Source organism: Brienomyrus brachyistius, chromosome 9 (genome assembly GCF_023856365.1).
Source record: "Brienomyrus brachyistius isolate T26 chromosome 9, BBRACH_0.4, whole genome shotgun sequence".
Lineage (NCBI taxonomy): Eukaryota > Metazoa > Chordata > Actinopteri > Osteoglossiformes > Mormyridae > Brienomyrus > Brienomyrus brachyistius.
This window is the reverse complement of record NC_064541.1, coordinates 29,786,955-29,857,613: the sequence shown is the minus strand read 5'-3', so window position 1 is coordinate 29,857,613 and position 70,659 is coordinate 29,786,955. Positions and strand designations below refer to the sequence as shown.

Here is a 70,659-nt window from a genome sequence, read left to right as displayed (position 1 = left end):
AGTTTGCAATCTTGATGACTGTTAAAACAAGTGCTTATGCCATTTATGTCACTGTGGCCAATGTTTTAGGTACACGTGTAAAACAGGCTGCTTTTGCAGAAAGCGAATCACATGGCAGCAACTGAATACTGGATACATGTAGTCACTAGTTTCACTTACTGTTTGACTCTGTATGAGAGTGATTACCACCCATTATCTAAGTGATTCTAAATACGGTGAGATTGTGGAGATTGTGGGTACCAGTCCCCGTACCGGTGGTTTTCGCATCTCAGAAATAGCTACCCACCTTGGGTTTGCAATAAGCTAGCCTCTGACTGTTTGCTTTAATGGCTACACTTTGCAAACTGCAAAGCTTTGAAATGCCACATCTGGACCAGTGTCTGGAAGCCGTGAACAGGTCTATAAACTGGGATGCCACCACCCATTGGCATTTCAGCCCCTGTTCCAGTACAGGTGTCTTCACCTCCTTTAAGAGGGGCTTTGCTTTTGTTCTGTTTGCAGCTGGCTTTTCTCTCATTATGGTTTTTTGTGCCATGAGCTTGGCCTGATTTCCCTGTCTGCTCCAGTGCTGCCCTGTTCAGCACCACTCCAGCCGCTCAGACACAGCTGTGCTCACAAAGATTCCACTGCCATCCTCCTCACGGTAGATTAGTGCCCTCTCTGCCAACAGCATTGAGGTGATCAGCTTCTTCATCTCCATAGTCATTCACACCTGAATTACAGTCTAAGTCTGCTCCAACCACACTGCCACATCTGTGTTGAAGCTCTTTGCCCAAAGCCCCCCACTGTCCCCTGCTAAATCCCTGTTGATCTATTGCAGTGGCAGTTGTGGGTTCACTCAACACCCCTCATGAGAATCTGGTTGGGTTGCCTGCTTGGTGTTGGCCCTGAGGGAATGCCGTCTGGCAGCCTGCTGGTAGGCTGCATTGGTGATGCTGCATCTGACATAGTAACTGAGCATATCCAAGTCTCTGTCGTCCAGCTGATGTAATACCTTGCATACTGCAGAAATGGCTGGGGGGTTTGGCGGGTGGGCGATCTGTTCCAGTATGAGAAGAAATCTTTTGCTTTGGACAAAGGTATCTGCCAAATGTATAAATGTAATTTTAATTGTCAATATAAATGTGAGCTTTTCATTTATTATATGTTTATTAAGTATAGTGTTCAGTCCTACACTGATGGATTATCTTTATAGCAATGCAGACGCTTCTCCTCCTGAAAATCCTGCTGGTCAGAATGCATAATTATCCAAAGAGATTATCCAAAATATGGGTATTTTAACCGGCTGTCTTTCCACAATGTCACAAAGAACTGCCAGTTCATATTAAGCAGTCTGGGTGGCATCATGTTCACATGTTGTGGAGTGTTTGCATTAATCAGCTAGCTGATACATTCATCTCTTTCATGCAACATTTCAAGGTTGCAATGTCTGCTGATGTCGCCTTTCCCCAATGAGGGGTATCTTCTTCTGGCAGAGGAAATTTTGACACACTTTACAATAAATTTCTTAACAAGAGTATAAAGCAGACAATGTTGAAAACTGTTTATCTGACTTTTTTTTCATGAAATTTCTCATTTCATGTCTGGAGATGTAGTGTGGCCGATGTACTGTATATTCCTGATCTTGATTCTGTTCACAAGTAAAACCGGTGACTTGATTTATAACATTTAGTAAAATTAGTCAGTTTAATTAAAGGGCCTCAGGGCTGTATCTTTAAGTGTGATATGGAGTGGAAAATGTGACCCTCAGAGAGGGTGTTGTACCACTTTGTAAATGTCAAACTGAACTGAACAAAACTAGGTTACGTATTCTTCTGTACATGATGGAAACTGGTAGCTGGTGAGCAACAAGACAGCAAAAGAAACACTGAGTAGCACAGCAGAAATATCAGCAAAACCAGACACGTGGGCTCAGTAAATGTAACCGCAAGTGGGATGTCATGGTTTCTCTTTCAACCTTTGCTTGAAACCTCTGACACCATCAGTGTGAGCATCTCCACAACAGTTTGCCCTTAATTTACACAAACACAGGTGTGCGCAAACATTATATCTCTAAAATGACTTTACTTTAGCTGCCAAGTAATCCTGCAAATATGCATATCTCAGGTCCGGAGAGCGATTAAAAATCCTGTCCTGTTATTTATCTTATTCCAAAAATAATTTTGCAGATATGGAAACACACCCATGAAAGGGATTACCTAAACTGTATAAACTTCATTATAAGCAACATTAATGTTTTCAATACATAGTTGTATCTTGCTGGCATTAAGGTGACAGCTATATCCATGATTAGACATGCGACTCATTTTTGTGTGGAAAACCTTACCATCAATTAACCATGAAAAAGCGCTTCTGAAAGAATGGAGTAGGCTGTGTTTGCGGGGGGGCGGGCAGGGGTTCAGTCATTAACAGTGCTGCTGTTAATGACTGTTAATGTTTAATTAGTGCTAAGCTAGAGTAATATTTTGAGTCGTAGATCATAGATCATATTGTTGAGATAACCATGCTAACAAAGCAACGTACAAGGCCATTGGGTGATGATGTTGATTTTTCTTTCCATGTTCTGGTGAAGTACCGGTAAAGCAACCGTATATGCCACGTCATTACATATAGCGCTGCATTTTGACCGATTACGATATATTTTCCATGCATTTATTACGATCTTGAGTCGGAGTTCTCGCAATTCATCGAAGGAAATTATATTTCACCATGCATGAAAAGACTAAAACACTAACCAGGAAAAAAGGAATGAATTATTGTTATTTCTGATCATGCGAGGACGAACAAAGGAACTTGCAGAAATTTTATTGCTTTTTGGAAAAATAAGCTCATTTCATGAGCAATGGTGCAACTTGGAAGAGACTGTATCGTCAATCAAATGTATTTAACTGTTACTTCTGTATTTCACTTTTGGAAGACATTTGTTAAATATTAATGACTGCATTTAAAATTGTAATAATGCAATGCGATGTCATGGTTGCCTGAAGAGAATGAGAAATTCGAGTACTTCAACTGTTCATCATTGAATGTAAAAATCAGAATATCTGTGAGTTTTTTTGTTTAATTAAAGATGTTCCTTCCTTTTCAAAGCAGTATACTATCTGCACTTTGGATACTCTCTGCATTGTTGGGATTCAGATTAATTAGAAATTAGTCTGGGGTTTTGACTTAATGCTTTATAAAATTATTGCTCGATTATTTATCAGTTCGTAAAAATGATTATGTCGTAATAAGATATTAATCTCTGTTGGAGAATAAGGAGGAGGGACAACTTTCTGTAAATTATAAATGTGCAATAAAACGTTTCTAATTGCTTTAATATGTATCAAGTTACCAGTAAATTATTTGTAGGTGCTGAAAAACTAATAACAGAGAGTAGCTTTTAATTATAGTAAATTCTTGAATTCGAGCACCGACTATCTCCATTATTATTAATGCCATCTTCATCTTAACGTTACAAGATTCAGTAAACTGTTGAAGAATACAGCCATGTAAAAAATTAGGATACCACTCTATATGTTTAAACAGATCTACATTTTTAATTTCTAGTTTAATGCTGATGCTGCTGGCAGACGGCTGTGCTGAGCACTAGGATGCATCCAGGTTCAAAATTTCTAAGACAGCAGTATAGAAGAATAAGGTGAAGCAGGAGACACTGGGAAATGACCAGAAACCAGCCAGGTAAAGAGCAGAAGTGACTTTATAATGCCAGAGATGACCAGCAACTTATCTGACAGTTTGTCATGAATCGTATCAGGCTCCTAAAAGCAGGACTGAAGTCCCATAAAGCAAGGAAGAAGCCCTTCATTAATGAGAAACAGAACCAGGCTGCAGTTTGCAAATATATATATATATATAGCTTTGAATGCCTCACTGGACCATATTGTGTCCTTTTGAACTTCACGTAGTGTAGTCATACCTCACAATGATAGCCAGTTCATCACGTCTGTAGAATAGCTAAAGTCTCATGTCATGGAAGGGCAAGCAAAACCATCTTTGCTAAAATAAATCATTGTAGCTTTTGTATGATTTCCCTGCAGGATCTTGAGTAGCAGGATGACATCATTCTTTTCAGTCCAGGTGCATGCAAGGTGATGTTACCACTGACCTTTGATAGGGTTGGGGTTGGGGTTCTGATGACTGACTTTCTGTTCCACGGAGCCCATTCATTCGTCTTTCTGCTGCTTTTCCAGTACAGGATCATGGGATGGAGCCTGGAATGTATCCCAAAAATACAGGGTACCAGGTAGGGGGGCATCCAGAATGGCATGGCCATCCACACACTGAGCTAATCACACACTGGGCATTTAGGAGTTACCAATCTGCCAGACTGTATGATTTGGATGGGTGGAGGACATCTGAATGTCTTTACTCAGCTACAAGTACAGAGGGTCACACTGCACTAGTATCTAAAACAAAACTTGCTGTACTTGATGACCTTGTGATGGCCCATCATCCATCCCTGGAGAAAGTGGTGAAAGTCTCTCCAGGCAAAGGCAAACATCTCACGCCACTCAGGCTCCAGTCCCGCGACATCCAGCCCCTCCCCCAGGACAGCCCTCAGCTCCATAAAATAGTAATCCAACAATGGGGGCACCTATACATATGAATGGGCGGAAAGGCATGCAGGTAAGAGAAGGCCAAACAAGTCAGGTTTATGTGTATAGCACGATTCAAACACAAGACTATTCAAAGTTCTTTACAAAGGCAAAAGAGCACATTTAAATAAAATACATTAAAATCACATTTAAAAGAAAATGATAATAATATATAATAATAAAATTACATTAAAAAACTAAAATCAGACAAACAGTTAACTGAAAATAAGTTATATTGTAGTGATAATGTATGACTCAGCCCGGCAACAGGCATCCGGCAATCTTCACCTTGCGTAGATGAGACAGTTCAATGTCCCTGCCGCCAGGGGGAGCCGAGTCCCGGGGAAACACTGCGTGCTTCACGACAGTGACAAAGCAATAATAATAACAATAATAATAATAATAATAATAATAATAATAATAATAATTACTATTATTATTATTATTATTTTGTTTGTTTATCACCTTATTCTGATTGCAGAATGATGAACTTGGGAAAGGAGTCAGTCTGTTGTTAAATTTCTCGTCATTTACGCGTTTTTCTTTGCAGTATTTCTCATTTAGAATCTTCGCAAGCCATTCATCACGCACAATGACAGAAGGCAGATGCTGTCCTTCACTGGGTGACGTAGTTGCGTTTTCCCGGCACCTCGCGAGTTTCGCTTAGCACAGGATCTTAATATACGTTTCATAATGAAGCTATCCGGGAACCAGTCTGTACTTTAAGAACCGCTGTGTGTAAAGTGTATTAAAGACTGTCTATTGCAGTCTATGTGCGAATAAAGTACTGTAACCTCGTGTTGATTGGTTGTTTTTTGCATGCATTTCCGTAGGTGTGAAATACGAGGCTGAAGTTGACTCCTTATTCGCAGCTCTGTATTCGGATTTTCCGGTCCACCTTAAATGCTGCGCAGTCGAATGCAATGACGCGATTGCGCCTGTAGGGGGGATTTAGCGAGGCTTACCTCCAGAACTTCATTTGGCTTTCGATTCGTATTAACTGATCACGATTCTACTGAATTGTTACCACTTTGAGGAAAGTACATATCTGGGCAGTTTCGGTAATTGTATGTGTGTATTCTATGAGAAAATGAGACAAACGCAAACGTATTTCCACTCCCAGTCAGGCCCGGATATCAGGCAATATTGTTCAATTATTGATAGATGGAGAACTGCCTGATAAGCCTGCTTGTACAGTTAGAAAAAAATAATGTAACTGTTTTATTAAGTTTATTAACTGTTTATTCTTTGCTTTGCATATTTCTGTTTGACCCTAAAGCAGGGACAGATTATGGGTTGTGTGGGCCCCTGGGCAAAACGTTCGTGAGCCTCCCCACCACCAGCAGCACCACCACCACAACCACCACAATTCAAGAGCCCTTGGCAGCCAAACGCCCTCCCTATAGGATCAGGGGCCCTTGTAGGCAGAGGATCAAAGAATGTAGGCCCTCTAAAATAGACAAACGAAAATACATTGTTGATAAGCATTGCAAATTGTTTTGGGCTAGGGGCCCCACGGGCCCCCTGCACCCCAAGGGCCCCTGGGCAGTGGCCCCGCTGGCCTGGTCCGTAATCCGTCCCTGCCCTAAAGTAGTCCTGGCATCAGAATGTTTACTGCTACCTTTTCTGATCTGGAGACAGATTGTACCAATAAACGGTAAATTCATATTTGTGCAAAATATCTGCGGCTTCCAATTCCCATTCTAATATTAACCTAATAGTAAACCTATATTTTATAAGACAACATGCATCCATGAATTGTTGAATTGGGCTTTGGGGATTGTTTCTCCTGATATTGTTCACATAGATTAATTAGATTGATATGTCATTTAATGCGCCATCGAATTTTCATTGACCATTTTTGTTAAATATTTTGAATGTAATTTAAGGTTTCTCTCTCTGTTTGCCTTGCACAGGTGAACAGTTATGCGCCTGGCCGGGGGAAAAGGTTGAAATCCCTTGTCGAAATGAAAGAGACCTACAAAAAGAAGTGAAATGGAGTTATTATAGAAACAACGCAAAATTCTTTTTAACCTCCAGCGGTACAGATGGAGTGAAGAAACGCGACACAAACTTTCAAAGCCAAGTCAGACTTTCACATGACAATTCACTTGTTATTGAGGGTATGACAAGAGAGAATGAGGGGAATTACTCGTGTGAACTGTGCAGGAAAGACGATCGGTGCTTAGTAACAAACGCTTCCCTGTTATTGTTAAAAGGTAAGAGGTATACGGAGATGAAACGAATGTCAACTCACTACATGTTGATCAGATTTCACGCTTTTAACTTTAATTACTCACTGTAGAGACATATCTGGTGAACAAAACGAAGGCGATCGCAGCGCCGGGCGGTGTTTTTACTCATTCCTGTCCAACCGAAGAGACAGATAAGATGGACAGCCCATCCACTGTGAAGTGGACGTCTGAATCAATTGGAAAACCGGTCATAACTTTTACCCTCCATGGTCGGTCTGCTGCGAAAAAACCGAAAGACGGCAAGATGCTGTCAAACGGATCTATTTATTTGCCTGATGTTGACAGCAGTGATGCTGGGAACTACAGCTGCTGGGTACAGAGAAGTCCGTGTCACTGGATCCGCCTGCTGACTGTTAACTTGTACGTTCGGTCAGGTAAGGAGAATTTATTACATAATCTGGGAAATATTCTTAATCCTTTGTGCTTGGGGATCATATCAACTGAAAACTTGTAGAATGAGGCGTGCTAATATGACCCATGGCGTGACTCAGTTAAGTCAAATCAGTTGCAGATCCAAGGTCGACCTTTATTCCAAGGTTAATTTTGAGTTTTGTGAACGGTTTGCTGACTATGGCCTTCAATTTCTGTCCATGATCTTCCCCGTGGTAGGAAGCCTTGTGGAAAATATGAACCATGGGGGTTTGGGTCAAACTACTGAATCTTGGAACCAAGATGCCCATGGTAAGGATAAATCTCACCAGCATCCACAGTATAGTTAAGGCAAAAGACTGTGATGATCAAGATTATAGTAGGGGCCTGTATCATAACATGAGATTTGTTGGTAAGTCAGATTTAAGGTACCCCAGTTTAAAATGACTTTATCTTTGTTTGTTGACATTTAGCCCAGACTACCTTTAATCCAATCAGTTGGTTGCAAACCCAAAAATCCAGCTTTGTGATGCAGGCCCCAGATTCCAGATTGCAGTACACAGAAAGGGAAAGACCAGCCAACCCACTTTTATTAAAGACAGGTCTTCTGGCCTAACCCAGTCCGACTGATGTACTTTCAAATGCTAATGACTGGCATGCTAAACATTCATTCAATGAACTCTCTGTGGAATTGGAATATCTGAGGTCACGTGTGAATCATCTAGTGTAGAGAAACATATTTAAAGCTGTTTTCTCTCAAGGTTGTAGGCAATTTATTCAAACTCTTCAATTTTCTGCAGGGTGGCAAGAAAAAAAAGACTCCAGCCGTGAAATGTGAGTGATGTCTGGCACTTTGGTCACCTCTCTGCTTGCACTGTTACTTCTCTGCATGGTTCTCCACTGTAGATGTAGAAGATCTGCAGGTGAGACACAAAATGTTGCACAGTGACACAGTGATGGGGTCTCTGGGAATGTAAATAGCAGACATGTCTCCCTTTTCTGGCCTGTGAGACATTAAAACAGGTTTCTGTCCTTTTTTTATCATTTTGCAGATATTTCAGCTAATAAGCACTTCAATCAAGAGTGGAAACACAGAAAGTTCCAGACTAGAGGTACATTAACAGCCTTATTCACCAGTAACCTCCCAGACAGCATGTGATTTCATGCTTACGGCATAGATAATGCTGTAATATATTATACACAGCTTTTTTGACTCTATATGACTAATTATTACATTACAGCTGCTGTCTCACTTCCACTTATGATGCTTTTTACGTTATTACTGTGTACATTTTTTATTATTTCCTTCTGTTATTCTACAGGTTAGTGAAGCTGAATGTGAAGTAAAACCTGAACAGATCTGTATTCATGAAAGTAAGAGCATTTGCATATATATCGTTTGCTGAAGACCCCACCAGAATCCGCTTCTGGGAAACAGGGTTCGTGGCGAAGGGACAAGATCATCCCACACAAGTCCTCTCGTTCCTTACTGGATGAAAAGTCCATCTTGAGACGAAAAGTCCATTGTGTTGAGAAGATGGATCTTCTTCCTTCACCTGGAGAGCCTTGTGTATCTCATTAACATGAGACACACTTCACGGCCAAAAGCATGTGGCAGCCCTATTACTTGAGGAATTGAAGAGCAAATTTCCAAAAGTCACTCCTTTGATTTCTTGTTGTATTTGAGACGACAGCACAGGATTTGGAAGCCAAAGTCACTCGGCCCTTATGTCGTCCAATAACGGGCTTTCATTAAATTTCACAGTCCACAGAAGTGGTACTTATTTACCAACTTATCCCAGTCATGTATCCCCGTAATAAACCGTATTAAGAACTTTCTTGAACCTTTCATACTACAACCATACTTAGAGTTGGATGTGCACCCATTGGATGTGGACCCATTGGATGTGCATCATTAAAATTGTCACATACCTATTAATAATAGGAGCAACAGTGAAATGTAAAAAACATTGCATTTGTTGTGTTTAGCACCACTGTTGACTCTCAAGGGCTTTTATTGTACATTTTGTAGGCTGAACAACAGTACTAGATGCAAGGGTGTTGTGTTAATTACCTGCATTTTATGTGAACGTAATTCTCTGCTCGTTTGCAGAGTTCGTATGGAAATTGTACACCAAATAATATGCAGACTCTTTCTTGCTGTCCTTCTTGAACGAAACAGCTACTAAACGCATTTCTTATTAAACCAGAAATAGCAGTTAGTATCATTTTCATCCAACATACCCATAACTGAACTGTGTGTTTGATGCTTATACTATAAACTTTGGTTTTTGTTATCAAGTTTGCCAGAAAGAAGTGGTGTTGAAAATGATCTTGACACTGCTGTTGGTGTGAAGAAGCAAACGCGTTAACCTCAAGCAGCGGTGTAACTGTCATTGTATACTATAGTCATTGTATAATACAGTCATTGTATACTATATTGTAGGCCCAACAGCAGACTAGATATCTTTTAACATCTCTGTCTTAAAAAGCTGATGGTGGAACATTCAATGTTCGTTTGTTTTTTTTTTTTTGCGTGACAAAACTAAAACATTGCAAGACTGTTTCTTTAGAACAGTTCCACACATCTGATGTTCTGATATTTACATAATCCATAAGACCATTAAATATGATGTTCGTCATCAGCTAATATAAAAACACCTGTACATTGCAGTGAATCAGTACATTTCTTCCAGAAATGTACATCTTTGAGAACACAAATGAACGGTGGAGGCCACTTGGTGGGTTTATCTGTAAGGTTTGATGACAGGGCAGCTCATTGGCTGAGTGGGTACATCAGCTGGTACAAACCTCCACATGGGTATCCTGCTTCTGCTCTCTTTGTGTGGAGTTTGCACATTCTCTCCTTGTTGCACAGGTTTCCATGGTAAATATGTGGCTAGTGATTCATTTGCCTCCTATCCAGGGTGGGCCCTAGTCTTGCCTATGCTGTCTGGAATAGACTTTAGCTGACCCCCCACCATGACTGTAACCACAATAAACAGTTGATAGATGGATGATTGATGACTTAATTTTGACTATAACTCCCCCTGTAAACGCTAATCATTCAGTGTCTTATTTATAGTGTGACAATGTACGGCCAGATCAGCAATGTAATATGGGAAGAACATGGGACAGTCTTCTAATCGTATTTTAATTTAATTTTATGACAATCACTTTTTGCCTATACTATCTGATAAAATCACTTTTTGCCTATACTATCAGATTCAGAATACTTTATTGGTCCCTGAGGAAATTATGTGGGTTCAATTGCTCCCAGACAGTAAGAAGATAAGTAACAAGTTAAATACAAATAATACAAATTTACAATACCAGAATTACGAATGGACAAATATTACAATAACCAAAGATACAAATGGGCCTAATTACAAATGAAACTCAATACACAAACAATATTATATATAATAATATATCATATAAACAATACACAAACAATATTCTAATATGCAACATAAATTACCTATACATGGGGTTGAGTTGAGGTATATACTTTGAAGTACAGTGTGATATGATACTCCTGCTTATGTGGAGATGTTGTACAGACAGATAAGCCACAAGCAGGAATGATTTCCTGTGCCGTTCAGTGGTGCATTTTGGGTAATCTTAGCCTCTCACTGAACGTGCTCCTGTGACTGGCCAGCACATCATGGAGTGGGCGGGAGATATTGTCCGGCATTGTCCTTAGCTTGGACAACATCCACCTCTCCGACAGCATCTTCAGAGAGTCCAGCTCCATTCCCACAATGTTACCGGCCTCGCGAATCAGTTTGTTGAGTCTGCTGGTATTCGCTACCCTCAGCCTGCTGCCCCAGCGTGCAACAGCGTAGAGTCTGGCACTGGCCACAACAGACTCATAGAAAATCCTGAACATTGTCAGACAGATGTTAAAGTACCTCGGCCTCCTCAGAAAATAGAGGCTCTGGCCCTTTTTGTACAGTGACGTTGTGTTTTTAACCCGGTCCAGTTTATTGTCACGTACTCCGAGGTATTTGTTGTCCTCCACTATGTACACATCAACCCCCCAGGATTGAAACCGGGGCCACTGGTTTTCTGGTCCTCCTTAAAGTCTACAATCAATTCCTTTGTCGTTCTCACGTTCAGCTGCAGATGATTCTGCTCGCACCACGTAACAAAGGAATCCACCGCAGCCCGGTACTCCGTCTCACAAACAGCATTAATGTACGTACCCCCGTTAAATTCTATACGTGCAAATTAGCCGATACAGTCTCACAGACTGATTTTTTACGCTGCCCTTCGCGTCTGCCCAAGTCGCCCTTACCTAACTTCGCCAATGGGTGGCGTAGTTGTGTTTCCGGGGCATCTCGCAAGCTTCAGTGACTAACAGCCGCGCAGAACTGGTGCGTGTGAAACAGTTACTTGCAACCGTTTGAGATTGTTGGATGACATTAACAGGTAAGCCCTTATGGACATTAAATAGGCTTATAAGTAGGCTAATTAAACAAATCTTGTCAGCGTCTACTAGAATAATCTCTAATGGATTTTTTATTTGATCACAGTAGTATATGTCGTTTTTTTCTTGACGACTATGCAATGGTAAGCTGATGAGTTTGCTTTGATGTTCGGCATCACATTCCACTAAAAAATTACAATAACGACATATAAACACACGAAAAGGTATTCATTTTATACAACTTATTTGTTCTATCGAGTACAGATGTATGTTTGCAGAAGACAGGAAGTCATGATTTTCGCTCTCTGCGCCCATGTTTAGTACTGAAATTGCCTAATGAATAACTGGAAATGCGTGTTAGCTGGTGTAAAACAATGTTGTTTTCAAAATATTTTAATTACGTGTGGAGTATGTGACATATTTGACTTTTTTAACAAGAAATCTCTGACGCTTGTATGAATAAAAAATGAGAATTGATCTTTTCTTTTAGCATATTTCTGTCGGACGAGTACAGTCTTCTCATGTGTTCAATGTTCCGGCTGTCAATATGCTACCCTTTCTGATCTGGATCCAGATTTTATCAATAAACGGTAAGTAACTCAAAATGTATTCATTGATGAGACTTCTAAGCAATTACGTAAGTCTCTCTGGCTATGAGGACGTCTGCCAAATACCATAAATGTAATGTAAATGTCAGGTCTGATTTGTGCAAAATATTGGCGAAAAAGAACCAAATTTCGGTCCCCATATTAATAAAATGGATCAATGAATTGTTAAACTGGGGCGCTGGATTTATTTCTCTTGAGTTTATTAATATTTCAACACCACTAATTACGGGTATGTATACACTATTATTAAAGAACACTAAACATTGTGATTTGTCGTGAACATTAACATAATATTGACATTTATTTCATTATTTAACGCACCAAAACGTTATCACATAATCGTAACTTGGGTTAGAAATTCATCTTGATAATATACTTATAACGTTTTCCGGAAAGGAAACAAGTATGCTAAATAAAATACAACTGAGATGTTTCATTTATGTGCATTTAGGCTACTCGATGTCGCAGGCTTAACTTTCTACTTTTAATTGTCCGTTTTTATTAAACATTCTTAATGTAATTTAAGGTTTCTCTTTCTGTTTGCCCTGCACAGCTGAACAGTTATGCGCTCGGCCGGGGGAAAAAGTTGAAATCCCTTGTCGAAATGAAAGAAAACTGCCAAAAGTGAAATGGAGTTATTATACAAAGGGCGCGAAGTTCCTTTTAACCTCCAGCGGTGCAGATGGAGTGAAGAAACACAACGCAGACTTTCAAAGCCAATTTAGACTTACACATGACAATTCACTTGTTATTGAGGGTATGACAAGAGAGTATGAGGGGAATTACTCGTGTGAACTGTGCAAGAAAGACGATCGGTGCGAAGTAACAAACGCTTCCCTGTTATTGTTAAAAGGTAAGAGGTATACGGAGATGAAACGAATGTCAACTCACTACATGTTGATCGGATTTCACGCTTTTAACTTTAATTACTCACTGTAGAGACATATCTGGTGAACAAAACGAAGGCGATCGCAGCGCCGGGCGGTGTTTTTACTCATTCTTGTCCAACCGAAGAGACAGATAAGATGGACAGCCCATCCACTGTGAAGTGGACGTCTGAATCAATTGGAAAACCGGTCATAACTTTCACCCTCCATGGTCGGTCTGCTGCGAAAAAACCGAAAGACGGCAAGATGCTGTCAAACGGATCTATTTATTTGTCTGATGTTGACAGCAGTGATGCTGGGAACTACAGCTGCTGGGTACAGAGAGGTCCGTGTCACTGGATCCGCCTGCTGACCGTTAACTTGTACGTTCGGTCAGGTAAGGAGAACTTATTACATAATCTGGGAAATATTCTTAAATTAAAGGGAATAATAGACCATGATTCAGCCCAAGACCTGTAATATCAGTAGTTTGTCAAAAAAGTAGCGTATTTTGTCCTCCATATCCGAAAATTGGCAGATATCTGGCATTTTACTTCTCTAGATAATGCAGTCACTTTGTTTTTCCAATAACTATTTTTTTTTTGCACCAGGAGAAATTTTAACCGATCTAACAGAGATGTATAATAATAACAACATAATTCTGCTTATTAATTAACTGATTTTAAAATGCATCTGAGAGCGCCATCTTTTGTTCCTCTACATCAGCCTAAACTGGGAAGATTCTTATGTACTTATTTTTTAATCCTTTGTGCTTGGGGATCGTATCAACTGAAAACTTGTAGAATGAGGCATGTTAATATAACCCATGGCATGACTCAGTTAAGTCAAATCAGTTTCAGATCCAAGGTCGACCTTTATTCCAAGGTTAATTTTGAGTTTTGTGAACGGTTTGCTGACTATGGCCTTCAATTTCTGTCCATGATCTTCCCCGTGGTAGGAAGCCTCGTGGAAAATGTGAACCATGGGGGTTTGGGCCAAACTACTGAATCTTGGAACCAAGATGCCCATGGTAAGGATAAATCTCACCAGCATCCACAGTGGATGGGTGTAGATCAGTATTTCCCAACCCAGTCCTCGGGGAACCCCGGACAGTCCACGTTTTTGCTTCCTCTGAGCTCCCAGCGCACCTGTACCAGGTATTCAGTGTTACTGATTGGTTGGGAGCTGGGAGGGAGCAAAATCGTGGAGTGTCTGGGGTTCCCTGAGGACTGGGTTGGGAAACACTGGTGTAGATTACACCAGATCTTCAAAATGATTCCGGTTTTTAGTATTTAGTATGACAGCTCTGTCAGACACCTAGTCATGCATTGTGTAATGATGGGGCTTCATTCTGAGAAATGAGTTGTTAGGGGATTTCGCCGTTGTGCGAAAATCATACTTATCTAGACCTAGGTGGTATAACCTTCTACAAACTTAGGCTGTACAGAATAGCCTAAATAATGACAAACAGTAAGTATAGTAAATACATAAACCAGTCACATGGTTATTTATCATCATTATCAAGTATTATATAGTGTACATAATTGTTTGTGCTATACGGACGCTCCTCTACTTACGAACTTTCAGACATACAAACGAAGAGGACTGTAAGTCCAAATTGTGTTCATTGGGCTCCCGTTTCCTGTCCGCAACATAATTTTTTTTTTCTGCGCGCCATTTCCACCTAGTATGACCATCTGGCCGCTACTCCCGCCGCGCAGCAGCGTAGTGTGCGTACGCCCAGCATCCTAGTTCTTTGTACTTGTGGATACCATTAAATGATGCTGAATAACGACTTATGAACATTTCAAGTTACGAACAGCCGTCACGGGTGCCCGGAATGTATCTCATTCGTAAGTAGAGGAACGTCTGTACTTGTATAAGTTATTTACATCAGCATCACCACAAACAGCTGAGTGATGCGTTGCTCTATGACATCAGTAGGCGACAGGAATTCTTACATTATATTGTAATCGTATGGGATCACTGTGGTATATGCAGTCCATCGTATACCCAAACGTTGTTATCCGATACATGACTGTACTTTCAAATGCTAATCATTAGCATGCTAAACATTCATTCTAGGAACTGCATGTGGATTCTATGTGGATTAGGAATATCTGAGATCACATTCGAATCATCCGGTGTAGAGAGACATATTTAAAGATGATTTATTCAGAACTCTTCCATTTTCTGCAGAGCCGCAAGATAAAAAAGACTCCAGCCATAAAATGGTGGTTATTTCTGCCACTTTGGTCACCTCTCTGCTTGCACTGCTACTTCTCTGCATGGTTCTCCACTGTAGATGTAGAAGATCTGCAGGTGAGACACAAAATGTTGCACAGTGACACAGTGATGGGGTCTCTGGGAATGTAAATAGCATACATGTCTCCCTTTTCTGGCCTGTAACACTTTAAAACAGGTGCCCGTCTTTCTTATTTTGCAGAGATTACCTCACCTAATGAGCAACTACATCCAGAGCCGAGCCACAGGAGCACAGAAAGCTCCAGGTCAGAGGTATATTAGCAGAGTCTTATTCACTAGAGACTCCTCTCCTAGTGTGTAATTCCATATGGTGCAGATACTATAATCCTGAGAATCTGATACACAATATTATTAACTCTATTTACTAATTATTGCATGCTGCTGCTGTATCACTATTATTAAGGCTGTTGATACTTTTTTATTACTGTTTTAATTTCATTGCTGCCTTATTCTTTTTCACAGATGAATGAAACTGAATATCATGTCTATTCTGTGCTGAACGTAACAAAACCGGAAGAGTACTGTGTCATCGAAAGCCAGGACACTTGCGTTTATAGTTTAATCAAGACCACACCAGCATGCACTTCTGGAAATTAGGTTTGAGAGTGGCTTTCGGTAAAGGCGCAAAGTCGTCAGATACGAGGACCTGCCATTTCTTATCTTCTCTGGGTTCCATGTAAACCAAGATGAAGATGAGATATGAACTGGGGAAGTTAACAGATTGAACGATAAACATCATAAACAGATTGTTTGCTTTGTGGTGAAGTACAAATTATTTTTAAACTTGGAAAATATGAACTTTTATTACGCTTTAATGCAAGACCATACTTAGGGCTGGATAAAGACGGTAATAATGTGCAACCATTGTAATGTGCAGCCATTGTGATGTGCAGCCATTGTGATGTGCAGCCATAGTAATGTGCACCCATTGGAGCTATTAACGTCACCACATACTTAGTGGTATCAGCAGAGGTGACAGTGAAGTATCATAAACATTGCAGCTGTTGTTTTTATCACCGCTGTTGTTTTTATCACCACTGTTGACTCTCATGAGCTTCTGTTGTATATTCTGCAGGCTGCACGGCAGTGAAGATGCTGGTGTGTTTTGGTGTTAATTACCTGCATTTTATGTCAACTTAATGCGCTGCTCATTTGCACTTAGTCTATATGGAGGGAATCCAGCAAATAAATAATTTAATTTAAATGCTAAGACGATGTGCAGGATCTTTCTTACTGTCCTTCATGAACGAATCAAAGAATAATCTTTATTTATTTTAGACCGGAAACAGCCGTTAGTGGCATTTTCATGTAACATAACCATAACTGAACTATGTATTTGGTGTCATGAGCAAATTTGTCAGAAAAATAAGCAGCACTGTATCGATAATAAGATTTATACTGCTGTTGATGTGAAGCAGCGAAGCGTTAACCTTAGTGGTCTCACCGTCATTATAATACTATGATGTAAACCAAACAATAGACTAAATGTCTTTTAACTGTAATATAAGAGCCTCATTAACACCTCTGTCTTAAAAAGATGATGGTGACACATCCGATGTCTTACTGTTTTTGCATGACAAAACAAAATCATTGCAATTTCTTTATCACAGTTCTACACATCTGATGTTCTGATATTTATATAATCTATAAGACTATTAAATATGATGCCTGTCATTGGGTAATGCATAAATACAGCACAGTGAATCAATACATTGCTCCTGAGGGATCGCATCATTTTGAGTGCAGTGATGGACAGCACATAATTGCATTGTTTACATGGTTTGATGACAGGGCAGCACATTCGTTGCCTCAAACCGGCAAGGTTGTGGGTGCGAATCCCATCACTGGGATATGGAGTTCATATGGTATGTTCTCCTCATAATGCATAGGTTTTGTCCAGGTAATCTGGTTTTCTCCTGCAGTCCAAAGACGTGTAGGTGGGCAAAGTGGCATTTGCTGCAATGAATGATCATGTGTGGGGGTGTGTCTGCGTTTTGTAATGGATGGGTGTCCCATCCAGGGTGTAACCCAGCTTTGAGATACCTATGATAGGCTCCAGGACCACCAAACGTACCAGGATAAAGGGATGGAAGATAGATGATTTAGGTATTACATTATTTTGCCATTAATCCTGTTGTCAACTAACACCATTGCAGTTCCTTTATGTCAAAGGAATGACAGAGCTGATTTATACTTCCAATACTTTATCAATAGAAATACCAAACTTGACCACAATAAACGCAAACGTACCTTTGCTCTATCTATGCACATCAACCAACAAAGAAAAGACTTTCTTCATCCTTTACATTTAGTTGACACAGAATATTATTGACAGAGCCAGCAACTGGCAGTTTCTGTAAATCGTCCCAATATAAAATAAAATTTGCTATAATTATTCGTCAACTAGTTATTACTGAATTAAACTACATTTCTATATAGCGATTTGCCCCTTCTTTGACATTATATCGTGTCCATTAATTCAACATCAAACAATATTAATCAAATAATAAAGATACAACAAGTCTAACCCTAAGTCTGCCTCAAGTCTCACCAAAGAGCGTCTTAGCAGTGTAATGAACCAAGGGAACGTTTGGTAGTTCTAATTGAATTTCGGTTTTTATACTGTCACTTTGTGTCTAGCTAAGAATTAATGTTACCGAAGTTGACATGTTAAAATGCGTAGGACACGCTGTTAGAAGTCATTCAATGCAAAATGGAAAAAAAAAATCAGTTATTTAAATTGAGTCACACGCCACATAAACACCTTAAATGTCTCAAATGGCTGCAAGGACTACAGGCCCACCAACCACATATACTGCAGAGAACGGTTTGTTTTTCCTGTGGGTGTTCGCTGCAGTAAACAGTCTAATGGTTCATCTGACATTGGCAACCCTATGTTGGCGTGTGAGTGTTTGAAAAATACTTGATGAGCAATGCGGTTTTTTGTATGATGCGCCTTGGCTATTAATAACAATCCATGCGTTAGTGTTTTGCAGTAGTTGTCATTTTTTTACCACTCTTGTGCATAGTAGACTCGGCAGGTTAGTTGAAAAGCGCAATTACCTTTAAAATGGGCGGTTTAAAAACGCCGTGAAGGCAGGTAATTGACAACAAAGGCGATTGTTATTTTAGCCAAGAAAATGAATATTGCGAAAACAAAGCAAAGCAAATATATTCCACCTTACTAAACTGAATAAATGATGCTGAAATACGGTATAGCCAAGAAAGACACAGTATCACAACAAAACAACGAAGACTTAAAATAGTTACATTCAACAGCTCATTTGAATAATCATTAATAACTTGAACAAACACCAGCAGTAATGGACATAATTACACGCAGTCAAACCAAACAGCCGCTAATTCTAATCAATGTCCTTAGAATCAGTCGCATTCTGTAGAAGTTTTACTTAAGAAAAATCTTCCGTAGAGTTAGCTGAAAAATGTTTTAGAGATTTTTATTTTCGAACTGTTGAGATTTTAAATTGCACTTATTTATTTAACCAACTTATGGTGTTTACATATAGCCTACGACGCGTCAATTCGACTAGGAAAGGTTTAAATACATCCTAATAAAAAATATATGTATTATACGTGCTTTGGAACCTTTATTAACAAGTATGAGTTGTCCTATTAGCAAAGTTTAAATGATACGGGTGAACTGCTGACGAATTAATTCAGCACGCTTAATTGTCATACAAATTAGTCTCAAATTACATTATGAACTGCGGAAGGAAACCGGTTTAATGGGAGAAAACCAGTAGGACACAAGTGATCTGACCCCTAATTTCTTGTGTTTTTTATTCATTTTAATTCCGTTTGTTAAATTCGGTATAGTTAAACCTTTTTGTACTACATCTTTCGTATGTTTTACATTGTATTGTTCTTTATTTAATGTAAGTGTGTGCTACTTTCGTGTCATTAAACCTGCTGTACGTACCCAGATTTGCTGCGTATTTTATATAGGCCTAATTAAATATGATAATGAAACAGGTAGTAAAAAGGAACTCGACGCGTCAAAATAGTTTAACAAAAGCTTTTGGGAAAAAAAAACAAAACATTACATGTAACCTTTAAAGTAGTGGGGGAAGATGTGTGGGTGTTCGTGAATAGGTTAGAAGTCAGGCTACAACATCTCACGTTGTTTATAAATTTTACATGCTTAGTTTGTATGAATTAATGTAAATAAATGAAATAATGATTGGGTATAATAAACGTTTTAAAGATGTTTTAATCATTAAAAACAAATTGCGTATAAAATCATGAAACAAGTAGGGCTTTGGTTACTAATTATTTGTGCTCTTATTTAATTTTTAAATTCGATTTTTAAAAGTAATTTTCCCTCCACCCATTTTCCATTAGAAAGAGGAAAGCATGCAATGAAATCCACACAAAAAAATCTACGTAAATTTAATCTACACAGAAAAAGCACACGTGTTTATAATCGTTATAATATTATAGAATTCCATTCATGATCATATTCTTTGATTAATTTACGCAACATTTCAGTTTAGATTGAACTATGATTTGAATATTTATTGTTTTAAGATGAGTTTGTGATTCACAGCAGCCGCATGCGCAGTAAAGTAGCGGCGAATTTGACTGGTGTGGAACTCGGTCTGTACGTTTTCGAACATCCCTCGCTGCTGATATATCTTACATATTATTTTTATATGATTAGTCCGACTACATTCTCCGCTTACAGTTTTCAGTGTCTTTAAGGGACCTTTTGTAGGTGGTGAGTGCTGTCTTATAGTCTGCGTTTACTTCTGCAAGCACATGAACAAGAGGCCGGCGGATCCACGGTCTGTAGTATTTGCGGTGCCCGACGGGCGAAGCGTCCGTTTCGTGCAGTGAGCCTCCAGTTTCAGCGCTCATCTCTTAGTATAAAGTAAGTTCTTGTTCATATTTCAGTCGCTGGGACGAAATTACTGTATTACTAGTATTTTACAGATGACGTTTTGAATGCCAATGCAGACTTTTAAGATTTGGGTTGTGTTGCTTCTGCTACCGTTAGCCGGTGAGCTAATGCTCCAGTGGCAGGCCGTGTTTTGGAAAAAGTTCTGCATCGTTGTACTGAAGCTGTGTGTATGGTCTTGCGTTTCAGACTCAGACGTGCAGCTTCTCGGGTCCGGTCTGTTATATTACTGCTATTATTGTAATTTTTTGCACGACAAGTGGCGGTAGGTTTAATGTTTAATGTCTTCGCCGGTGCTGTTTTTTTTCCAGGAGCGGGATGGAGGCACCCCCGGTCACTGTCATGCCCGTCACCGGCGGGACCATCAACATGATGGAGTACCTCCTGCAAGGTGAGCGCCGTGCCTGTCTGCTGCTTCGCTTCGGGGTTGCTGGGTCGCATGGAGGGGCACAGTGCGGCTGGAGCTGAGACAGCCCCACTAGGTGCTGCTCTGCAGCTGTACTGTTCTGCGCAATAAAAAAAAAGGCAAGAAAACGGGTAACGGATGTGCTACAGAAGTTACAGTTGTTTTATTGTTTCGTATTGTCTTCCCGTGCCTACAGATGGTATTTCCGTAAATGATAACTGGTACAATATTATACAAAATGTTTTTTTTTTCCCTCAGCTTGATTTATTTTAGATGCCCAAATTTCTCTGTCCTCAGACTTGGTTTCTAGCAAAGGCATCCGAATTTACTTAGGAATTAACTAATCAAAGCCCGGAATATAATTTTATAAATGTATAGATCACAATTTGTTTTCTTTAAAAAATGTCATATGTGATAGTATGTAATTTGAACATTAATATTTTAATCAGTACAGATGTATAATTTCTTTGAAGATTTGAAGTTATTTAAAAATGTTTTTAAAAGTTATGGCGTTAGCCTGGAGCCTATCCTGGGAAGAACGGGGCAGAGGGCCCTCGATGGGATGCCAGTTAGTCCCATGCAGGCCTGAAATTAAAGCCAGAGCCCAGCCCAGTACCTCAGACCTTGAGACTGAACCTGACCCAGCCTGAATATACTCTCAAATCTAGAACCCAAACCTGAAATTGTGAAATATAGGTATTAATCATATGCATCTACAGAGACAGATTGTCACAAATGGCATTTTAAAACTGCATGGCTTATATGTGCTGGGAAGATGGTAAAACTAACGCAAAACACAAATTTCTTAACAAAAAAACCCAATCAAAAAACTAAAATTTATACTATTATTTATTAACGCTTAGTAGAACTTAACAAGTGCAAAAAAAATTATAAAAAAACAAAGCTTACCCAAGCCTGAAGTTGAATATGAAAACGGACCTGAACCCAGCCCGAAGCCTGATACTTTGTCTGAGCCGAGCTCGGGTTGGGTTCCAGACCTCTAATTGCGGTGCATCACAAGACACACACTATGGTAAATATAGCGAGACCAGTTCACATAACCACATGTTAATGGACTTCGAGAGCAGAAGTGCAGGGAGAATATGCAATGATGTGTCAATATGTGTTTATCCATCCATCCATCCATCCGGTGAGGGCTCATGGTATGCTGGGCCGGTCACACCAGACCATCTTCCCAAGATCCCCAAATGGGGAAATATAGACCATCCAGCATGTCCAGTACCTGTGTGGCACATCTCTGAAACATCTCCCTCAGGAGCCAACAGGTGGAATCCGTCTGAGATACACAAATCACACTCCAATTACATATGTAGATCTGGGGTTGTGGGGACCTGGAATTTATCCCAGCAGTACAGGACACAAGGCTGGGGACATCCTGAATGGGACGCCATTCAAAAAGGACATTTGTTAAAAAAAAGGTGTTCCCGCAATTTACATTTGACTGCCTTCTTCTTTTAGTTGCACAGCAGTGGTGTACGTTCACAGATGTTAGTGGTTTTACTTGTCGGTATGTAGGTCCATGACCTACAGTGTACCTGGGTCAAGTGACCCCTTTCAAGAAATTAAAGCTATCAGCTCACACGTGAAATGAAAGTTTTGGCCTAGATCACACTGGCTGGTATCCTGTTGTTTTTGGGTTGGTGTTATTTAGGCTCCACTGATACGTTTTCATGTAGAAACAAAAAAAAATCCAGTTTAGCCTTCTGTCTTCATTACTGCAAATCTTTTTTCTCAGAAGCAGAGGGAATTTTCAGCGCCGTCTGGCAAATAATCTTTCTGTCACCACGGTAGTACAGATGCTTATGAACATAAAAATTTTGTTCAGCCTACATGAGTGAGTTCCAATTGGTTGGTACTTGGCTCGTGACCCTTTCCTGATTAGCTCTCTGCGTGTCGATGTCCCTCTTCTTGATTGGTTATTCTTTACAAGAAAGAAGAATGTCTTCCCTTAGTTTTCCACGTGGAGGACGGGGCTTTTGCTACCTGGCAAATGTTCTTGTATGCAGCTAAACACATTTTGTGTGTATTGTATGCTGTTTACAAGCAAAGACATCTATGAATTTACCGATTGCTGCTTATTACAGCTAAATTTAACTAAGACTGGAGTGCAGTGCAACTGAGGGGAAGAGAGTGAATAAAATATGTGCTAAATGTGAGCTAAAATTAATATGTGTGTTTCCTTTAAACGCATGGTTGTGTGAGTAATCAACAGTCATAACTGAACTTTACAAATCAAAGTCAAAATAAATCAATCAAAATGTATACTTTGTCAGTAATAGAATTATAAAAAAACTTTGGACAAAAAAATGACACAATGTGCTCGAGTTACAACAAGCAAAATATGAAGTTGGTAAGTGCACACGCCCTTTAAAGGCAATTATGCATCATAAGCTATCAGTTGCTTTTTGCACATTGCAGTTTGGATGCAAAGTTTTTTTTCCAATGCCAGTGATAACATCAGTGTGGATGCAGATCTTTTTCTTCGGAAACCCCGTAAAATATTTTTACCGCATTAGTGCGGACATAGTCTTATATAAGAAATAGGGCTGTCAAAGTTAGCGTGATAATAGTGCGTCAATGGGAATTCATCATAATGTGACTAATCTTTTTTTGATGTCATTAACGTGTGTTGAGTCTGATTGCAGCTCGGGAAAAATAATGAACAAAGAAAAAGGTATTTTGAATGGCAGGTTCAGCTTCAAAACTCTGTCAGATGAGTCTATCGACGACACCATAGTTATTTGCAGTTACTGTCGAAGTGAAATAAGTTACCACCGAAGTACGTCTAGTCTTAAAGCCATACCAGGTTGTGGCTCTTCACAGAACGATAGACGCATTTGCATTTTCATGTCTTGGCATATTTCGATAATTCTTTCGTAAATATAAATAATTTATGGGTTAATTATTTTTATTTTTCATTTAGGTTTTTCTCTAGCTATATGTGAATGAGGCGGTCCGTCGCATGCTTCTATGATGTCTTAACTGCATAATTTACATCTTCCTCAAACTCATTCTCTATGACTGTATGTCTCCGGTCAAATGGTACGCTTTCCAGAGTTTTCTTCAGTGTCCGAGATTGGATGCGGGCTTATTAAGTTCATTGGGATTCATAATTCTTTCATATACTTTTTGTTGTAAATCGTCATCACGCCTTCCCAGATTTACATTTTATTGCCAGCTGAGTTCGGAGTGGTGAGGACATTTTGCACTGCTCAGTCAGCACAGTTACAAGTAGTGAAGTGGAGAGTGAAGGGCAGACAACTGCAGAGCCAAATGAACTTGGGTGGGAGTGGATACTATCGCGACAGAACTTAACATCGCAATATTGTTCATCACCTTTGCGCTGTTATGCATCCGAGTGATTTGAAACTGAGAACCCCCCGAAAATGGTTTTTATTTTTTGTAAGTACTTGAACTTTTGTTTTTGCGCTAAATGCATATATACCGGTATTGAATTAAAAATCGTATCTCAAATCCTCTTCTCTATCCATTGGGGCTCTTTGTAAATCTTGGGTCAGACATTTAGGATAAACTGGTTTTTTGCTTTAAAAAGGTTGCCGTCCTCTGATCCATACTTATTACATATTATTTAGTCATATAACTATTTAGCAGGTCAATGTGCCGATCTGTTGTTGGGCCGATCTGTTGTTTTTTTTAAGTGATAAAGGGTTTCTGATGACAATCTTTGTGGTTGTTTATTGTTGGTAATTGATTTCAAATAATAAATGCATACATTTGCAAAAAGCAATCATGCCTTGCCAACTCTAATATTGATAAAAAATATGAACACTTGAAAAAATCCCTTAATGGTAAATGTTGAATAAATTCAAGATTTAATTTGTGATTAACTATGGACAGTTGTGCGATTAATCACGATTAAATGTTTAATCTATTGGCAGCCCTAATAATAAACTGAAATTTGATTTTGAACATTAAAATATTTTGAGAACCCTAAAAGGGAGAGATGCACCGAATGCAGTCTTCTTGGCCGATTTTGATTTCCGATTTTTTATTATTTTTTTTGCGAGTGTCACCTGCCGATACTGATTTTTGCCGATTTCCGATTTTCTAAGAACTATAATTGACAGCTTATAAAAACAAACATCAACTTGTCTTCAATGCAAAATTTTATTTTCATAAGAGCAAATAGTTAAACTTTACAATTTCCCCCAAACTGCACTAAGTTACAGGATCTTCTCTCACTTAAACGAGTCTCAAAATAAAGTGCGGTATGACTGGAAGGAGGTACAAATAGCAATTAACTGAAAATGGGTTGCTGTGGACCCAACTTTATCTGACATGTTTTACTTTACCAAACAAGAGCAGGTGCGACAGCATGAAATAGCAAAACAAATGTCAGTTACTTATATTCACCAGATAACATGACATTGACCTTTCTCTCTCTCTCTCTCTTTTTTTTTTTTTACTTGTCCTAAAGACCACAGGTTAAAACCTCCAAATAAAACTGAAGAGTGGTATTCTTTTCCAAGTAACTGGTGCAGGGTAATATTATTAATACCAAGATTGCATGTTATGCACATACAGTTCTTACATCACTAGTAAGCTAGACTAAGATCAACCTTTTTCATACATCATACTGTACGGACGTCATAGCGCAGGGAGTTCGTTTCGCTAAAACATTTTTACTCTGTAGTAGGAAAAAACCTTTAGCTTGCTTTGTAATTTTAATGATTATTCCACCTCAAGATTATCTAGTATCTGTTTCATAATCACTTAAAAGTTTACCTCCGACGTTTCGCTATGTTTTCGTGATGGCTTACTTTGGCTTTACATGTATTACAAATCAGCCTTTGTGTTGTTTTCACTCACAGTGAAGAACTTAAACACTAACGCCATGTTAGCGTGTGGCTGTGAGTGTGCACGCAGCTGTGAAGCTATTGCCTGTGCTCCTGTGTGTATAACGTGTGGTGCATGTGTGAAACGGACCGGTTCCGGGCCAAGTACGCTGAAAATCGGCCGATTCCGGTCCCTGGATGGTGTATCGACGCTTCTCTACTAAAAAGGTGTCATGTATTGTTGCTGCAGATGAACACGTGTACTGACGCGTAGAAGCATTCACACCTTTATCAGTGTGGGTGCTAAAAACAACCACCGCAAACTGCTTTGAAACCATGTTTCATTTGTCGCTGTCAGCTGTTCTTCCATTTATCTACGTTTTGTAAATGTGACCTCCAGTGGTGGTGAAAAACCTTTCACTGCTTTGCTAGTGCACAGTGTGGTGTTTTCATGCATGAAGGGGACTGTACAGGCTTTTTGACACAGAGTTCATTGTTTTTTTTTCATGCAAAGAAACTGAACAACATTATTCTGAAATGACAAACTTATGCCTTTGAAAGCATTCATACCAAATCTGGCAAATTTGCATTGTATGATTTGTCGATTTTTATTTTAATTTTTTTTATTATTCTGTCAGAGCTCTGTTTCTGCAGTTTTCAAATATGTTTACGAAAATGAACAACCAGTAGCACGCCGAGTTTTATACATGTGATCAGTTTTTTTTTTCTCTCTTGAATAGCAAGAAAACTATTCATTTGGTTTACAAGGCAAGCCTGTAGTGATACCATTGATTTTCAAATTGAGTTTCGACTTCAATTTGATCCAAGGGTGATACTGCAGATGCCGATATTCAGTGCAGGTCCAACCCTCATGAGGAATAATTAACAAACTGAGGGATGGGATTGTGCTGGTCGATGGATCATACAGTGTCGGGGCCACTTTCGTTTTCCCCCCCTTATGGGTGCCCAATAGTAATTCATATCCTGCTCCCTATAATAATATAAATATTTTACTTGTAAGGTTAAAATGTTGTTATCCTACTGGGTCCCGGAAGTAATGGGCACCAGCCAGGGAACAACCCAGGATGGGGGGCCAGCCTATCGCAGGGCACATTCTCACACACACATGCACTCCTACGGGCAATTTAGCAACTCCAATTAGCCTCAGCATTTCTTTGGGCTGTGGGAACATGCAAACTCCGCACACGTGTGACCCAGGCTGAGACTCAAACCTGGGTCCCAGAGGTGTGAGGCAACAGTGCTAACCACTGCACCACCATGCCGCCCTGTCATTTATTAATATTTTTATTTTTGTTGCTTTTAGAATTGGATGTATTGATTATATTTGCCTTTTTCTTTTCACTTGTTTGCCCAAAAGAAACAAGAAAATCTTGTCATCACTGTCGTCAGTGCTTGTCATTCGTTTGATTTCTATCGGTATGTGAACTTTTCTGAATCAGTATTGAAAATTTGCATCTGAATATTTCGCAGATTTGTGTTTTTCCATGTACTATTGAGCCATGTCACAGTCATGTCACTCAGCTGTTGAATCACCCAGCCCCCAAGGATCGACTCTTGCTGGCCCCTGGCACTTTCTCTTTAAAGGTTTCGCGACTCTGGCCCTCGGTGTGCTCATCCTGTTTGCCTGCTTCTTTGCAGGAAGTGTCCTGGATCAAGCTCTAGACAGCTTACTGCACCGTCTGCGTGGACTCTGTGACAACATAGAGCCTGAGAGCTTTGCCGACTATGAGTTGGTGTACCTGCTCAAGGGCCAGCAGGGCAACCCTTTCCTGTTGCGCGCCCGTCGGTCCATGATGCACCCCACTGCGCCCTGGCACCTACGCTACCTGGGCCAACCCGAGGTGGGTGACAAAAGCCGGCACGCACTGGTGCGCAACTGCGTGGACGTGGCCACCTCACACAGCTTGCCCGAGTTCCTCAACGAAATGGGATTCCGCCTCGATCACGAGTTTGTCGCCAAGGGCCACATCTTCCGGAAGGGGGCGCTCAAAGTGGTGGTGAGCAAGCTGTTCCGTGTGCTGGTGCCGGGGAACACGGAGAACACGGAGCCACTGTCACTGTCCTACCTGGCGGAGCTGAGTGTGCTGGCGCCCGCTGGCCAGGACAACGTGTCGGAGGAGATGCGCAACTTTGCTGAGCAGCTCAAGCCCTTGGTACATCTGGAGAAGATCGACCCCAAGAGGCACATGTAATAGGGGCTGACCCAGAGGACTTCACAAAATAAGATTGTTTCTACGGGTGGACACTGTGACCCAAACTGTGCCGATTAAATAGCACCCGCAAAAGCAGGTGTAGCGCGACTGTTAGCCGTGTGCTGTTAGCCGTGTGCTGTTAGCCGTGTGCTGTTAGCCGTGTGCTGAAGTGATTGGCATGATTGTCTTTGGATTCTGTTCTTGAGGTTTCATCCTTAGTGCTGAGGTTTGACCCTCTTTTTCCCTTTTGACTCTTGACTCTTGTTCTGGAAACATCAACATTTCTATTAAAATGCTTTCATACTGCACCCTTGTGGTGTGAGGAGCAATAACATGTTATACATCTTTTGTGTTGTTTGTTCTTTCTTTGACTGAGGATGTGCTCCTGCTGTAGCTTAGCAGCTCTGTCACAGAGTACATGCAAGGCACCATGATTTCTGTCAGGAATAGCAAGGTGAGAATTTCCACCTTAATATGCTGAGCTGTAGTTCATAAAGCATGTGAAACAAACAGCTGAATTTGAGGCAGTATAACATTATGTACATACAGGTTTTCCAGTTAGTAAGTACCGAGTCTACTTCATCGATTATTTACTGTCGTTTTGCTATTTCACATTTAAAGAGTAACAATCTAGCCTAAGAATGCCCTTGGTATAATTCCATATATGATTTTATGAGCTTTTTACGAACTACGGAGACATATTAGTCAGTAAAACAACAAGTAGCAAACATCGCCATCATCTGTTGCTGATACTATAAAGTGACATTTTCCAGTCCGGTCCTCGGGGACCCACATATGGTCCACATTTTTGCTCTCTCCCAGCTTCCTGCCAGACAGTCCTCATTTTTGCTCAAGGAGCTGAGAGGGAGCAAAAACTTGGACTGTCTCTAGGTCCCCGAGGGCCAGACTGGGAGATGCCGCTGTAAAGGTTTGAAGCCATATGTGGGTCAAGCTAATAAAAAAGTTCCATTTATGCTATAGCTGTTGGGGCAACTTGACTGTGAATGCAGAGCGCAGCACTTTGAGAGGCTGGCTGACCCGTGGCCAGGTGGGACAACAGGCATACTGTCATACTAGGTCTTAAAAGGAGGGGAAGGAACAGGAGTCTCAGCCATCAGGACATGGGGGCTGTACCGTGTATAGGGCTGAGGCTGGAGAACAGTATGGATTAAACAAAAAAGGCATGAAAAGCACAACATAAGTAAACACAAATAAGCAAACATCAATGGCCGAGGAACTTTACGGATAATGGGGGAGAATTTTCCCCAAGCACTGCGTTTATTGCCAGTGCTAGGCCTTCATTATATCAAAATGGGGGCTATGACGTGCTAGGCCTTCATTACATCAAAATGGGGGCTATGGCGTGCTAGGTCTTCATTACATCAAAATGGGGGCTATGACGTGCTAGGCCTTCATTATATCAAAATGGGGGCTATGACGTGCTAGGCCTTCATTATATCAAAATGGGGGCTATGACGTGCTAGGCCTTCATTACATCAAAATGGGGGCTATGGCGTGCTAGGCCTTCATTATGTCAAAATGGGGGCTATGGCGTGCTAGACCTTCATTATGTCAAAATGGGGGCTATGACGTGATAATCCTTTATTATATCAAAATGGGGGCTATGGCGTGCTAGGCCTTCATTACATCAAAATGGGGGCTATGGCGTGCTAGGTCTTCATTATATCAAAATGGGGGCTATGACGTGCTAGGCCTTCATTACATCAAAATGGGGGCTATGACGTGCTAGGCCTTCATTACATCAAAATGGGGCTATGGCGTGCTAGGTCTTCATTATATCAAAATGGGGGCTATGACATACTAGGCCTTCATTACATCAAAATGGGGGCTATGGCGTGCTAGGCCTTCATTATGTCAAAATGGGGGCTATGGCGTGCTAGGCCTTCATTATATCAAAATGGGGGCTATGGCGTGCTAGGCCTTAATTATATCAAAATGGGGGCTATGACGTGCTAGGCCTTCATTATATCAAAATGGGGGCTATGGCGTGCTTGGCCTTCATTACGTCAAAATGGGGGCTATGGTGTGCTAGTCCTTCATTATGTCAAAATGGGGGCTATGACGTGATAATCCTTAATTATATGAAAATGGGGGCTATGGCGTGCTTGGCCTTCATTACATCAAAATGGGGGCTATGACGTGCTAGGCCTTCATTATATCAAAATGGGGGCTATGGCGTGCTTGGCCTTCATTATGTCAAAATGGGGGCTATGACGTGATAATCCTTAATTATATCAAAATGGGGGCTATGGCGTGCTTGGCCTTCATTACATCAAAATGGGGGCTATGATGTGCTAGGCCTTCATTATATCAAAATGGGGGCTAAGGCGTGCTTGGCCTTCATTATATCAAAATGGGGGCTATGGCGTGCTAGGCCTTCATTATATCAAAATGGGGGCTAAGGCGTGCTTGGCCTTCATTACATCAAAATGGGGGCTATGACGTGCTAGGTCTTCATTATATCAAAATGGGGGTCATAAAATGGAATTTTACCTGTATGGTCCTCAATCCTTAAAGGAAAACACTTTAATAAGTTTTCCTTCAAAATGCGATTTTCCCATCATGGTATGTAGATGACAAAGAATGTACTATATTTAGCACTGCAGGCTTGCATTAGAGCTGTGTTTGAACAGGGAGTGGTCCACACACAAATTCAAATCAAATTCAAATTTTATTTGTCACATACACAATGTGTAATGTATTTGCAGTGTCCAACCTATTAAGAATAAAATAGAAAATAAAAATAGAAGATAAGAATGAAATGTAGTAAAATAAAATGTAATGATAAAATATAGAGATAAAAATATACACTGCATGTTTTTGATGAATTAGAAAGAAAATCAGTATTACTTCAACGTATTAAATACTTTTTGCTGCCCCCAAGCAGCTCAGGACTGAGTTGATTTGCATGTACTCACATTTTTTGTAGGTGGGATGCTCATGCACTCATTCACGCACCGGTTTGGCCATTGGGAAATTTGTTAGATCCTATTGAGTTAAACCAGATGGTGACTGACAGCTCATGCCTCATTTCTCCCTGTGCTGCTGCGAACAGGGTCTATTCTGCATTTCCCATAGAAAGGGCTCTGGATTATCCAGGTTTTACGGTTAACCCACGGGACTATGATTCATCCACATCGGACCCGACAATGGCCAATAGTTAGACTGCCTCTCATTCTGTTCTCTGGGCGCCCTCTTGCGCCAAAAGATGGAAATGACCGACAGCCGCCTTCACGCGATTGTGAAGATTAATACATTTTCTTAAAATAAATATCTACGGGGATTGCTTTGAACTGTTATTGCATCTTATGACAGAGGGATAGATGATACTTTTCGGACATTAAACTGTATACTATTTTTAACATGTCAAATATATATATATATAAAAATAAAAATTGATGGAACGAATAATTTGCATGTTTCACTTCATCCAATCCGTAAAATTATTGAAAAACTGAAAACGCACACAAAATCTCTTGACCTAATCAGCCCTAATCCCCTCTGTTCACGAATTTAAACCTTTTTCTAGGTTGTAAATCGAGTGCTTTGAAGAGTCCTTTACGTTGCTTACACCTTCGGTTGGTTGGATTAAGCACGCTTGGTAGTTCCAATAGCGGCCACTAAGGGTCACTCTCACTTCTTCCACCAGCACTGTCTGTCGCGCCAGTGCATATCAGCAGCACCTCACAGATCATCTCCACACGTGTGCACTCTGGTTGCTATGGTAATAATTAGAGGAGAGATCTGCACGGCTCTTTTTCTCTCTCTAATTAGCCTTCTCAATTGCTTAATGATACACAAACCTGTGAAAGCTTCCCTTTCTTTTTTCATTATAGCATTGATTCCCCTCCCCCTCTCATTGTTTTACAGTGTTAACCCATTAGTGCCACTAATGAAGGTGAAAATCAGGTTTCAGGAGGAGCCCCAGACGCAGAAGGCTCTGCTGCCACCGGCGGCCGCCGCGCACGCGTCCACGCGGGAAGTCTCGGGCGCGGGCCGGAAGCCCCGGCGCAGGCGTCTGCGTGCAAGTCGTGACATCTGCTCTCACCCAGCGGCGCTGGCGTGCTCCGAGAACATCAGGTGACCTTGCAGGCGAGGGGGGAGGGCAGGGGTGCTTAGGAGGGCGGCTGGCGATCCGCCGGATTGACCTGGAGGCTCGACGGAGCCGGCGAAGCGGAACTCATCCGAGCCGGGAGGTGATGAGTGTCTTCCTTCCTGAAGGCATCTGCCTCTCTAACCCCTGTGCGCCCCCCTCCCCACCACAAACCTCACTACAGAAGCATACAAACCCCCCATCCACCCTATTTTCTGATTCAAGGTGGGATCTCATCCCCACCCAATCCCATCCCCCAACCCAGTGGTACCATTTCCTTTTCCTTCTGTTCTATATTGAATCGGGACCTGGATGCTGAACCTCAGGTGGTATGAACCTCAGGTGGTATGAACCTCAGGTGGTATGACCGCAGGGCCCATTTCTGCAGGAGTTCGTACCCTCAGAGCAGCTGTTAAGGACCTTTACTCTTGGCCTAGGATCTAATTCCCAAGCCACCGTGCCGCACTGCTCCACCAAAGATGTGACTAGCACTGCCTCGTGCCCTCTGCTTACAAACGAATGTTTTATACTCAGTTTTAAGGCAGCAGATTTCGTTAGGAAAAAGGTCGATAAGTCCTCCCTTGGCCATGCATTAACTGTATTGACATATAACAACACAGATAATCGTATGTATTTCATGCTTAAAGTATAATAATGTTCAGATTTTAGTGAAGTGGGCTGAGAAAAAACAGAAGAGACGAACAAAAAATAGGTCAGGAAGTATTGCAGAAAGATCTTCAGCCCTTGCTCCATGGGGTGGGTGACTGGCTGGTAGTTGTTCACATCGAGCGTGACGTGACAGTGCCGCACCATCGCTGGTGCATCTCGGCCGCGTAGAGAGCAAAGGTCAGCGGAGAGTCACACCGGGCAAAGCAGATTAGCACGACGTTCTCCGCCTCGCTGAAAAACCCGGCTACTTTTTCCTCTTCCTTCCAGGAAACGTGCTTTTTTTCTGCCACGGCTGCCTGCCTGCCCAGCGTTAGCATTAATAAAGTTGTGTCCGCTGCCCCTGTTGCCACTTATACAACTGCTCCATTTAGGCCGCCACCTCCCTCCCTGCCGCCCCCCTCCCCACCAAGACCTTCTCCCATGACGGGCCCCCCCATGAGTTGCAAGTAAATGTGCATCTCGTCTTAGCCCTCTGTCTCGTACATTGCATGTCTTCCCAAAAAGGGGACTTAAGATTTCGGGGGGGGGGGGGGGGGGCTGCTACAATTATAAGTGCCACCTTATTGGATAAATCAGGAACCGGGTCATTCCCATTTTTCCCTCAGCTGGCAGGTCTCATGGTTCAGCCTGTATTTAAGTTGTAAACAGGATTAACCGTCGTGTCGGATGGCATTAGTAAAACCTCGCTATGTTAGGATCTTTGAAGTGGGGGGCTAGGGGGGGCACTCTGTCACTCTGAATTAACCTGTGCATTTGTACGTCTACTGTCTCACAGCACCGTTTCTTGATTAATCCTCATCTTGGCTTCCTAAAATTTTGTCCCTGAATGTTCTAAGTTTAAACCGAGGTCACTGGCTTGGCGGTTCAGTCAGTGAGTAACGTTTATTCATATAGCGCTCTTCCTAGACAGACGTCACAAAGCGCTGTACAGGAAGGAAAAAACAAGCCGTATAATAAAAATACATACAACAAAACTACGCAAAGGCTGTCCTATACAAGTGTGTCTTCAGCTTACACCAAACAGGACAGGAAGCATGCAAGTCGGCCTGACCTGACCCGCCACAGTCAAGGGGACTGGCTGACCTTCGTCAACACCCCCCACAATAGTTAAGCCCTTCCCTTCGGGGGTGTTGAGAGCGCATCGGCCTGTCAGCCCTGGGATTTAGCAGCCATCCCAAAGAGGAGGAAGCATTCCTCGGTCAGGCTTTGGCTTCCTCTGGGTACAAACACCCAGGTCCGCCTCCTGAACTTGAGCAGCTCTGTACGCTCCCAGAGGGCGATAGCCAGCGAGCGGCCTGAGGAAGTGTGCAGGGTCCATGCGAGAGGCCAGGAAGCAGGGAAGACGGAAGGGTCTCTCCCGTGTCTCGCAGACAGAGAGTTCTGCCGAGTTCTGCGGGGCCGTTCGCCTTCCTGCGGTGTGGCTGACGCCCAGCTCGCGGCACCGCTTGGATCTCTGCTGTCACTGTGGAGATCGGGCCTTTCCCGGAAGCGGTCCATGAGCAAGCATCCAAGGCCTTCCCCCTAGCCTCTGGAATGTCTGGTATGGACTTCCCAAACCCAGGATGCCCCGAGGGGCCCCCCCAACGCAGCGCAGCACCGCCGCTGCCGCTCCACCCTCACGTAGCCGCCTGTCCTGACCTCTGAGTGTACCCCAGAGGCCACGGCTTGGCTACGTTCAGCTTCCACTCCCCCTCCGGATTTCCGTCTTCACTAGCAGCGTTCCTGATTATGTTATGTGGCCCTTTTGCTGTAAACATGCCTGTAAAAGCCACAGTTTCAGCTGATTTCAGAAACAGTTTGTGGCTGCAGGCGCCTCTCTAGGTCTGGGGAGCAGCTGGTATGGAGTTTAAGGACTTGGACTCTCAAGCAAGGTGCTTAACCTTAATCTCTCCTGTTAAACATGCAGCTGCGTAAATGGGTAAAAACTGTGATCTTCTTCAGATAGCAGTGTGTCAGCTAAGCAAGGAAAATGGAGACATTGGAAACCCCCTTTGCACGAGAGACTGATGGGGTCCATCGCAGTTTGCCACTTGCGGTCACCACAATGCTGGCCTTAAACCAGCCCACCCCCCGCCCCACCCCACCCCACCCCACCCTTGTGTGGGCTGCTGCAGGCTCTCTGCTCTGCGTGGTACCCTCCCAGATCCAGCTTCCAATGCAGAAGGCGGAGGAATGTTCCCTCACTTGAAGCTGTGGTCACAGATGGCAAAGCGCCTCGCCACGATCGATGGGCCTCCGCAGAACGCTCAGGGAAGTGGATTCAGGCCATAACGCCACCAAACGGTCGCCTTGGTGAAAGCTCCTCACTCCATGCTTATTTTCAAAACGTGCCTTTCAAAATGTTCCTCTGTGCCTTTAATTTCCCGCCTGAGCGTGCGTGCCAACGTAGGACGCGAGACGCGCTGTGCTCCCAGGACCACGCTGTAAATTGAACGTGTCTGTCTGTGACTCATGTGTGTGCCAATGGGTGCATTCGATGGCTCGGTTTCAAGTGATGGTATCGCTCTTCGCGGTGGGTGGGGAGGCGTCCCTCTGGGGATTGTGGCGAGGCTTCAGTGGGCTTCTTATAATTCCAAGAATGTTTGTGTGTGTGTGTGTGTGTGTGTGTGTGTGTGTGTGTGTGTGAGAGAGAGAGAGAGAGAGAGTGTGTGTTTGTGTGCGTTGCCCAGTGGATCGCATTACACTGGGTTGTCTGGAGTTACTCAACAGCAGGAGAATCGGGGGTGGGCAAGTAACAAAGAGTAGTAAACACCGTTGGGGATAATGGGGGATCAGTATGGGCAAGTAACGGAGTCCGAGTTAGGAGCCACCCCCAGGCTGAGTTATGCGGGATATTTAAAGAACAGTGTTAAATGTTATGAGACGTAGACATGCATTCCATCCCGCCTACTGCACTCCAATAGAAGTCACTTCACCTGCACGTCATTTCAGTTAACGCTTGATACGAAAAAACAGCAATCGGTGCGGGACCTGTCTGATGACAATGCTGCATATATAAATTTTGAAAAGTTAGTTAATTCATGAGAATATTGTAGACGTATGCCGAAAAACAAACTCTGCTCCATGTTTGCGGTTCAAAGTCATGCGGATTTTATTTTTATATTTCGGTGTGTTTGTTATATTTAACTGGTACACTGCAGTTTTTGCACTGATCGTTATTGCAGGGTAGTGCTTATTACCGGGCACGTCTGGAGAAGCCATACTACGCATGTCTGCGCTTTGGCTTCCCCTGACAGCTGAGACGGGGTCGTGAGAGAGTAATTCTACATAAACCCCAGCTGTTCCGCTCTACTCCCCCCAATCCACAAGTGAACTGAGATGCCTGATCCCCAGCGGACAACAGCCAGCCATGTACCCACAAAATTGCAATCTGTCGGCTTGTCTAAAATTAGTCTCTTCTTAAAAGCTAGGCTACTGATTCTCACGCCTGTTTAAGTCCTCCAAATTTTAGTGAGAGTCGGGTTTCTGTTGTAAATAATCGATTCCAAATTACAATTGAAATTGTGGGACAATTCGTTTAAATCTGATTGTTTACGTGTCACCTATAGATCTTTCAAAAACATGAAGTCAAACACGGGCTAGAAATGCATAGAAAGCGGCCAGGGAATTGCTTTCGCCATTTACAGACTCGTTTAAGTAATATGCCTCATGAATGTGAACGTTAAAAAGAGCACAACAGTCAAGTCATCGGTGTTTTCATTCTTTAGTGTGGGTGTCATGCCGCATTCTTGTTGCAAGTGAACTTCGTTGCCTAAAATCTAGCTTTCCAAAACCACTGGGCCATGTGTTTCGAATTATCCCCCGTGTTAGCTCTTATTTACTAATTTTTCTCTCACTCTGATCACCCTCTTCTCTTTTTCATATTATATTTTCTGAAAGACTAGTCATGATGAAAACACTCTTACGGCGGGACATTTGAGGTTACGGTTGCCCTTGACAACCAGCTGTCAATAGTAAATGTGTGACGTCATGGCCGAGGGATTTTCCACCAAAAAAAAACAGCGAAAGAAATTAAAAGGATAAAGGATCCGCCCCGCTCGGCGGAGGGAAAACCAATCAGAGCAGTGGAGTGTCAAACGGCAACCAATCGACAGAAGCTGCCCAGCTTTGATTCCTCCCGACTGTCAAGTTGAACCCAATCAGGAGGCGGCGCTGTAGTTCGCGGGTGCTGGAGGAATCCCCTCGGTCAATGTAGCAATCGGAGAGAGTAACACACGTGGGTCATACACGGGCAGATATTGAATGTGACATCCACAACAATCCCGCCTGCTGTTTGGGAGTACCAGAGTTCGGCGAGCAGTCGAAGCGACACTTATAACACACATAGACCATTGCCATTTTAAATCCGAATGTCTGATATGTCACGGACTATAGTGCTTTGCCTTTCGCTTGCTATGAGCAGCTGGTTATACATCTGGATAAACTGCGGTACAAAGCATATTTTATTTAATATATAGTAATATGAGTTAGATCTCAGCTAAAGCAATTTGCAATCAAAATACATAACCGGAATTTGGCACTGCTAGCACTGAGCGGGACAGGAGGCTACAGACGCAAACGTGAAAGGTAATCGGGAGGAGCAGTTTAACCCGCCGTACTCGCGTACCGCTCATAGCAACAAGTTGCGAAACACACATTTGGCGAAATCAAGGGAGCGTTACTCCCTGGAGGGCAAAAAGACTGCAAAACCTCCAAATACGCGAAGAAAAAGATGGCAGCAACGTAAGAGACTTGCTATAAGTGAAGTAGGGCTGTCTGGAAAGGACCACTGGAGATATTAAAAAGGTCAAAGTAAATTTTGGAGAATGATTTTCCAGAAGTTTGCAGTCAAAGGAGACAAATTCCCTACGTCGTAGACTATTTCATTATCAGACGCGAGCTTCGGTGCACCCCGTTTTCCGTGGGGGGTATTTTTGGCTGCAGTTTCTTGCTTAAAGCGGGTTTGGTCTGCAAGAGGAGAGAACATCACAAGTCGAAACATTTCCCTTCTGTTTCTGTGCAACAGCGCTTCGAGAAGAGGCATTAGTTTGGAAAAGCGCGTCGCAGCTCTAACCCTCAGCGCGAAACCTGTTCTAGATGGAAGTGATTTCATTCGCGTTTCGCTCAATTATCTGATCGCAGTGTTTATTATACACTATAGCCCCGGCGCGTCGTCCTTTTTTACAAGTGGCTGGTGTGTGCAACGGAAGAAGGGGAATAATCTTTGCATTCAAAATGTCAGAATAAATTCGAGAGAAAAAGGTGAAATTAATTTGTAAGAGTACCAGCAAGGTGAAATGAGAAAATAAGAGGACCCTACAGAGGACCGGAGCTCCTTAGCCGATTTCTGTCTGGAATTGTGCCGCTTTATAAATGATTCATGCGACCTGATTTTTTTTCCAGAGTCTAATTGTCAACGCGGTGGGATATTATCGGTGTGTGAGTCCGTTTGAGAGCGTGTGTGTCACCAGTTGTAAATCTAAAAGGGGAAGACGGAGATTCTCCAGACTGGGACTGTGAACAGACCTTTGTAACAAAATACACACTTTTCTATTTTTCCTTTTTGTTTTTTTCCACATTGTGGGATTCTTTCGTCAGCTTGTGACCACTGTTTCCTAGCTGTCTGAACGATCATCTGTTGCTGCGACCGGCTTGATTAAAAAGGAGATACACGATTAAAAAAAAAAACGTTCCCTGTTATCGACAGTCTGGATTCAGCTTAATAGTGGAATACGGGGATCTACGATTGTATTTTTTTTTTCATTTGAACATTTTATGATCGCACATTCTAATGGAAATGGGAGAAAGACTATTACTACTATTGTTGCTTCTCTTGTCGTTAAATGTTAGGTTCTGATACGGCAGACTAGCCCCACATAATGATCCTTTACAACGACTGCCGGCTTATTTCTGATAGTCGTGTATTTGCTAACTGAATCAGACTGTAGCATCACGGTCAAGCAACAGCTTTTGTTATTAAATATTAGAATATATATCCACGGCTGTGTTTCCTTTTCGTTTATCTGATTAGTTGTGCACAATTCAAGATAAATGCTGATGATGGAGGATGACAACGAACTGGAGGCGCATCAGGTTGAAATCGATTCGGATTTCGAACCGCAAAGCCGGCCACGCTCCTGCACCTGGCCGCTGCCGTGTCCAGATGATTTCCCTGCTGGAGAGGAGGTTAACGGAGGTCTGCCTCTGTCTTCCGTGAAGGTCGAGCCGGATAACGTGCCGGCGTGCCGCGCCGAAAGAAACGGCGGCACGCCGGCGGAGTTAAAGCATCCAGCCGGCGCCCCGGCTCCCGCTGCAGCCGCTCTCCCGTGCCTGGCCGGCGCTGCGCTCGATGTGGCCGGCCAGCTGCGCAAAGCCAAGTCTTCACGGCGGAACGCGTGGGGCAACCAGTCCTACGCGGACCTCATCACCCGTGCCATCGAGAGCACCCCTGAAAAACGACTCACGCTGTCACAGATCTACGACTGGATGGTCCGCTATGTACCTTATTTCAAAGATAAGGGCGACAGTAACAGCTCAGCCGGGTGGAAGGTAAGGTGAAGGAAACGATGGCCCTTGGCACTGAGGAGTTTGTTTTGGCTGTAGTACTATAATTGAGATAATTTCTTTTTAACAAATTGTAATGGGCATACGCGCCTACAGCCCCCAACCAAGCGTTAGACCCCTATTTGACGCACAGGTACCAATGCTTTGGAAACGTGCTGTCCGTTGGATGCATTGCGTTTTGTTTCTGCAGACAGCACGCGTGGTCTGCACCTTAAAACGGTTAAAAAGCGCTAAAAGGTCTAGTTAAAATTGATTTAGCCAAAGCGCAGTCATCTAATCAGCCTACGTTTACTATTATACGTGCAGTTTTAGCCGTGCTAGTGCACATTCCCATTCTCCCCATCTGTTTCCACGCATATTTTTTTTTAAATATTGGATTATCAATGGAAAGGATAGTGTCTGTTCTGGGTAGGTAAGCAGCTGTGTCATTTCAGGCGGCAGAGATACACTAGAATAGGACTTAGGGTTACTAGGGGATGGCATCTGACTGACTCAGTCAGCGCCGGGATGTGGATACCCAGCGTGGGGGGTGGGGGGGCTGCTACAACGAGCTCGCCGAGTAGCCTGGATTAACCCTTCTTGAACCTCTGCCAACTTTTCACCCCTCATCCTTAGATGCTTCTGTTTTCTCTTCTGGAATGAAATGATCAGGACAGAAACGTGTCTTTATTGGTTGATTCGAACAAATGTACGAGAAATGCAGGGGAACTCCTCAATTTATCTGACAGACGGTACTGGAAATAAATGAAGAAGCATCTGCATTGGTGGTGGTGGTGGTGCTGGTGGGGGGGGGGGGGGGGGACTGTGGAGAGAGAAACATTTCCCATTCGCCTGTATGTCCCCTTTGGGCCGGCTCCTCCCTTGCGAACTGTGAGTCTTCCCTTTGGGATAGTAATCGCTTCATCATCTATTCAAACCATGTTTTAAAGGGAATATCAGACTGCGTTTACTTAGCTCCAGATCTTACCTCCGTCGTATAAAGAGGGGCACTTGAGCCCCCCCGCCAGAGAAAAAGACGAGCTCGGTGCCGCGCTTTATTGTGCACAATTCATTGTTCTTAAGATCTCACCGGAGTTATATATACCATATGCATTTTCTGCGCTCTTCCCCGTACTGCTCACTTGTTGCACACCTTATTATACGCACTTGGCGGCTCCTTTATAATTATCTGACTCTCACGTTGGCTGTATTTCCAACGTTAAAAAATAAGGCCGCTGCGCGAAGGGGAACTTAGCATAAATCAGCGCGAATCTCATCGTTTTAACATCGCTTCACATCGACTTGAGCGGGAGACAAAGTTTGCGTTATATAAATATATCTGTAAAAAGAAGGCAGCAGTTCTCGTAGCTGTTTTTCGTGGTGGTGATAATAGGGCACGGGCGCCAAAGGGATGTCATCAGCAATCTCACGTCTGTGGCCACTAGCTGAGGCCGTATTAAATTTACAAAAAAATTTGATGTGGGGTTTTGTGGCAGTTGCTTATAGGACAGAGCGTCTATCAGAAGGCCTTATTTATAGCATCCCCTTATCCCTTAGAAACCCATCCATACATTAACTGAGCCAGTTACTGACATAGTTGTGTCATAATTGAGAGGTGGCTGCATTGCGTAGGCTAGGACATAAGACTCTGTACTTCTGGGGGCTTGTGGTTCATGAGAGGAGAAGTGCCCTGACCCCCACTCACATGTGCTATTTGAACAAGGTGCCCCCATATTCATCACCTTCCCCAGCAGTCACTCAGCAGAGCTCCACCTCTTTTTAGCTGGGGGTTACCCAGATCAGTTGCTGTGTAAGTTTGTAGGAAGCCAGATATCGTTATGTTCGATTTTTAAGAACTGTGAGGGGCTACATTTGTCCGTACGCTGTCGGGAACGCCGTGGTGAGCAGGGGCACACATGCTGCCTCTGGTGCAACGTGGACTTTGTGTCTTTCGTGATTGGGGGGGAGGGGGGGGGCTTCACCTGAATGTGGCTGAGGTGGTGGGGGTCAGGGGTGTTTTTGTGGAGATTAATACAGTGAGAAAGAACTCTTACTTTAGTGTGGAGCGGATCAGGCTCAGAGTTTAAAAAGTCAGGCATGGAGGTCACGCGGAGGCCAGCAGAGCCATATGAGTGTGTGTGTCTGTGTGTGAGTGTGTATTGGAGCAAAGGAAAATCCCAGCTTTTTCTGTCACACACACAGACTGACTCACTCGTGTCCCGGACACACACGCACAACATCCCTACATGAGATGTATGCAGAGGAGAGATTCGCACCCTCTACAGAACATGCGTGACGTAACGCTATGCTGTATGTGCCGGGTGTATTTGCGGAGTGGTGGGACGCGTGGGAGGCGACCACTGAGCACTGAAGTCACCCCTGCGATGTGACCGACCTTTAAGGAGCTTATACGTGCTAATCCGCTGTCATTGCTATCGAAGACCTACAATTACCGGTAGGTTGACATGCTAACATCTCGCCCTGCCTCCCCTCCCATCTGCCCCGGTTAACCATCCCTGAGTCGCTGGAAGTCCCCGAATGCTGACCCAGTGTGGGCTGGTTGGGTGTGGAGAAGGTTAGCGGCTGAGGGGACAGCCCGCAGAGTGTCCTGGGAGCCGGGCCGGGCCGGGCCGGGACGGGGGGCCTTCCCCAGGAGGTCAGCGTGGGCTGGCGGACCGGCGGTGCCGCCACATCAAGCCGCACGCCACCGAGTCCGTGAACAAAGAGGCGAATTCTTTTGGGCCGCTGTGGATTTCTGGGCCCGTCTGAACCACAGGTTTGGTTGTGGGCTAAAGAGGAGTTTCTTCTGGGACCAAAGTCTGAAATTCCGCCCCCCTCACCCCCCCCCCCCCCCCCCCCCCCCCGCATTAAAAGCTTGCCGCCGCCACTCCAGTGCAACCGCATCTGCCGGAAGCCCTGGCGTCTCTGCGGCGATGGCGGCGGCGGTGATGCACTGCTGGTTGTCGGGTTCAGGGCTGACAGGAGGGGGGAGGAAGGACCGCCACATCAGCTGAGCCCCCCCCCATGCCCCCCCCCCCCACCTGCAAGCCCCATCCAAACACAGGAAAACAGGCGAGCCGCTCGAGCAAAGCCCGTCCCGCTCCAGTGAGCGCTGCGGCCAGCCGCTGTGTCCCCATTGGGCACCGACCCAGCCAATCGGTACGCGAGGCTAAATGAAGGCTTTGACACGGGGGCCTCACTCGGCGGGGGCCACGGTTATTTTGGGATCCCGGCGAGACATGGCCCATCCCAGGTAATGAGGGTGATTAAGCTACCGGCCTAAAACAGGTACGGAGCCAGCAGTGGCCCCCGCCCTGTAATATGCCCGGGGGTGTGGCCGGGCTTGGCACGGACATCGCAGTGTTGCACAGCCCTGCCCCCCCCTTCCCCGCCCCCACCCCGACCATTGTCAAGGACGCCTTCATTCTGAACTCCCCTTCAGGGGAGGTTGAGACTCTTTCCCCTTAAAAACCCAGTAGAGTACCTGTCCAGAATCTGCCCCCCAGCACTCACTGGCCATCGTCAGACCTTCATCAGAGCTCCAGTGAAGGCGGGGTCACTGGTTTCGACGTGGCCTCTTCTCTCTGGCAGCATTCTTTAATCGATTCATAAAACAGGGCCGTAAGGAGGCGCAGTTGGAACATAACTTGGGGGGGGGGGGGGGCAGGCAGCAAGGTGGGGGGGGGGAGGCAGCAAGATAGGGGTGGGGGGCAGAGCGAGCAACAGAAGGCCAGGTGGAGATGGCTATTAAAGGCGGTTTATTATAGCCCCTATCCCCCCCCCCCCCCCCCTTGTCTGCCCCCCCCCTCGTCTGCAGGCAGGCAGTATATTAAGCCCTGGGCTTTTCTTCACTGGAGCCTCTGCGTCTCCAGGAGCTACGGCTCAGGGCTATTAATACCTGTTTGACTTCTGGGAAGGGCAGAGCCCTCGGGGGTGTGCCGGCGGGCCCCCGGGGTCCGGGACAGGCCCTGTGGCCACCGTGCTCGCAGACTCGGGTTTGGAGTGTCGCTGCACGATCACCGCTGCCCGTCAGTGAGCGCTATCGCATTCTTTAGGAATCCACTTGTGGTGGCTGTGATCTCAGTGATGGTGTGTCGCTGTCATACGGCCTGTGACTGTGTGCACGTTGCCGGCTCTCATGGTGTGTGTGTGTGTGGGTGTGTATGGGAGTGTGTGTGTGTCAGCGGGTATGTGGTATGTGTATCTGTCTGGCTCTGTGTGTGGGTCTGTATATGTCTGTGTGCACATCTGTTTCTGTGTGTGTGTGCATGTCTGAGTGTGTATAGTATGTGTGTGAGTGTGTGTGTGTGTGTGTATATGGGTGTGTGTTTATATATGTGTGTGAGTGTGTGTGTGTGTGTGTATAGGGGTGTGTATGTGTGTGTGAGTATGTGTGTGTGTGTATATGGGTGTGTGTGTATATATGTGTGTGAGTGTGTATATGTGTGTGTATGTGTGTATATGGGTGTGAGTGTGTGTGTGTGTGTATATGGGTGTGTGTGTATATATGTGTGTGAGTGTGTATATGTGTGTGCATGTGTGTATATGGGTGTGTGTGTATATGGGTGTGTGTGTATTTGTGTATATGGGTGTGTGTGTATATGGGTGTGTGTGTATTTGTGTATATGGGTGTGTGTGTATATATGTGTGTAGTGTGTGTGTATATGGGTGAGTGTGTGTGTGTGTGTATATATATGTGTGTGTGTGTATGTGTGTATATGGATGTATGTGTGTGTATATGGATGTATGTGTGTGTATATATGGGTGTGTGTGTAAGTGTGTATATGAGTGTGTTTGCGTATGTATGTATATGTGTGTATATGGGTGTGTGTGTGTGTATATGGGTGTGTGTGTGTGTATATGGGTGTGTGTGTGTATATGGATGTGTGTGTATATGTGTGTATATGGGTGTGTGTATGCGTGTGTGTCTGTGTGTATATGGGTGTTTGTGTGTGTGTATATGGATGTGTGTGTATATGGGTGTTTGTGTGTGTGTATATGGGTGTGTGTGTGTGTGTGTGTGTATATGGGTGTGTGTATATGTGTGTGTGTATGTGTGTGTGTGTGTGTGTGCTTCCAGGCCCCTTGTTCTAATCTGAAGTGATGAGACTCTTATTTGTAATGTGTCTTTAAGTAACGATAGAGGGCAGGGGAGCAAAGGGTCAGGAGATTAGAGGGAGAGGAAAGGAGGGAGAGAAAGGAGGGGGAGAGAAAGAAAGAGAGCCAGATTGAAGGAGATGGAGCAGAAATACCCCCCTCCCTCTGGTTTAGGTTTGCATTTTGAGTGGAGGAATTTTATTGGAGAGGGGACACAAAGCAGGGCCAACAGCAGCCGGGAAAAATGACATGAATGAAAGATGGGGGACTGGGGGGGCAGAAAAAGGACTGTCAGGGTTGGGGGGGGTTTAGATGTCCACGCAGCCCTGACGGCAATGATGCTGAGGCCCCCAGCGGGGGCTGCCAGCCTGGCACAGGCCCGCAGAAAAGCCCCGCAGCTCCTGTCATTGTCACAAAGAGGCAGCAGAAGGAGAGGCAGCTCCTGAGCACGGCGCGGCGTGCGGGGGTGGGGTGGCGCGGCGTGCGGGGGTGGGGCGGTGGGGGGGCAGGGGGGGCGCGGGAGGGGAATCTCACATCTGACAGCAAGACGCTGGAAGCCATCCTAGACTTCAGCTGATCCGATTCGCCTCCCCCAGGGAAGAGAATTGTGTAGGGGGTGTCAGAGAGGCATGGGGGGGAGGGGTGCAGGTGACGTGGACTTGGCTCACCTTTTTCACCTTGCCAGGGGGTATCAGGGGGTGGCTGTTCCACTGGCGGTGCCCCAGGGGGCCTGCAGGGACCATCATGTCGGAATCTGGGAGTGTGGAGTCGTGATGCGATGCTGTGGCTGCCCCCTCCACACCTGAGCCCCACCCCCCCCATTTATCCACCCTTCATTCCTGATTCACATCCATGGATCAGCATCCTGCTGTCTTACTGTGCCCCCCCTGGTCCAAAGGCTCAACAGCCATGGCCCTCGGGTCTCGGATCATCAGTCCTGTTCACGCACTTCATGCTCTCTGACTGTCGGCCAGCTCAACAGGAACCGCGCGGGTTCAGCTATGGGGGGGCAGATGGATCAAAGCCGAACACCCCAAACTGGTGCCAGGCAACCCTGCTTGCCCCCCCCATGGCCCGGGGCCCTCACTGCTAGTGTTCTCTGGCCCCTCCTGCCCACCCCCCCACACTGCTCCAAGTTTCAGCTCTTTATCCAGGCCCCAAGTTCTTGAGCAGCACGTGGTTCTGGGGTCCAGCCCAGGCCATTTCCTGAGGAATTTTTATGGGGGTTCAGCACCGACCCATGTGTGTCCCACCCGTGTCCCGGTCCAGCCTGGACTCTGCGTTGCTCGGTTTATGAGGCTGTGTGGTGCTGGATCAGCAGATCGCCGCACACTGCCAGTGCTCACTGCCAAGGGGGGGTGGGCTTTGTGGTGGAGGGATGCCAGTGTGAGCCTGGTGGGGGGGGAGGGGTTGTAGGGGAGCTGAAGTGGGCGATAAAGCGTGGAATGCCAGTTGCAGAAGGCGGGGGTAGTATGGTGGTTGTAGGAGGGTTGCCAGTTGAATAGGGTGGAGGACTCACGTAGGAGGGTTGCCAGTTGAAGACAGTTGGAGGGGCCTGAATTTTGTTGTGTAGGATGGTAGCCAGTTGAGAAGAGTGAGGGATTCTGTTAAGGAGCAATGCCAGTGGAGGAGGGTGGGGGTGGTGCATCGTGTAGGAGGCACGCAAGTTGGGTGTGGGGGGGGAGTTGGGTGGTATTTAAAGGGGTTGCCAGTTAAGCGGGGGGCTGTCATGTCAGAGCATTGCCAGTGGGGGTGGAGTCTTTTGTAGTGTCGTTGCCAGTGGAGAAATGAGTGTGGGTGGGGGCGGGTGAGCAGTAATGCTTAAGGAGACTGCCAGTGGAGGGAGGTGGCTGTGTAGAAGGCTGCCAAATAAATGGGGTCGGCCAGGAAAGGGGCTGTGGAGGTATGGTTCTTATGTGTAGGATGGATGCCTGTATTAGAGGTGTTAAGGCGTGGAGGGGGCTGATAGAAGAAGGTGTGAGGGAGGGTGGGGCTGTGGTGGAGAGGTGCAGGGGTTTGGGTGCCCCTCTCAGCCCTGGGAACGTCAGCACTGGTCTCACAGCTGTCAGCAGACTTCTGGGAATGTGGGAAGCGTTAGCTCTCTGACTGTCGGATTCCTGGACACGTGTCCTGAGAATGTAATGAGGTGACGGCTTCCTGGCACTGTGCGCGTACTGTACCACTTGCATTGTCAGCTCGACCCGGTCGGACATGGGGACACATGGAGTGTTGGGTCCCAGGACCCTTTCAGGCCCTCCTGTCAAGTCTTGGATGTAGCTGTTTGATTTTTAGTGCAGTTCCTCTGTCTCAGCTTGGTCTGCACGTGCGCTGGTGTGAGCGTGTCCATGCTACTACATGCCAGTGAAGTGCAGTGTTCATGTGATTCTGTGTATGTGGTGTGTATGTGTCTGCCTGCTGTATGTCTCTATATGCACATCATGTCTGTTTGCAGTGTATCTCTGAATGAACAGTGTGTGTGTCTGCAGTGTGTCTCTGTTTGGACAGTGTGTGTCTGCAGTATATCTCTGTTTGGACAGTGTGTGTGTGTCTGCAGTGTGTCTCTGTTTGGACAGTGTGTGTATGTAGTATATCTCTGTATGGACAGTGTGTGTCTGCAGTGTGTCTCTGTTTGGACTGTATGTCTGCAGTGTGTCTCTGTTTGGACTGTGTGTCTGCAGTATATCTCTGTATGGACAGTGTGTGTCTGCAGTGTGTCTCTGTATGGACAGTGTGTGTGTCTGCAGTATATCTCTGTATGGACAGTGTGTGTGTCTGCAGTGTGTCTCTGTTTGGACAGTGTGTGTGTCTGCAGTGTGTCTCTGTTTGGACAGTGTGTGTGTCTGCAGTATATCTCTGTTTGGACAGTGTGTGTCTGCAGTGTGTCTCTGTTTGGACAGTGTGTGTCTGCAGTACATCTCTGTCTGGACAGTGTGTGTGTCTGCAGTATATCTCTGTATGGACAGTGTGTGTTCCTGTTTGGACAGTATGTCTCTATATTATCTAGGTGTCTTTTTTCAAATTATATATGCGATTGTTTTTTTATTTTATTTTATCTATCTCTGTTTATATGTGTATGTGTGTGTGTATATATATATATATATATATATATATAGTGTGTGTGTGTGTGCTTTCTGTGTACTGTGTGTGTGTGTCTGCTTGCTGGGTACTGCGTGTGACCCTGCGTGTTGTGTGTGTGTGTCTGTGTGTGCTTGCTGTGTACTATGTGTGCATTTGTGTGTTGTGTGTGTGTGTGTCTGTGTGTGCTTGCTGTTTACTGTGTGTGCGCCTGCGTGTTGTGTCTGTATGTGTGTGTGTCTCGGTGTGTGCTTGCTGTTTACTGTGTGTGCGCCTGCGTGTTGTGTGTGTGTGTCTCTGTGTGTGCTTGCTGTTTACTGTGTGCGTGCCTGCGTGTTTGTGTGTCTCTGTGTGTGCTTGCTGTGTACTGTGTGTGCGCCTGTGTGTTGTGTCTGTATGTGTGTGTGTCTCGGTAGGGGTCCGGGTGCAGGGGGAATAGCTTTCATTAATAATTCAGATGAGGCTCGTTATCAAGGCAGTGCAGATTTCTCCCTGATTTCACCTTAATTGCTGGCAGGCTGCTTCGCTCAGTCACACTGCGCAGTCAGTCTGCACTCTTGCCACCCTGCCTGCGCAGATGCAGCCATTCTCTGTCACCCCAGGGTAACCAGGCTTCGCAGATTGCTCTCCCTTTGGGACCACGCCCTTTGGGTGTGCCTACACGAATGCAGATCCTGCTGCTCCAGCTGCTCCAGCTGCACAGTCAGAATTTGGCCCAAGGACCCGAATACTTTGCAGTGAGAATGTCTCCCACCCTGGCCCCGTGGTCCCGACGCAGACTTTGTAAATCCAGGAATTTATTTTGCTGCTGCATTCCCCTCGCAGACACCTGTCAGCGCGTTCCCGACACCTCCGCCTCCTTTCGGAACGCAAACCTCTTACCTTGAGAGAGGAATCACGAATTCGCAATGACTCAGTCATCTTTATTTATGACGTGCAGAGAAAAAGTTGGGAAATAATGATAAAAAAAAAAGAAAAAAGATGACAAAGATCCAGGATTGTGGGCGCGGCCTGGACGTCCGCCGGAGAGTCGCCGGGCCATCTTACGCTGTGGCTGCTCCACCATTACGGCTAAACTGTTAACCGTTACCCCACTTCGTCCACTTCAGCACAGAAAGTGGACCCCTCCACCCAGAGAGGCAGAGCTTACTTAACTATCCCCCAAAACCCAGCCTTCTGTGTCATTTTTACATTTCACCCCACGAACCTGCAGACAGCGACACGCGACCCAGAAAGTGTGACTATGAAAAAAGAAAAACTCCCAAGTCTGGGATTGACGGGTACAAATCGAGGCGCCTGCATTTTTAATCTGATCTTTATAACGTTTTTTGTTTTTTTTTGTTTTTTTTTTTCTCCGCCTTCCTCTCGGCAAACAGAGATTGATGGCCGGGAATCTGTTGGCGGGAGGGTAATGATTTATGCGTCAGGAGAGCCCATACCTCACAGGCACATCGCTCCCCGCCTTATTCGCTCTCCCTCCCAGAGTCCAGACAGCCATTTGTAACGCGGGCATGCTAACGGAAGGAGACAAAGAGCGATGGGGGGGGGGGGGATAAGAAACGAATGTCACCCCGGCTTTCTTGCTGCGCCTAACAATGCAGACGGGGCGGCAGTGTGCGGCAGACATGCGCGCCCACGTATACGCATGCAGACTGGCACACACACACACAGGTACACATGCACACACACACACACACATACACACGCATGCCATTCCTGTCCCCCTTATGCTCCATGATGCAAAATGTCTACCAGAATGGCAACCCTGACTTCCCAGCCAGAAAATTAAATCAAATCTGGTGCTGCCATGAATTCCGATACATGGGAAGTCAAGATGGGTGGGGTGGTGGGGGGGGGATTATGGGTGGAGGGGGAGGGGGTGGCGTTCACTTGGATAGCTCAGGGGAGCGGTGATCAGTCGGAACATGTGTGGTTTTCTAATTCTCGGGGGGGGGGGGTGGCAGTTTCTGTGACAAGGGGATGCCGAGGGGGCAGGGACTGAGGTGGGATATGGGGGTAGTCCGGGGTTTTGGGGCGGGGGGGTGGCAACTCGCGACAGCCCTAAGTGGATTTGTGTGTCAGCGTGATGAAAAGTGGGTCAGGATGAGGGTTCTGCTTTCCCTTAGCATTCCATCCACGGAGCACCAAGCAGAGAGCCGGCCGTTAGCCCGGGATGAACCCCTGCCCCCCCCCACACCCTGTGACACACACACACATCCACGCGCAAACTCATGTACTCCACTGTACCCAAATTGCACTCCAGCTCTGGGTCGTTAAAATGTTTTTTTAAAAATATTTTCTACAGTCTGTATCGCGGCTCGTCTGCCTCTTAATGGCCAGTTTTACATACTCCGGAGCCCGGAGCGCTTCCCTGCTCCCTGCTTCCCCAAGGGCCTCATCACTGCCTTCCTCTGTAGTGTCATCGGAGTCGGGAAATGCGCTCTCAGTCACGAAGCCGAATCGCGAGGTGCTTTACGCCGCTTTCCCATTGGCTGATGGCGCCGCCCCGCGGTCAGTGGGGCTCCTCTGGAGGTGAGGGTCATGCTTTTCAGATCTTAGGCCCTTCCGGAAAGATGGCGCGGACATTCCAGAACTTCTGGAAATAGCTGTCAGTTGGGGGGGGCGTGGCCCTCTGTAAAGGAAACGCGGCAACGAAGGTGACGACCTCTGAGCCGTCTCCCTGGCGACCGCAGGAGCCGGCGTATTGATTCCGGATTGCGCTCCATTTCTGGGTGTGTGTGTGTGTGTGTGTGTGTGTGTGTGTGTTGTGAGAGATTCCAGAGAAGCGACTTCCAAGCAGCGCCGGCAGACTTGGCTGCTCTTCAGCGGCTCTGCGCTCTTCAGCTGAAGTGTGCGTCCATTAATGTGCTCCCAATCTGCTGTGCATCCCCGCCTCTCTCTCTCTCTCTCACACACACACACACACACACACACACACCAGTCAGCCACCCAGGCCGCTCCGGCCTCCCTGCGAAATAAATAATTAACTTCCCACAATACCAGAGTCCAAGAGAAAAAAGCTTCTCAATTAGGAGCAAAATGGGCAGCCGGGGTGGGCAGTGGGGGTGGGGGGGTATACACACTGACACACACAAACGGGCACTCACTCACTGCGTTACATAACGGGACCGTGACCCACTGCCCCCCCCCCCCCAAGGGTTTAACACAGTTGCACAATGTTAATTTGCCCCCCCCCCCCCCCCCCCACCAACTCCCTTTCCAATCAGCTTAGCTTTTGCAAATCCTCAGAAGCGGTCTGGACAAAAAAGGCTATCTGCGTGGGGGGGGGGGCAGGCTAGCGGAGAGGAACCGGCTGATGGAACACAGAGGTCTCATGACGTAGCGTGTGTGTATGGGGGGGTTGGGGGCGTGGCCAGAGGGAGGGATGTAGGTCACGCTGAGAGCTTTCGGGGACAGAGCTGTTTTTCCTACACACGCGTGGCTGGCCTCCATAGCAACAAGGGGTCGTGTGTGTGTGTGTGTGTGTGTGTATGTGGGAGCCCCTGTTCCCTTTGGGTAAGTTTTGGGGGGGGAGTAGGGGTGACACAGCTGAGACGCTGTGTGTCTGGGAGGTGAGGGGGGTGATGCTCTTCTTACCTCCTTCCATGCTGTTCCACATTCCTCGCCTCCCTCCCAGCCATCCCTTCTCTACCTGTTATACCTGAATACTGGCAGCCCTATAGATGGACCAGAGAGTCCAGTGCTGCTGAATGACAACCAGTACTGTGCACCAGTAAGATGCCAGCAGATAGTGGTAGCCACGCTCACTGATTCAGTGAAGCTGCAGTTTCTCTCAGTTACAGTCACTGTTGCATTGCAGTTGTAGTTATGATTTCAGTTACAGATACAGTTATAGTTTCAGTTATAGGAGACAGTACGAGGTGGCAGCTGCAGTTACAGTTCAGTTACTCATAGTTTCAGTTGGCGTTACAGTTTCAGCTACTGTTGTAGCTAATAGCTTCAGGTATACTTGCAGTTTTTTATAGTCACCTTTAAGTTGCAGTCGTAGATTCAGTTACAGTCGCTGTTTCAGTCACAGTCACAGTTAGTCAGTTAGAATAACAGTCAGAGTTACGGTCACAGTTTCAGTCTTGGCTGTGTGCCTTAGAAATGTCGCCGAGAGCGTTTGCAGGTGGACTGCGGCGGTCAGCAGGCCATACGGCGGCCCCTCCACGGTGAGCGAGAAGGGAGGCAGACAGAGGCAGCGGCAGGGGGCTTGAGACAACACCACTCACTGCTGGAGGCCGGCGACGCGGAAGTAATGGGAGCGCCAAGGCACAGCGGGGGCCGGGGGGTGGGGGGTCGAGACGATGATGGGTAACACGGAACACGGTGCCGGAAACGAGAGGGTCTCTGACAGGATGAGAGAGAGAGGCGACAGAGAGGATGATGGGAACGTTGGAGAGGTGGGAGAAGAGGCTGCTGTGGTCAGCGATGGATGCGGGGATAAAGGTGAACGGAAGGACGAGAGCAGAAGGTAGCAGGATGAAGGGAGAGAGGGCGGCCGGGGCCGAGGAGGGAGTGAGGGCACGTCGCTGGGCGTTAGGTGACTGGGCAGAGAGCGCCGCCTCATTCGTGTAAGATGGAGATGAGGAGTGCCGCTCCTGCACGCTAATGATGTACACGGTGCACCCCCACCTGGCTGTGCGATGCCCACTGACAGCGTCACTCACGCTGAAACGACCCAATGAAAAGACCCAATGAAACGACCCAATGACTAGGGTCAACCAGGGCAACAAGGGAACAGCACTGACTGATCTTCCTGTTTCCAGGGGGGAGATGGCGGTGGGGGTGGTCTAGGGAGTGCACATTACTCAATTTATGCACAAATAGACATGGACTTTGGAGTGCGGGCTGGATATATAACTTGCTTCAGTCAGCACCGTGCATGACTGACTGGGCCTGTGTATCTGTGTGAGGGGGTCGGCTGCTGGCCCTGGGACCCATTGAGGGCCTCCTCACCCTCGACCACGTCTCCTGCGCTTTGATTAAACCAGACTCCTGCATCTCCTGGGTGGCACAGCCTGAGGAGCACCCCGCACCATCAAGCTCTCTCCAAAGGGCATCGATCGGATGATGGGCCCTCGTTAAGGCACCGGCCAGCAGCCCTTAAGATGGGAACTTGGCTGAGTCCCCACCAGCCACCCCCAAACACCCCAGCTTCCCTGCAGATGTAATTTGCCCCCCCCCCCACACCCTTTTGGGCTCCATCGATGGGCTGGGGCTGGAGATGGAGATGGAGCTCATGAATATTTCATGGTGGAGAAGCTGAGAGCCAGTCGCCCCACTTTGGCTAGTGAGTGTTTCTACGCTAGGCTCTATCGCTCTGCCCTCAGTTTTTACCCTCTTCCCTCTATCACACAGCCTCTTTCTCTCTCTCTTTCTCACTCTCTCTCACTCTCTGGCCCTCTACCACCCCCAGCCCCCCCAACAGACCCTAACTCAAACTGACTTAATTGGGCTCTCTTTGTTTTGGGAGAGCGAAGGGGTTCTGTCCTCTTCTGCCTTCCTGCCACTGAGCGTCAGAAAGGAAGTAGAGGAGTGTCGACTGCCTGTTAGCTATGGTACTGCGGGATGGGGGGGGGGTCACCTGTCCCCCCCCAAATGAGTGGACAGGCAGGGCAACCAGGGCGGAAAGAGGGAGGATGAAAAGACAAAGGAAGTGAGGAGCTGAAGGATGGGGAGAGAGAAGAGAGAGGCTGTGAGAGCAGCTTGTGCCCTGAGATGGGGGGGAGGTCTCTGCATTTAGGGGGCCGTGTGACGGTGTCTTAGCTGAAGATGTGTGAGGATGAAGGTTGCCATGCTTTCTCTGACCCTTCCATCCATTTCCTGCATGAGTTGTCCTTCCCCAGCAGTAAGGCTTGTAAGCGCAGGGCCCAGGGGTGGGGCCCGTCTCAGAACCTGTGGTGGTGGGAGGCGCTTTGGGGATTGATGCTGGGGAGGGGGGGTGGATGGGGAAGGAATGGGGGGGATGGGAAGGCCAGATTGGCGGCAGCCACGTTATTCACACGAATCATCGCGATCAAGCGGGAGGGGGTGGGAGGGCTTAGGAGCCGCTCCTTCCCTCGTTTCCCATGACACCCCCACGCAGCGCACACTTTGCGCTGGAATGTGGGAGGAGTTTGTCCCGCATTGTGAGTCTGGCTCGCATCATGTGACCAGCAAAATGCTATGGTGAGGCAATCAATCAAGTTTAATTTGATATAAGACCCTCGACAGCAGCTCCCAGGGATTTCTGTAGCACAGCAGCACATGGCGGAATGGCTGCAAAAATGTTTCCCTTGAGCCTTCGGACCAGAATTACATCTTTAGCAAAAGTAATGTCTTTTTTAATGTAATCAGCTATCTGCTCTTCTAATGAAGATCTTCTCCTCCTTATAGCCACCTGCACCCACCTTTATATCGGTTCCTCCACGGTTTCTCAAGTGATCCCATCTCTCACTCTGCCTCTCCCTCTCTACTCTGGTCAGGTCTCTCGGGGAGGGATAGTTGGCAGGAAGCAGGCCGGCTGCCATGGCAACAGGAACCCTCCCTCTCCCTCAGGTCTCCTTAGCAACCGGTAGCTTGGCATTGCAGTAATGAGCCTGCCCAGTGTGCCAGGCTGACAGAAGAGGGAGGTGTGTGTGTGTGTCTGTGTGTATGTGTGTGCGCGCGCACGCATGTGTGTGTGTGTGAGTGACTGAAGGACAAACACTCTCTGGCTTGTGTGTAACTCTGGTGTATGGGTGTGTGGTTGAATATTGAATTTTTGCTCACTGTGTTGCATTCTGTGATAGATCCCCATGCCATGATTGGTTCTCTCTGAATCACATGTGCCTTTGTGCCCATGTGAATGCGTGTGTACTGCACGTACACGTGTGGATGTCCACGGTTGGGGGGGCAGGGGGTCGTGCCACAACTGTCGTGCGTGATACACAGGCCCTTGGATGGGGTCCCCATTTTGGTGAAATCGAATTAAACCTAGAGAATGCTGTTTATTAAGGTCTGATCAGAGGGGCGTAGTGACCTTTAGAGAGCGGGAAATGAGGTCCGTGTTATTGTGAAGACGCAGCCTCCTGAGGGGGAGGTGGTACCGTGGGTCTTGCCCCCCCCCCCCCTTCATATGGCAGGCGGTGGTTTCTGGGTAATCAGATCCACGCCAAGTCTGCGGTTCAGTAATGGCGCTCCCACCCCAAGCAACTCCCCCCCCCCACCCCTTATGGAATGCAATAAAAAAAAAGTCTTTTAAAAAAATGAACACGTGAGTCTTTAAAAATAGGTGGCAGGTTTCATGGAAAATGTTACTTGGCAAAGTGGAGGCGTGGGCGGGGCCTCCCACAGGTGTCCCTGGGCACTGCACCTGTTGTGCGATCATCTCACGAGCTCCTCAGCGTGTGTGTGTGTGTGCGTGTGTGTGTGCGGGGGAGGGGGTGTCTTTCGGGCACCAGGGTGCAGCCGCCGTGCGCGTGAGGAGATTCTGTGGCAGTCGGCTCTGCCCCACTCTGCGCGGATTTTCCGATCCCCTACCCCGCTCTCAGATGCTCGTTAATCTGCCGGCGCTATTTTTATCCATCCGACCCCACGCAGCACCCCACCCCCCCACCCCCCTGTCCTGTCCCTTGGCCTCTTAGCCAAACGTTGAGAGCTTTGCCAGGCACTGGCTGCAATTAGCGCCCCGTTCCGTGAGGAATCGCCCAGATCCCGCCTCCCTGTCTCCTCTGGGGCCTGACTCACTGGCCAACTGCTCTCACTGGCCGCCATCCTCTGGAGGGGACCCCCGACCAGATCGTCGAACCCATCGGACAAAGCAGTCCGGGGATCAGTCGCAGAAGTCATGCCTGCACCAAGGTCCTCGGTTCCTTGGTTCCTTCTTCTCACATAGGGGTTGGGGGATCTAAACTTGGCTTAGTTGCATTAAGATAGTCAAGGAGGACATGAGCATGTCTGTACCTGCACTGTTAGACTCGCTTTCATGCCTGATCACAGGACGCTTTTCCTGCTTTTACAAAGCTTGCTGTTCATCCCCGATGCCACCCACATGCACCAATATCCAGAGCTGTTCACGACTGCAGTCATCCTGAGCTGTCTGTGAGTGTAGCTGTCTTGAGCTGCGCGTGACTGTAGTCACCCTGAGTTGTACCTGAGTGCAATTGCCATGAGCTGTTTGTGACTGCAGAAGTCCTGAGCTGTGTGTGACTATTGTCGTCATGAGCTACATGTGAGTCTAGTCTCCCTGAGCTGCGTGTGAGTGCAGTCATCCTGTGCTGTGCATGATTGCAGTCGGCTTGAGCTGTGTGTTAGTGCAGTTGACCTGTGCTGCGCCTGACTGCAGTTGTCCTGAGCTGCCCATGAGTACAGTCCTGTGCTGTAACTGAGTGCAGTCATCCTGTGTAGCATATGTGTGCAGTTACCCTGAGTTGGGTGTGAGTGCAGTCGTCTAATGCTGTGCCTCACTGCAATTGTCCTGCATAGCATGTGAGTATAGTCATCCTGCACATGAGTACAGTTGCCCTGTGCTACATGTAAGTACAGTCTTCCTGAGCTGTGCCTGAATGCAGCTTCTCTGATCTGCGTGTGACAGCAGTTGTCCTGAGTTGCACTTGTATCCAGTCATCCTGGGCTGCACATGAGTGCAGTCGTCCTGAAATGGGTGTGAATGCGGTCATCCTGAGCTGCGTGTGTTTGTGTGGATGAATTTAACTCTTTGTCCGCACCCTTACCCTGGAGGTAAAACTACTCCCTCCTTTGTACCACCCCCATTAATCCATGAGTCCTTCATGTCCCTTCAAAGGGACAAAAACAGCCCTGACGTGGTGCGGAGCGGCCCGTGTTGGGTCCTCTGGAGCTGAGGCGTGGAGCGGCCCGTGTTGGGTCCTCTGGAGCTGAGACGCGGAGCGGCCCGTGTTGGGTCCTCTGGAGCTGAGACGCGGAGCGGCCCGTGTTGGGTCCTCTGGAGCTGAGACGCGGAGCGGCCCGTGTTGGGTCCTCTGGAGCTGAGGCGCGGAGCGGCCCGTGTTGGGTCCTCTGGAGCTGAGACGCGGAGCGGCCCGTGTTGGGTCCTCTGGAGCTGAGACGCAGAGCGGCCCGTGTTGGGTCCTCTGGAGCTGAGACGCAGAGCGGCCCGTGTGGGTCCTCTGGAGCTGAGACGCAGAGCGGCCCGTGTTGGGTCCTCTGGAGCTGAGACGCAGAGCGGCCCGTGTTGGGTCCTCTGGAGCTGAGACGCGGAGCGGCCCGTGTTGGGTCCTCTGGAGCTGAGACGCGGAGCGGCCCGTGTTGGGTCCTCTGGAGCTGAGATGCGGAGCGGCCCGTGTTGGGTCCTCTGGAGCTGAGGCGTGGAGCGGCCCGTGTTGGGTCCTCTGGAGCTGAGGCGTGGAGCGGCCCGTGTTGGGTCCTCTGGAGATGAGACGCAGAGCGGCCCGTGCTGGGTCCTCCGGCTGTGGAGGCGCAGAGCGGCCTGTGCTGGGTCCTCCGGCTGCGGAGGTGCAGAGCGGCCTGTGCTGGGTCCCCGCAGTTCTCCATAAATACAGTCATCCTCTCTGCTCTCTTCTGCTGTGTTCATCAGATAAATGCATAGCATGAAGATTCGCCCACTGACAACACAGAATGACTCCTGACTGTATATAATGGATTAATAAATAAAAGCTGGGGGAGGGGGGGCAGCATTCCTGGCCCTGGGCGGGGGGGGGTTCCCTCTCCTATAGAGAGCGCCGTCACCTTTTGTGTAGTGGACTTATTTGAATTGGATGAGTGCTTTTTTTGTTCCCGTTCCTGTTCTGCTCTCATCACTGGGGTCTTTGTACACACTCCACACACTCCCCAGGATGGGCATTACGGTCTGCCCCCCCAGCGCTTATACACTGACTATGAAGCACGGGGTGGAGTGGGTTATTGGGGGTGTTTTCGTCAGTTTGGGAGGGCATTTTTGGAGGGAAATCTATTGTCTTTCCCAGAATGTTCTCACAGTGCCCCCCCCTCTCTGCAAATGACATTCCTGTGTCTCCCTTACTGCCCCCCCCATTCATGCACCCAGCCCCTCTCTCCAGCTGCCCTTCGTGCCCAAACAGACAGCCCCCTCACACTACAAGCAGTGGGACGGGCAGCAGAGGCACAGCGCCCCAGTGCCAGGCTGGATGCCGCCGCCCTGCTTGTATTCCTCCTGGCACGATGTGCCCCCCCAATGGAACACTCACAGCCAGCAGCTACGAGTAGACAGACATCAAAGATTAAAGTTGAGGGTCTTTCTCAAAAAGGATCTTTGGCCTTCTCAGTGAGTCTGCAAGTTTGTCTGACCTTTATGCTTCTGGTGACCAGAACTTGGCTTTGTGACAAACCAACAGACCTGGTTTGTGCTTTTCCAGAAGGGTCTTTGCTCCACCCAGTCTCTTTAAATAGTTCTACCCGGTTGCGTATCTGTGACAGGCTGATGGGACTAGTTTTCAAGACCAAAGCCGGAGTGACACGCGACAGTATCACCGGCGGTAAATTGGGAGAGGCAGTCGTGAGCCAGGGGAGGCAGCCAAGCCGAAACGGAGATCCCAGTTTGCTGTTACTCTAAAGATGCGGCCCAGGGGGACATGCTGTTCACCCAGGACTGGCAGGACATTCGGTACTGTACCTGTGTCAGAAGGTCAGGACCCCCGGGCTGAAAGATTAAGGACGTGTTTATCAAGGGAGGGCAACCTGGAAACGACGTCGAGACAATTAAAAAGGCAGGAGTCACAGAGGCTGGATCGGCGGTGGCGTCAGTGACAGGGAGAGCAGAAGGGGCCGCAGTTTTAATGGGCCCCCGTCTGTGCGAGCTTCTGCGCACTGGGGAGGGTCGCTTTTACGGATTCTGACGTGGCCCCTGCCTTCTACCGTAATGACAGTGGCTGCAGTCTCTTTCGGTTACTCTATATTCAAACAATCGTCCCTCGAGGAGGGGGGTGGGGTGTGCAAAAGAGAGTGCAACATCCCCTGAAGGAGAAGCTGAGAACGTTACTGAGTAGTAGGGGAGCCACTTTTTTTTTGTGTGTTTCTGTCATGAACTGCTCTGCAGACCAGAAGAATGGGGGCCTAGATTTCTGCGGGATCTTACTGCCTCAGGACTAGCCCTGGTTCTACCTCGATGCGCCCCTAATCCCCCCAACCATCAGCATCACCGTCACCACCCTCCATCCCAATCCAATCCACGCCCTGTCCGTGCTGTTTGGGATACACCCAGCTGGGAGTGCCCTGAATTAACCAGGATTATCTTGGATTGTCGGGGATTACGTGGGATAGAGTGGGATTAGCCATGATTGCCAGTTTCTGGGGGTGTCAGGGCCACGGGCTAACCACGTCGCTTCTGAGTAAGATGCTGAGACTGGCCAAAGCGGGGGGGATGCACCGTCAAACTATTTGTAACTCAGCCTTGTGGTGAGGCTGTGGAGCCCATGGTGACCATGTAGGTTAGCTCCATGGTCACCAGCTCATCAGTTTACTGGCTGGTCCAGGCTTGTTTAGCGGGAAAGAGGTAATTTACTAACGTGCTGCAGGCAGCATGTTACATTCTGGGGTGCAGCCAGACCTGTGAGTCAGCAGTGGTCGTATGGCTCGGGGCAGGTAGCGTGTTATGCTCTTGGGTGCAGTTCGTCCTATGAGGTAGTGGCAGCCACATGGCTTGCTGCAACCAGCATCTTATGCTGTAGGACATGGATAGACGTGTGACACGACCGCATTGGTTAATGCAGGAAACAGGTTGTGCTCTGGGGCATAGTCAGACCTGCAAGGTAGTAACGGTCACATGATTCAAAGAAGACAGCATGTTACACCCTGGGGGCATAGTCAGATTTGGGAGGTAGCAGTGGTCGCATGGCTTAATGCAGGCAGCATGTTATGCTTTCGGGCATAGTCAGACTTGCGAGGCAACAGCAGTCGCATGGTTTGTTGCAGGCGGTGTGTTACACTCTGGTCCGCGGTCAGATATGCGAGGTAGTGGCAGCTGCATGGCTCAGTGCAGGCAGCATGTTCAGCACTGGGGCGTAGTCAGATTTGTGAGGGAGCTGCATGGCTTGGTGCAGGCAGGTGAATAAGTCTCCCAGGTAGACAGTTATGGGGGCCCTGCAGACTGCATGAAAGGCTGCATGGAACTCGACGCAGTTTCAAACGGTGTCATTCTCCTCTCCACCAGCCAGCTCCCCCCCCCCACACCCCCACCACTCGGTTTATCTCCCCCTTTTCCGTTTACTCCGTCACCATGGTTACTCACAGCTGGAGACACCGGCGTGAGAAACGTGGGGAGGGGGTTGTCTCCGTTTTTCTGCCTGGGTCTTTGTCGTCGCTGTTCCTTCATTGCTGCCCGTGGAGTTTTCTAAGGTAGCTTTGCAGAAGATATGAGGTGAGAAGATAAAAATGTATGCCAGCTATTGTCATGACAGCATTGAACCAAAACATTCCGTCTAGAGTATATTTTTCACTCCATGGCATTCAGCAGCTGTAGAATAATTCCCAAAACTGACCAAGATTTGTGAAGAGGAAGCATTTAGACGTTGTGCACGTAGTGATTTGGGGGGTTGCGACATTAATTTGCTTTCCTCCCGGCATTTCCCAGTGATAATTGGTGCCTATTTAGCTCTATTCTTGGTTGGGCAATATAAAAGCTCAAAGCAACAACTAAGTACAGCCCATGTGCTTGAACTGCATAGCAGAATGTAGAAAAAGGGATGGAATAGAGGGAGACACGCACATTGACGCTGCAAGCTCGCCGAAATTGATTTGGCTCCCTTTTTAATGCAAATCTGTGGCTCCGTTCGCAGGCAGCGATTGGACAGCCGTTGTTTCCCGCCAGCGAGCGAGGCTAGTCTTACAATGAGGTGATAAGAGGATGTATTCAGAGACGGCAAGAGCGGGAATGCCAGGAGAATGAGACCAAGCTGGAGAGAGAGCGAGTGTGAGAAAAGAGGGGGATGTGGAGGAGAGGGGAGAGCACAGCGAAAGAGGATTAGATGGAGGAGGAGAGGGCTGCCGCCGGAGAGAGGGTTAATGAGGGAGGGAGAGAAAGAGAGAGAGACGGAAAGAGGGAAGTAGCAGTTGCCATTAATCTGGCGTGCTCGTGCTCCCCTGGGCCCCTTGGTGCCGGAGTGGAGCCGGCCTTGCTGAGCTATGGGTTAGATGCTCGCACCATTAGAGCCCAGCACTGCCTCAGCCCCCCCAAATTGGCACAGCCACCGTGGCTAAAAGCATAGAACGCCAGTCCAGGCTACCCTCGTCCTCATTCTCTGAGGCTGGAGCCAAATGAATAGTCTTTCATGTCAATGGAGTGCAAGCCTCAAGGTTTCCCTTGACTGTTTCCAGCACCACCTCCGCACTGTGCAGATTTTCTAGACGCGAGCCTCGCTGGTGTAGTGCCACCTCCGTGCTGTAATCTCCAGTGACGTCTTTGACGGAGTTTTCCATGTCCCCCCCCCCCACAGAACTCCATACGGCACAACCTGTCCCTGCACACTCGCTTCATCCGCGTCCAGAACGAGGGCACCGGGAAGAGTTCCTGGTGGATGCTGAACCCGGAGGGAGGCAAGGCAGGGAAGGCGCCTCGGCGCCGGGCCGTCTCCATGGACAATAACTCCAAGTACTTGAAGAGCAAGGGGCGGGTAAGCAGGAAGAAGGCAGCGGGGCGGCCGGGGCTTGGGGCCACGGCTGGGCTGCAGGGCTCCGCCACAGAGGAGGGCAGCCCCAGTGGGAAGACGGTGGGGGTGGGAGCAGGTGCTGAAGAGTTTGACGCCTGGACAGACATCCACTCCCGGGCCAGCTCTTCCACCTCCACCCTGAGCGGCCGCTTGTCACCCATCCTGGCCGAAGCCGAGCTGGAGGAGCCTGAGGAGGGCGTTCTCTCCTGCTCCGCCTCCCCCCGCCTGTACCCCAGCCCGTCCAGCGCCCGCTCGCCTGCCCTGGGAGCCGCCGGACACTGTCCCTCAGTGGAGCTTCCGCAGCTCGCTGACTTGACGGGGGCCATCAGCCTGGAGGAGAGGCTCCTGGAAGAAGGGTACCATCAGCCCCCCCGGCACAAGCGTCCCAGCTTCCACTTCGGGTCCGGCAACAAAGGTCAGGGCTCGTACTGTGGCTCCGTGTACAGCCAGCCGGCCATGGGGCTGCTGCGGCACCACTCGCCCATGCAGACCATTCAGGAAAACAAAGCTGCCAGCTTTCAGGGCTCAATGAGGGGCTACGGTGGCTCCAACGCCCTGCAGGACCTGCTCACTGGGGGCCCGCGCTACTGCAGCAAGGACATGATGCTGAGGCCAGAGGCGGAGTCACACCCCCTGATGGGTCCCTCCAGCACAGGCCACGCCCACAGCCACAGCGCCAGCCTCCACCACGGACACAACCAGAACCCAAACCACAATCCCAGTCACAACGCCAACCCTGGGCATAATGCGCATCACAGTGCCGGTCATAATCCCAGCCACAGTCACAGCCATACTGCCAACCACAACCACAGCTCCAATCGCAACCACAACCCTACTCACAACCACAACCCTACTCACAACCACAACCCTACTCACAACCACAACCCCACTCACAACCACAACCACGCACACACTCGCCCAGGTCAGCAACCGGCTCTCACAGCCCAGATGAACAGTGGACTTCTGCAGCCCTACAGCCTCAAAGCCCCTGACTTATATAGCCCATCAGGCCACGCCCACCTACCTGCCTCCACCTCCCTGCCCCCTAACCCAGCTGGCATGCTGGGGATGCCCCAGGATTCCTGCCACCTGGCCACAGCCCCGCACCCCCGGCTCCAGCCCTACTCCGGGGGCCACCATCAGGGCATGGAGGACCCCCGACATGGACACTACCACCACCCACAGAGTGGAAGTGGAGGCTACCATGGCTACCACCACCCGCACCACCCCCACGCCCATCACCCACATGATCGGCTGCCCGCCGACTTGGACCTGGACATCTTCCAGGGCAGCCTGGACTGCGATGTGGAGTCGATCCTCCTCAATGACTTTATGGACTCTGAGGAGATGGATTTCAACTTTGACAGCTCTCTGTCCCAAGGGATGGGAATGGGTATGGGTATGGGTATGGGAATGGGAATGGGAATGGGAATGGCGGTGGGAATGAGTGGCCTGGCCGGACCCCCTCAGGCCCACAATAATCAGAACTGGGTGCCTGGCTGAGCCTCCCTTGGTAACCCTTGGAGAGACCTCACACATTAGGAGGAGCGGTTGGCAATGGGGGTCCCTCAGAATGACATACCCAGCTGTCTGCTTGACTGTGACTTCTAGGCCACATGAGAAAACAATGTGATAGAAACACATACAATCTAACCGCCTCTCTCTCCCCCCCCCCCCCCATCCCCTCTATCTACCCCAAGCCCTCCGTCCCCGGTCACTGTGCTTATGGTTCGCGTCCTTCCAGTCTGTCGAGTCAGTCGTACTGTGATGACAATCCCAGTGTTACCGCCATCTACCAAGGCCTCCCGTCAGCCCGGAACTTTCTAGCACTTTATATGTATGATGCTGGGAGTCACGCAGATGCCACCAGGCGAGGGTCACTCTGCCGTGCGGCTCGTTCCGCCTGCCGGGGGCACCCCCGAACATATCCATCAGACTCGAGCGTCGACTCTCTGCACGTCGCCGCGACCCGGCGTGTCCCACCCAGCACCTCCGCACCGCTAGCTTGCCGCTGACGTCACCCCATTGAAATTCCGCGTCTCGCTTTTAATCTCCAAAGTGACCCAGTAGTGATGTATCATTATTGCAAATTTAATGCAGTGGTGGCACCCCCAGCCCACGTCCACTGCGCGTAATGCGCTGAGTGAAGGGAGTGATTAACGCTAAGTCATCTCGCAGTAATGTAGCCGACACCCCACCCCACCTCACCCCCACCTGATTACACGGAAAGGCTGCAGGAGATGCACACGTCCTCTGAAGGCCCAGTGGAACCTTTACTTCTCCTTTCTTATTTGTGGCTTAATTGGCTTCCCATTCCATACACCAACATCTCGCCGAGTTCCCCGTAGTGTGGGGTTGGTGTGCCGTAACTGCACTCGTCCTTCCTGTCTGCGTTGAGACCACGCTTCTCTCGTGTTCTGTCAGTGCGCGCCAGTCGCGTTGTGGCTTTGACTTTGTTTACCGGTCCATCGACTGGAAAAAGAAGAAATTAAACGTGCGACCAACCGCGGCTCTCGTCAGAGAGTGCTGACCTCGTCGTCGTTACACTCATCTTTGCTTTGTTGTCGTTCTTTCTCATCATCGTTCTCTGTGTAAAGAAGCAGAGTGGTTCGCCCTGGGGGGCGCTCAAAGCGGCTACACAACAGGTGGAACTATTGGCTCTCATCTGGACTGTCTTGGACGTGCACACAAACCACTGCGACCACAAAACACCCCTACAGGCCTGCCCTGCTCAGCTCTGGGAACGAATATATCCCCCCCACCCCTGATGCTAATGAACAGTGCTGCCAACAAGGGGAGGACATGCGTTTTCTGGGTGCCCAGGCTCGGTGAGTCCAAGGATCAGGCCAAGTGATACCTGCCGGTGATGGATAATGCCTCTTCTTTCAGTGATGGGTCTTTATTTTCACTAGTACAGGTTAAGCTCATTGACCCTTGAGGGGCAGATTATGTGACTCGCCCCAGTTCGCCATCATTTCTGTCTTTTTGAGCATATGTTCTTCATTTGCCTCCTGGAGCAGATATGGGGTTCAGTTTAACCTTTGACCCTTTGACGTGTAAGTGTGTGCGCATCAACCTTGTACCGCAGTGGTGTAGAGAATTGCAAAATTCAACAGAGGACCTTCCCGGTATTTATATATGAAGCTGCATATGCATAATATATACGAATAGCATACAAATATTTATTAATGAAAAAGTTGGTCTTTGACTTCCTGAGTGTGGTAGCATCCCATTGAACCCTGACCCCCCCCCCACTTCCTGTCTTTGTTACTGAATCATACTTCAGTTATAATTTAATGACCTTTTATTTTGTACAAAATCTATATTGAGAAAATTGTATAATAATTTTTAACGAAAAAAATATCAATTTTGCTGTTTTATTTCTTCCTTTTTTTAAAGAGAATGTATCTTATCACCTGGTGACTGTTAAATAAATGAGATCTGATCGACGCCCGTTTCCGTGTGTGTGTGTGTGTGTGGGCACGGCCCCTCGTTCCTGTCATCGTGACTTGCTGTGTGGCACCTCCCGGTGTGTGTGTCTCCCGTGTGTCTTTTGTGGGTGCGTGCAGTTATGTGTGTTTTTGTTTGTGGGTGTGTATGATGGAGTGAGAGAGAGAGAGAGAGAGAGAGAGAGAGAGAGGAAGGAGGATACCTTTCCAGCAATGTCACCTTGTCCCTCCATTTTCCCCCATCCTCTGCACCCATGTGTAACATATGAGAGCAGACCATGTTTTTGCTCACTACGACGGCATGCATGTATGCGTGTGCGCGCGTGTGCGTGTGTGTGCGCGCGTGTGTGTGTGTGTGTGTGTGTACCGGTGTGACATTGAGCAAGTGTGTGTATGAGAGACAGTGACGGGGGTGGGGAGCGGAGGAGGGGGGGCAAGCATCTAATAAGGCTTGTTATCGGCTGTGAAGCTGCAGGATGGTCGCAGCTGCTGCGGTCCCATCGGAGGCATTTCTCGCAGAGGGAGCGTGCATCTTGGAGGCGCCATACTGCGAGGTCCCCTAGGGAGCAGCCTGCACCCCCCCCCCTCCCCCACGCACCCCCCCTCCTCCCCAAAGATGCCACGCTTTCTAATTGACTCCGCTCCGCCAGTGCCTTTTTGGAGAGAGAGCTTGAGCGTGAAGCCCCGCAGCATCAACGCACCGGGGAGGATGAGATGGCTGCCTTCCCTGCCTCCCAGCATGCATCGGGGCTTGCCGAGGTGTGGCGGAGCCGGCGATGGAGTCCAGGTGCGCCGCCCGAGGGTCGGTATGCCCGCCTGGGAGCAGATGGCACAGTTACAGGTGCCCCTCGGTGACCAGCGTGGCCTGGAGCTGGGAGACAGACACTGGAGCTGTCGTTTACAGATACTTATTCATTTAACGTCACGGACGGCCGACACCTGTGCTGATCGCTGTGGATTTTAGGGACCAGGCAATCAGCGACATGCTCAGCCTGCACAAGTTAACAGCGAGCAGAGGCTCCATCAAACTGGAGGGAGAAGGAGCTTTGCATACTAATCAAATGACACATATATGTAAGAAATCTCCAAAACAGCTTTCTTAAAAATTATGGCTATACTTCAGGATGGATTGATGTTTACATACAAGGAGGCTCTATGATATGTTAGTTTGCTTATATAAAACATCTCACAGGTTTCAGCCTTTTATGGATTAGATTAAATCAGATTAAATCTACGACAGCGGTTTTTTTTTCAGGGACATTCGTAACTGCAACCTAACCTGCCGCCATTGCTTTCAGAGACATCGTCTAGCACAAGTAGCCAGACCATGAATTTTTTTGTATTTTCATTTCACATAGAAAGTCGGGTAATGGCTGCAAAGCTCTTGGATTCATGCAGAAAAACAAGCCTCACGAGGGAACCCGTGCAGGGCAGGAGTTAGTTGACCCGCAACTCAACACAAAACAAAATTGAGTTTGTTGAAAAACTGCATAGGCTGGGATTGCGGAACGCCGGCACGCTTCAGATGGGATCTCTGTCCATTTCACACAGCTTCTCCATTCTATTCCTCCTTCTCCTTTCAGAAAAACACTAATTTCCCAGTGTGTAGCAGCGGCTCATCCTGAAAGGGGAATATTCTGCCAAAAAGAGAAATCGTCGCTTTACAGTGATGTGAAGACACGCTAATCTGTGTTGCTTCTGCATGTGAGGGGTGGGGGGGGGTGGGGAGGGTTAGCACTGGTACACCGTTTACCCACAATTCCTTGCCTCCGGGGAGGAGTCCTGCTCTTTTCCAAGGAGACTGACGAGGTGGGGGTTGGGTTGGGTTGGGTGGGGGTGCCTTCTTAGCCATCCTCCAGCCTCTGATTGTGGGAGATGAAAGGAGATTGGATAGACGACTCCCTGCAGACCGCCATTTATCAGAGCCGCCGACGAAAGAACGTAATTAATGCCGTTTGTTAAGACACCCAAATTAAGTTTCATTCCAAACGACCCCCCCTTACCAGCCCCCTGCCACCACAGCTACCCCCCCCCCACCCTTGACACACTCCCTAAACCCTCATGTCTCCACTGACTAAGTATTTTTTTCCATGGCGCAAAGAGCAATGCAAAAACAACATGATTGGTGGTCGTAATTACTTTTAATACTAAAGAGTAATTAGTGTGCGTGACTAATGGGGGAATCTTGAACATGTCAGAGTTGATCACAGCAGATAACTATGTAGCGGTAAGATTCCCCAGGGGCTACAGACCCAGTGAAGTTGAGAAGGTCTCAATCTAGAAGAAGCATGGAGAGAGAAAGAGCCCTATAATGCGTCACTCACATTAAAGAATTTCTGGTCTGGGTGTCCATGGACTTTGGTACGCTCTGAATGGGGGTGTCAGGAACAACAGAGGTCAAATGATGAGGAGAGCATGGCCCAAGACTTGATGAGACCAGAGGGCTGTACTCCTATCTTAAGGAAATATTAGTGACAAACAAATTCATTAAAATAATAACGCTATCGTTATTGTTATTGTGGTTGTATCAGAGTGGTAGGCTAAGCCGCACGCAGTGCAGACATGTCAGGTGATAGTGATGGACAAATCCGGTGTTACAGACTGGCTGACAGCTGGGAGACACTGCTTGTAATCAGCGCCAAGGGTCAGGCAGGCCGACTGTTCGGACCAACTGCATCCTGGAAGTCGAAGGCCTCACAGAACCCACAGGAACACACAGGAGAATAGGTGCCCGACAGTCCAATCGCACGCAAAAAGCCGTGAATGGAGCCACCTGATTGGTGCACGAGGACCACCTGAGAAACATGGCTGATTGGGCCGAGAAAGAGGATAAGCAGCTTCTTTGGAAAATGAGGAATGTGTGGCAAAGTGCAGCTGCTGGGAAGGCTGAAGGAGGACCTGCCCTCTCACCCACATTAACTTTCGCTGATGTCGCTAATAAATAGCGAATGCTTGTTTTCTCTTGGGGGTCCAAGATATCCATCCTGTTACCTGCAAATTATCCAGCAGAAATGAAAGTAGCCCTTTGTTTATTTTGCTAATTTTACCTAAAAAACAGTATTTTCTCTGTGTTTTTTGCCTGTTATTTCCCTGGGGTTGGGTCAAGCCCTGGTTCCATCAGCATTTACTCATTCCCTCCGTTTTTTTGATTGATTACCTCGAAGTCTGAGGGAAGTGGAAGACGGCCCAGCTCAGAGGACCGATGCACCCGGTCGATACGCCACGCACGGTCCCCCTGGCCACCGGGGATCTTCTTCTGCACCGCTCTAACCCCCCCCCCCCCAGCCCGCCCCACCAACGTCCCCATCAATGGGAGGTCTGGCTCAGACAGAGAGCAGAGTGTTGGCACTGTCCCTACCCACTGGCCCCAGAAAAATATTTCAGGATTCCGTATTTTCACACGTGTCAATGTATAACACACAGAATGTGGATTTTACTTGTATTTAAAGGAACAAATACAAGGTGAAGCCTTGTCATGTGTTTGTTGGTATATTCGATTTAGTGCGGCCTTTAAATAAGTGCTGGTAGCCCCCCCCCCCAGGATACCCCATCAGTGAGCTCTCTCCGTCAGCCTCAATCGATCCTCTAATCAGGGCAGGCCGTCGTGTGGGGCAGGTAGAGCTTCCCTGAGGACGGCAGGCCACCTGTCTGATGCACCAGCGCAGCCGAGCGGTCCTGCCAACTGAAAGCCGGCCCACGATGCTGCTCTGCTGTGGGCCTCTGTGAACGACTGGGTGAGGGGTGCGGTTTCACCAGCGATCTGTAAGCATATAAACCTGATTCTTCCACGGTTATTATTTACTTTAGTTTTTTTAACTTGTGTTGCGAGCCGGGCAGCACAGTGACCTCACACCCGAAGGGCTGCAGGTTTGATTGCAGTCTCCGGCTGTGTGTGTGTTTGCAGTTTGAGTTTCGTGCAGGTTTTCCCTGTTTATTCCATTTCCCTGTTTCAGTCCAAAAACATGCTTTAAGAAAATTGGTCCCTTTAAATTGCCCTTACAATGAGTGTGTGTGCGTGACCCCATAGCACAGAAATTGCATGTAAAACAGACAGATATCACATTATGCTATGTTATGTTTGATTATAGTCCATTGTCATATGCAGCTGTGTTGCGGTTCAAAACGCACACGGCGTAAAACCGTATGATGGGAGCCGGTGAGATGCGCCGCCTGGTTTACGGGAAGCAGCCCTGCTCTGTGCATCTGCATGTTCTGAAGTGCCTCTGAGAGTCGGGGATGCGAGTGAGTCAGAGCAGCAGTGAGGATCCATTGTGATGTAACAGGGTGAAATGCAGGCGCATAAATGCGCCGCTGAGCCTGCGGACCCCCGGGGCCCCTCCCCGCTCCCCCCCTCCCCGCTGTCAGGCAGTTTGGAGTGGGAGACTGGGGGGGTTTTTGTCTGGACAGTCCTGGGAGATAGAGACAGTCCAACTGGTGACATTGCTGGTGGGGAGGTGGGGGGTGGGGGGGGGTGCTGTGTGCTCTTGTCCCCACAGGGGTAGCTGGGTAGTGAGTGTTTGGGGGGTGGGATGGCTTGGGATCTGAGGGTGGGGGGTGTAAAGTGAGGGAGCGGGGTGTTTCTGAAGTTAAGGTTATGGGGTCACACTGCCACGCACACATGGGCATGAAGACGCAGGCACACATGCATGCACACATACGAGCACATAAAGGCATGTGCACGCGCAGATGAGAACGCGCACACACGCACACACACACACACGCACACGCACACACGCACGCACACGCACACACACGCACGCGGCTGCCTCGCCTTCCCAGGCTTCCTGCCATTTCCCAGGTGTCTGTGGCGTCTCATTGCTACTGCTGCCGCCACACTGGAGCCCAAACGGAGGCGATAGACGTCTCATTAGGCTCCCGAACAGAGAGAGAGAGAGGGAAAGAGGGAGGGGGAGACAGGGAGTGAGGAAGAGGGAGAGAGAGAGGGAGACGGAGCGAGCGCGGGTGAGCTGGCGAGCGCAGTGGTGGTGGCGCTGCTAACAGCAGAAGAAGGTGCACTGGTTCCCGCAGGCCGCCGCCGCCGTTCTCAGCGCTAATTAATTTCTCGCTCATGGCTCCCACGCGTGTGCCCCCCCTGCCCCCACCCCCCACCAGCACACGCCAACCATGCGATCCATCCCAGGTTTTGTCTCAATGCTTGGAGAGGGGCACTAATGCTTAAACCCCCCAAAAGCATCACAAAAGTGTCAGACCTGCACCCCGATCCTCCATGCAAACAGGCCCAGATTACTCTCCGTATCAGAGTCTTAGTGCCCCCCACCCCACCCCACCCACCCACGCACACACACACACACACACACACACACACACACACACACACACACACACACACACACACATTCCATCTACCTCCACACTCCCTTCCAGCTCAGGCCTATGAGTAATTCTACTCCCCAGCTGATCCAAAGTGCCCAGAGAGCTATTTTGGAAGTGATGCCACATTATGGGCGGAGCGCCGACCCATCCCACTTGTCCAGAGTGCACTGCAGTGGGGGGGTAGGATGGAGGGGGGGGTGGCATGAGGTAGGCAGCTCAGCCCTTACTCATGCTCCCTACGGGAGTAAACGCTGGAAGGGATCGGCATCTCACTGGGGTACCCGTGACCTTCCTTTACCCTCACGGCTTGGACACTATGGCAGCCTGGACCTTAATGGGACTCCCTCAGCTGGCTGGGAGGGTGGCATGCGGGATGCTGGGGGTTGGGCAGGCCAGACAGACAGACCTCCTCAGTGGCCTGGATGCTGATTGAAAGCACTATGAAATATAAATGAACACCAGTGCTGGAGCTGCACTCACTCGCTGGGCCTCCGCTCCCGCTCCCCCTCCCCCAGCCCCCGGCCTTCTCAGCCAAAGCCATGTCACGCACATTGGCCCCCGGGTGGTGGGGCGGGGCTGAAAGTTACCGGGGTCGGGGGGTGTTTCTCATGTTCTGCACTTCAGAGAGGTCTGCTTCTGATTTGGGCATGTGGTCATGTGACTTTCAGGGATCCCCTCTACACACACACACACACACACACACACACACACAAATCAGGGATTGAGATGGTGGACTTCCTGTTGTGGTGTCGCTCTGGATCTCAAAGGGAATCAGGTACAAAAGTCAATTAATGGCATGGTGACGTCTCTGTTGGCGTATTCCAAAACATTATTATTATTATTATTTGCATTTCACCAAGCTGAGTCTTTCCAGCTGTATTTATCAAGCTTTTCCCAAACACTCCGAAGAGATGATGACAGCATCCTTTGTCTAGCCAGACGTGTCACATCCAGGTCCACATTCTGCATGTTCCATTGCCCGTGTTTGATATTTAGGCCGCAGGAATTACAACATAAACCCATAAAA

At 47.4% G+C, this 70,659-nt stretch overlaps 3 protein-coding genes and 1 long non-coding RNA gene across 7 annotated transcripts; 3 read left to right on the top strand and 1 right to left on the bottom strand.

Annotated features, from left to right (window-relative positions):
- Positions 1–3,684: 3,684 nt before the first annotated feature.
- On the bottom strand, positions 3,685–5,343 carry LOC125749254 (uncharacterized). The gene is made up of 2 exons (XR_007399817.1): positions 4,887–5,343; positions 3,685–4,597 (listed from the first exon to the last, which is right to left on the bottom strand). It is a non-coding gene; the product is annotated as an uncharacterized LOC125749254 (long non-coding RNA).
- A 1,449-nt stretch (positions 5,344–6,792) lies between these two features.
- On the top strand, positions 6,793–16,603 carry LOC125749313 (uncharacterized). Of its 3 annotated transcripts, none has more exons than XM_049026434.1 (8): positions 11,415–11,656; positions 12,145–12,244; positions 12,816–13,115; positions 13,202–13,525; positions 14,087–14,158; positions 15,328–15,450; positions 15,575–15,638; positions 15,856–16,603. In XM_049026434.1, the coding sequence occupies exons 2-8, from the start codon at positions 12,202–12,204 to the stop codon at positions 15,857–15,859; spliced, it is 930 nt and encodes a 309-aa protein (XP_048882391.1). In that variant the 5' UTR covers positions 11,415–11,656; positions 12,145–12,201; the 3' UTR covers positions 15,860–16,603. The 3 variants fall into 3 exon arrangements, with proteins under 3 accessions (XP_048882392.1, XP_048882391.1, XP_048882390.1); XM_049026433.1 differs by having other exon boundaries at positions 15,575–15,645; XM_049026435.1 differs by lacking the exons at positions 11,415–11,656; positions 12,145–12,244; positions 12,816–13,115 and adding an exon at positions 6,793–6,817 and having other exon boundaries at positions 15,575–15,645.
- Positions 16,604–19,957: 3,354 nt separating this feature from the next.
- On the top strand, positions 19,958–28,086 carry med18 (mediator of RNA polymerase II transcription, subunit 18 homolog (yeast)). The gene is made up of 3 exons (XM_049026436.1): positions 19,958–20,284; positions 20,623–20,702; positions 27,194–28,086. The coding sequence occupies exons 2-3, from the start codon at positions 20,630–20,632 to the stop codon at positions 27,745–27,747; spliced, it is 627 nt and encodes a 208-aa protein (XP_048882393.1). The 5' UTR covers positions 19,958–20,284; positions 20,623–20,629; the 3' UTR covers positions 27,748–28,086.
- An 8,632-nt stretch (positions 28,087–36,718) lies between these two features.
- foxo6b (forkhead box O6 b) lies at positions 36,719–64,298 on the top strand. 2 transcript variants are annotated; one of them, XM_049026438.1, is made up of 3 exons: positions 36,719–37,096; positions 38,541–39,058; positions 60,637–64,298. In XM_049026438.1, the coding sequence occupies exons 2-3, from the start codon at positions 38,561–38,563 to the stop codon at positions 62,350–62,352; spliced, it is 2,214 nt and encodes a 737-aa protein (XP_048882395.1). In that variant the 5' UTR covers positions 36,719–37,096; positions 38,541–38,560; the 3' UTR covers positions 62,353–64,298. The 2 variants fall into 2 exon arrangements, with proteins under 2 accessions (XP_048882395.1, XP_048882394.1); XM_049026437.1 differs by having other exon boundaries at positions 36,719–39,058.
- The last annotated feature ends 6,361 nt before the right edge of the window (positions 64,299–70,659 follow it).

Coding starts and splice junctions, on each gene's coding strand:
- LOC125749313 (XM_049026433.1), top strand. CDS start 12,202: ATGCTACCCTTTCTGATCTGGATCCAGATTTTATCAATAAACG. Junction 12,245..12,815: donor CCAGATTTTATCAATAAACG/GTAAGTAACTCA, acceptor TGCCCTGCACAG/CTGAACAGTTATGCGCTCGG. Junction 13,116..13,201: donor TTCCCTGTTATTGTTAAAAG/GTAAGAGGTATA, acceptor TACTCACTGTAG/AGACATATCTGGTGAACAAA.
- foxo6b (XM_049026438.1), top strand. CDS start 38,561: ATGCTGATGATGGAGGATGACAACGAACTGGAGGCGCATCAGGTTGAA. Junction 39,059..60,636: donor ACAGCTCAGCCGGGTGGAAG/GTAAGGTGAAGG, acceptor CCCCCCCCACAG/AACTCCATACGGCACAACCT.
- med18 (XM_049026436.1), top strand. CDS start 20,630: ATGGAGGCACCCCCGGTCACTGTCATGCCCGTCACCGGCGGGACCATC. Junction 20,703..27,193: donor GATGGAGTACCTCCTGCAAG/GTGAGCGCCGTG, acceptor GCTTCTTTGCAG/GAAGTGTCCTGGATCAAGCT.